The sequence below is a fragment of the Pipistrellus hanaki genome (assembly GCF_964339955.1).
Source record: "Pipistrellus hanaki genome assembly, chromosome: 6".
Taxonomy (NCBI): domain Eukaryota; kingdom Metazoa; phylum Chordata; class Mammalia; order Chiroptera; family Vespertilionidae; genus Pipistrellus; species Pipistrellus hanaki.
This window is the reverse complement of record NC_140508.1, coordinates 42,673,989-42,746,077: the sequence shown is the minus strand read 5'-3', so window position 1 is coordinate 42,746,077 and position 72,089 is coordinate 42,673,989. Positions and strand designations below refer to the sequence as shown.

General features: G+C 40.1%; 2 protein-coding genes across 3 annotated transcripts; both read left to right on the top strand.

The window, feature by feature from the left end:
* The first annotated feature begins 25,744 nt into the window (after positions 1-25,744).
* Positions 25,745-47,538, top strand: LMAN1 (lectin, mannose binding 1). Of its 2 annotated transcripts, none has more exons than XM_084888289.1 (13): positions 25,745-26,151; positions 29,491-29,645; positions 29,729-29,836; positions 31,243-31,304; positions 32,635-32,734; positions 34,004-34,127; positions 35,673-35,731; positions 36,148-36,280; positions 38,090-38,280; positions 38,419-38,489; positions 41,926-42,079; positions 43,865-43,986; positions 44,276-47,538. In XM_084888289.1, the coding sequence occupies exons 1-13, from the start codon at positions 25,914-25,916 to the stop codon at positions 44,310-44,312; spliced, it is 1,554 nt and encodes a 517-aa protein (XP_084744415.1). In that variant the 5' UTR covers positions 25,745-25,913; the 3' UTR covers positions 44,313-47,538. The 2 variants fall into 2 exon arrangements, with proteins under 2 accessions (XP_084744415.1, XP_084744414.1); XM_084888288.1 differs by having other exon boundaries at positions 38,087-38,280.
* Positions 47,539-51,017: 3,479 nt separating this feature from the next.
* Positions 51,018-68,199, top strand: CPLX4 (complexin 4). Its single transcript, XM_084887059.1, has 3 exons — positions 51,018-51,416; positions 56,783-56,870; positions 67,162-68,199. The coding sequence occupies exons 1-3, from the start codon at positions 51,250-51,252 to the stop codon at positions 67,387-67,389; spliced, it is 483 nt and encodes a 160-aa protein (XP_084743185.1). The 5' UTR covers positions 51,018-51,249; the 3' UTR covers positions 67,390-68,199.
* Positions 68,200-72,089: the final 3,890 nt, after the last annotated feature.

The following is a 72,089-nucleotide window of genomic DNA, read 5'->3' as shown; positions in this document are numbered from 1 at the left end:
AATTTCTCAATTAGCCAACCAACTACTCCTTACCATGGGAGGCTCTATATGTGTTAAACATAGTATAACTGCACTCATCACTATTTTTGTTTAATTTATGATATAGTAGCAAAAACAACAAGATGTTCCTCCAATGGATAGAGTACATGAAGGTCAACTTAAGGTCATGGCTAGATCCTTTCATTCCATAACATTTGTTAAGAATGGTTTTAGAACATCATCTTAATCACAGATGGCCTCCTTTGATTTCACATCTATAATTTGCAAAGATAGATGGATAGATATGCATAAATTTCAAGACCCCAACAGATAATGGTTTCTCTACTGTCCCATATATTCTCTACCCAAGACCTGCTGGGGAATATTCAACTATCACCTACATTACTCTCTGCTGAAGGAACTATTCTTTTTAAAATTTGATTTATCAAAGGTTCATCTCCAGCCCTAAGCTATTTCTTGTGATTCATTCATTCATGCAGAATCCCTGCAAGTCCTTAACTGTCCCCAACTCTCTATCCCAGGGTGGCATGGGGAAAGCACACATGGAGCCACACAAATCTAAGCTCCACAACCTGTCTCTGCCACCCAGGGATGGATGGTGTGATCTGGTCAGCCCTTTGTCTCCCTACTGCTCCAGGTTCTCAGCTCATTAAAGCTCCTGGGTTACACTAGACACCAGGAGTGGACACTCCCTCCTAGCAAGTAGCCTCCTCACAGCACTATATAAAGTTATGTTCTGGAAGAAGTTTCGTCTTTGTCCCCTTTGTAGATCTCTATTCCCAATATCCGTCATGCACATACTATATTTAATCAATTCTTCAATGAGATGCACATTGTTTCCCACTTAAACATCTACAAAATCATATGCATCTTACAAACCAAAGGCTTTTTTATAATCATTGTCAACCAGGTGACAGTCTTCATGTAATTGTATCACCTGGGTGTCTGCCAGCTTACCCATAGCTGGCCACATCATTATCACCACTTCCATTGAGTTATATGGATTATTGGTACTCCATGCCCTTTATGGTGGCTTCAAAAAAATTCCCTCTGATTCAACATTGAAACAAAAAATTATTGTGTTCACAAAAAGGCACAGAACTAGAACTGGGCAACTATTAGTAAAGCTAATATTCTTCCATGGCAGTATGATCATAATTCTATATATTTTTTTGCAAATAACTTTAAAAGATTTAAGAAATGTAGATATTCTCAAACAAGTAAAGCTTCATCACTTATTATCTACTGAGATACATGCTAAAAGGTTACTTACCAGGCTCCAAACAATGCAATACAGGCAGAAGAAAGGGTCAAATTCCTCAGGGTGAATGAAAGAAATGTCAAAGCAATCAGAAGCCAGTGACATCAATTCATGCATTGCAAAGGACTGTTTAAGATGGTATCAGTGTTCAATGGGCAGTGGTTTTTCCTCTTTAGTGAGACTTAAGTCTTATAACCTAAGGCATCTTAGAAAAGATAAGGCATGGTACTTGCCAATTCTTGTCAAGAATAAATGAAGTCAGCATGATGTGAATGTTCTGAAATCACACTGATATCCACAGATACCTTAGAGGCAGAAGGCATGGGGGTTGGACCAGGGCCCTCTACCTTCCTTCCTGATGGCCTTGTCTTTTATTATTTATCTTCCTTGCAAAGCCCAGCTGCTTCTTCTGTTCTGAGACTCTTGTTGTCCTTGCAAAAACTCACCCTACCTTTTTTTACTTTTTTCAATGGGGTTCTACCTCTGATAATTGTAACAGTCTTGCTAAGCCATGACTGCTGCATACATAGCCCCACCCATTACTCTACTTCTCCAGTTCAGGCGTTGCCTCTTTCTCAAGGTGTGATCAGGGTTTTATTGACTCACCCACACCCTCTTGTCCAGGCTTCTAATAGCCCAGGATACCCATGTGCTGGTTGGGAGAGAGCAAGAATCTTCTGAATGAGAGACCCATGTGTATGCTCTCTAGGATACACTCCATTGATTGGCCTGTGGTTTGGGGTAAGAGTCTTACATTTAACATTTAAATAATCATTTATTATAAGTCAAGGACAATAAGTTATCTGATTGAGTGGGAGGTGATCAAGATAAATATTCTGATTATTATATAAAGATCATATATGGCATAAACAAAAAAAGAAAAAATCAAAGAACTAGACAGAACACTTTATTTTGAGCACATTTTACTACAGAGCATGTTACAGCTCCTTTTTTAAAAATATATACTTTATTGATTTTTTTACAGAGAGGAATAGAGAGTTAGAAACATCAATCAGTTGCCTCCTGCACACCCCCTACTGGGGATATGCCCACAACCAAGGTACATGCCCTTGACTGGAATCGAACCTGGGACTCCTCAGTCCCCAGGCCAACACTCTATCCACTAAACCAAACCAGTCAGGGCATAGCTCCTTTTTCTTAATACCAATTGTCTTCATCCAATAAGGTTAAAACTCCAAGTTTAATAAAGAGGCAGATTAATAGAATGCCAAATAATCAACATTTTATACCTGGATTTGGGGAGAAATTTCTGAGAGCTTAAATGTGTATCCAGTGTGCTTTTATTAGTTTCAGGCTTTATACCTCCCCCCAAAAATAGCCTGAGGCCTGATGTCATTTCCCTTCACCTGTTCCCCATACAGCTGAACAAGCTTTGAACACCCCCTCTTCCCTGAAGTACATCACTGTGCTGGGGTGCAGGCTGGAGGCAGAACCTTCATTCCCAAGGAGTAAGCCCTGCCTGCCGAATGATTACCTCCAACCCCTCAAGTTCAGCAGAGCTCTGGGTGCTGCTGGCACAAGTTGCTGGCAAGGTGGCCACCACAATTCCAAGGGCAGGGAGCAAGCTGGGTAAGATTGGAACTGAGAACTCCTTCCAACCACTGCTCACTGGCAGGTTTCAAAGAGCTGGGGGGTGACTGGAGGGAGGGATCGAGCTAGACAGGTATAGTTGCTTGGTGCCTGGTAGAGTGGGGGATTGCTAAGACAGCCAAGTATTCTGGGGAAGTCGGAAATTGGGATTTCTGGCCCTTTCAGGAGGAAAAGGGTGTGGCTGAGAGCGGCACTGGGGCACATGAATGCCCACATGCAGAGTGAATGTTTGAGAATTAAATGAGCTGTGAGTGTGGTAAACATTGACTTTGGGCTGCAGAGGTCTGGATGTGCTAAGCAGTGTCACGGGTGAGTGGATGACGGGCGTTGGAGCACAGGAGGTTACCAAGACCTTCTCTGGGCCCAGCAGGGTTTTCCGGTCAGTAAAACTGAACCTGGTGTGATCTGGTGGCCAACTAGGACAATATAAAGAAGTCACAAAGAGGCTTCAGCCTAATGCTCTTTTTAAATAAAGCTGGGTGCCTGGGGCAGGGGAGTTCCTATTAGAAAGCTTCATGATGCATTTGTAGCATATTATGAATTCCACTTCGGAATCAAACAAAACAGTTTGAACATACCGTTTTCTGAAACTGGAATAAGATGGTCAGGGCTGGCTTTGCTCCCCTCCCAAGCTAAGGCAAAGAGACGAATCGCCCCTGTGGTCTTTGTGGCCACCCTTTGAAAACCTCCTTTTTTCTCTTTCCTTCTGTCCTGCCTTTATGTACATTTGGTTCCCACAGGCTTCCTTTATTAATATTTCAATTGCTTGAGGCTGACCTATACTTGAATCCAAATATTTGCCCTATTCAGTGTGAATTGTGCATTCAGCCAAATGCTTGATTATGTCTGTGCTCTTTTGAACAAACTGAATGGGCTACTTGACTAGGTAATGCCGATATAGCCTGGTCATTAGTAATGTTTGTTGGAATTGACCAGATGCAACAAGGAAGAGAGGAGAGAGAAAAAGGGGGCTTGTGTTCGGCTTCCCTTCCATGTAGCCGTGGTGAAGAGGATGAAATTGTGTACTTCCAAGGCATAATTATAGACTGTCTCCCTGTTCTTCCAAATGGACCCTGAGTTTGTATGAATCAAATGAGCCAGCAATCGACGGAGAAGACTGCCCCTAATGGCTCACAGTTTCATTTACTCATTAGAAAATTATGCCCTGTAAAGTGAAAACACTATTATTTTAGGGATGGCTAGCATTTTTATTTTCTTATTCATTAATTGTCCTCAGTTAACCTCACTCCCTACACTGCCATACAACCATGGCATTTTTTTTTTTTCCTGTATACGAACTGTTCTTTATGAACATCACATATCACAGGACTGGGCAATTTAGAACTATGATATGCCAAATCATAACTCATATGATTATGTATGGATGGACTATACAAGGTTCCCAGTCCTGAGTTATGTTGTGGAAACACTTCATGTGGAGTAAGTTCAAATTCTTGGCTCTGGCCCAAAAGAGGAAGCCAGTGCAGGTCCAGGAGGATTTTGCCAGAAAGAAGAGTGATTTTGAAATGGGCATGAAGTTGGCCAGGGCCCAGAGCAGGAAATAATAAGAACGTACCTGAGTGTTTGCACTTGCCTTTGAAGAGATCACAGCCTATTGGAGAAGGCAGATATGTAAACAAAGTATAGAGGGTTGGAGTGAGAACACTGGAGCAAGATACAAAGTGATTTGGTAATCATGGACCAAAACCAAAAAAAAGAGGAAAAGAACTCCTGCCTTTTAGGAGCTTACAATCTGTTAGTCAAGCTCATTAATGAACACAAATAGTAGCCACAGCAGGCTGTGCTTAAAGGAACAAGGTGGTATGGTGTTCTTGACCATAGAGAAACACCAGATGTCAAGATGCCCTTCAGAGCTGGAAAAGGTTATATCCAAGTGCACTGAGTATGCCTAACACACACTAAAGAGTTTACAAAATTCTTTAAGCATCTCCCACCTAGCTCTATAATTACAAGTGGATTTGCTGCCTGATTGTGTGAAAAAGGGGAGAGGAGGAGGGAGGTGGATATCTGTTAAGCACTTACTATGTACCAACCACTGAACTAGACACTTTCAACCTTGTTTCTCACTTGTTTAAGGAGAATTTCACGTACTCCTTGGTTCTTGGGTCTGTCGATGCTATAAATATATAATTTCTCCTATAATTTTTGAAATGTACATATTATCTTCATTTTAACAAAGACGGAAGTGGCTTCCTGTTAGTGAGAAGGTAGCCTGGACATCTGGTCTGTCCCTATGGTCAAGAACACCATAGAGAAAAAGCAGGACATGGAGGAGGCCTGTGCATATGGTATTTGATTTGGGGGGTGAGAAAGGGGAGTGTCAGAGGGTGCCTCAGGAATATATTTTCTAATAAATATCTTGCAATGATCAAAATGTTTTTGCTTAAAGGTCTTTGGGGAAAAAGATTATATTAACAAAAAGGTATTGCTCTAATAAGAGATATTAACATGATTTATATCATAAATCACTGTACTACTGATAATCATGATGACAGAAAGATAAGGTCCATTACTTATTACAAAGTGAAATAATCAACTCTAAAAGTATTTGTATTGTTGTATTGTAAATCATCGAATGAGACACAAGACCCTTAACGAGTCAATTAATTGAATCATTCATTGAGCTCGGCCCAAAGGGAGGTGTTTCTTCCAAATCTCTGAGCCGCCAACACAGGAAGATTTTTCCCGTATTTATACTTACTTTTTGAGCCTCTTTGTTTGCAGATATTACAAAGGGCTCTGTGTGAGTTATTGTTACAGACAGTTGTAGCCTTGAATACATGATGAGTTTGTACTTGGCATAATTATTATCAGTATTAGTCTATTTTATTCTATTACATTAGATAGCTAGCTTACAAGGTCAGACAGTTAAGTTTATCTTTTTCTATTATTTGAACTAAAAAACAAAGTCGTTTTACAGAATAACAGACTGTCTTAAAGTGACAGAGTGTATGACAGAGTTTACAGGACTAGGGACTATCTAACAATAGCAGAGTTTCAAACAGCAGGGTTTTTTTATACAAGATGGAGGTTACTATTCTTCAGTATCAAACCTGTGTTTGTTTCCTCCATCTGCCAAAACAAAGTACCACAAATTTGGTGGCTTAAAAAACAGTAACTTATCTCACAATTCTGGAGGCCAGAAGTCCAAAGTCAAGGTGTTGGCGGTGCCATGCTCCCTCTGAAGTCCTCTTTCCTAGGACCTGGCTCTCACCAACAATCTTTGGTGCTGGTCGATGCCTCACTCCAGTCTTCTCTGTTCTCATGGTGTTCTCCCTGTGTCTTCACATCATCTGTCCTCCCTGTGAGTCTGTCTCTGTGTCCAAATTTCACCTTTTTATAAGGATACCCGATCATATTAGGTCCACACCATTCCAGTATAATCTCATCTTAACTAATTGCATCTGCAAAGATTCTATTTCCAAATAAGGTCATATTCCCAGGTTCTGGGGGGGAACACAAGTCAACGCATAATAGCATAATCCCTCAGACTTTCTAAACCTCTGCTTTTTCATGGGTGCTTAATATCTAAGTCTTACTTCATAGGAATTTTCTAGCAAATGAGAAAATGTCGAGGAACGCATTTATTGAAGGTTAACTCCTCGCAGGTCTGAAACTTTAAAATCATTATGAAGTACATTATCAGAGCCCATGTACTTGGTGTGGCCCTGGCCTAGGTGTTAGGTCAACCACTGGCTTGCCCAGCCAGCACACTTAGGGGTTCTTTCCCCCCCCTAGAAAGGGGGGCCTGCATGACGCCCTTCAAAACGCATGTTCGAAAGCCCAGATCATAAATTATTAAGAGAACAAAGCTATTATTGCTCTGTGGGTAAATACAACCCCACTGTGTATTAAACAAAAATTAAACCCCATTTTCTTTTTTATAGTTAAGTTGCCATCAATTCAAATAGAACAAGGCAGTGGACACAGTTAATAGTCTGCGGGCCAGCCAGGCTGGGCTTTGAAAGCAGTTAAGCTTCCCTAAAGTGCTGCTTGTGCCCAATTATAACTCACTACTTACCATCTTCATAATTTAAATCTGTCCGCCCCTCAGGGGGGAAAATTTTTTGCTAATCAAAGCCATGAATGCACCTTTTTCCTTTTGACAGCATTAAATTAAAGCTAAATGGTTGGTTTTGAATGAGTTACTGTGAAGAATAAAGGCATTAATGAGGTAATTTCATTACAGAGACTCATCCAGGCCTATGTGAAAACGAGGGAAGTAAGTGGAGGGGAAAGCTGCGGGGGAAATTAGGGTTCCTTCCACCCTAATTAATGTTTGGGGGCATTTAGGACAGGCACCAAATTAACTGCTCCAAAGAACTCTCATTGAAAAAAAAAAAATACATTGTGGCTGCCCCGTGTAATTAGAAGACAGTACAAGAACACTCTGTGAGGAGAAAGCGGGCTCCAGCCCAGGCGGCTGGTCACAGAGAAGCAGCCATTAGGGAGGCGAGGTTTAAGGGAGCTCTGGGCAGACAATGTGGGATTGTTTAGGTCCTTGAGCTCCGGGAGCTGTAAACAGGTAGCCTCTGAATAAGGAATTATGAGATTCCTGGGAGGCCTGTCTTCCCAGCAAAACAGTCTTAAATGCATCCAAAGGGAAGAAAGAAAGGTGAATGGGCCCAGCGTGGTCAGCAGAGAGAATGCTCAATGCTTGTCTTAAGTGATTACATGAGGTTGTGCGGGCCTCTCTCATTGAGTTATCTTTACCCTGCTTTTGTCTCCCCTAATTGGAGCTGATGAGGTGCAAATTGGAGGCCCTTTTAAAAAGCCCACTACTTTAATCATTGGGAAATCTGGGGAGACTGAGGGAGTGGAGTTAATGAGACAAAAGAGACACAGAGAGAAAAAACTTACAAAGTGTAGCTGGACAAAAAAATAAAGCTGTCATTTGCCATGTCTAGGAGGGGTGACAGGGAGAGGCGTGATGGGAGACAGGGGCAGGCAGCAGAGATATTTTATTTAAAAATCTTTCCAAAGCATCTTCAGAGGTTAAGCTAGAAAGGGAATAATCTGGTTAGCCCAGCTGTGTTTTCCCTTCAATTCTCATATTTAGTTCTCACAATTCTCTGAATTCAGGCTAAAGTCTTTATGCTTCAACTCTCTGGCTCCTTTCCAAAACTGCAAGAAGAGAGTATATAGAAGCATGTGTCATGCTAAACTGTGGGTCTTCCCTTTCCCTCCCCTCCCCCCAGCTTCTTCCATTCCTGCCTTAGTATTCAAGGGCTTACGTTACGTTTTCCAAGTTGCCTAAATGTAAAATCCAGCCATGCTAGCAAGAGAACACTCAAAGAACACTCTGTGAGGAGAAAGCGGGCTCCAGCCCAGGCGGCTGGTCACAGAGAAGTGGCCATTAGGGAGGTGTGTGTGTGTGTTTCAGCAGACAGCAGAAACACACACACACACACACACACACACACACACACACACACTTACGTCATTTACCCAAGGCTCCAGGTGACACTGAGGCAAATGCTTTGAAAACCCTGAGCTACAAGTCAGCAGACAGCAGAAACACACACACACACACACACACACACACACACACAATTTCATATTTTTTCATAAAGAAATATGAAATTGATACGCTGCAGGTCGAGCACGTGATGTGTGCAAATCTTAGTGGGATCGAATTTTATCCTTAGTGAAATGAGTCGATACATGTCAAGTGCTTGGAATGGTGCCTGGCACACAGAGTTAGGAGTCAGTAACTTATAGTTGAGAGACACGTGGAAACTGAGAGTAAGAGAGAAGAGAGGTAACCGTGGGAAGCAAAATCCTAAAAGACAAAACTGACACGCAAGGGAAAAGATGCTGCATGTGGTTGGGAAACTGTAAATCTCAGGAAGAATTGGTTTGTGGGAAGATATTTATAACGAAAATCATTTATGTCATTTATAGACTGAGAAGGTAGCCCGCCAGTGTCCTGGCTCCAGGTTGGGGAGACAACACTCTCCTTGTGGAGAACCTTAAGGTGACAGTGGTGCAAAGATGCCTACAGGTGCCACTGCTGTGCAGAAGAAGAAGTGATGTGCTCACCATCGCCCAGGTTACGTCGAGTGGTGGAGTCCGCACCAGACTTTATATATATCTCCAGCCTGCCAGGCCAGTGCTCAGTAGCCCCATAGGACCAGGAATGAGCTAGCCTCCTCCGCTGAAGCTCCTGATAATGTGAGATTAAAACAGGAGCGCTCTGATGTCCTTGCATACATGTGCATGCATTTGCACACACATATTAGTCTCTAGACCTACACATTGGCCCCAATTTAGGGGGAATTTCTTCTTTAAACTCGCATGGACAATTTAAACATCAACAGGAAGGTCTCTGTATATCTGGGTGACTCTCCACCAAACTGATTTATTTGGTCACTCATGTACCCATACATTCAGCATCCAGCAAATACTCAGATGCCTGCAAATACCATACCCTAAGCTGAGTGCTGGGTATCTGAAGGTGAGCAAAACCAGAACATAGCCCCACACAGCCTGCCCTCATGGAGCTTCCTGTGCCATGCAGGAGGCAGGCCTGACAAAGACTTAAACAAGGAATGGGCTGATTCCTGACGCTGTGCTGAGTGCTATGGAGGAAAAGCAGGGTGTGATGCCAGAGCAGGTGAATGCTATACGTCATTTACCCAAGGCTCCAGGTGACACGGAGGCAAGTGCTTTGAAAACCCTGAGCTACAAGTCAGCAAACAGCAGAACACACACACACACACACACACACACACACACACACACACACACCACTTGCTACGAAAGCAGCTTCTAATGAGTGAATGAGCAGCCTGAAGAGGAGGTTGGGGAGGCTGGAGGAGGAGCACCCTCAACAACCTGAGAGCACCAGCAGATGCTGGGATGCTATTTGCAGTGGGCTGCAACTTCTAAAAGAGCAAGCTGAGGGTCTCTATTAGGGCAGCCACTACATTTTAAATAATTTTAAAAAGCAGAGCATATAATCTAACAAATTGTTTCATTTTACAAATTAATTTGACAAAATAACTTGCACTAGACAACAATTAAAATGAACTAGAGGCCTAGTGCACAAAAATTGTGCACAGGTAGGGTCCCTAGGCCTGGCTGGCTATCAGGGCCAATCTGGTTTCCCAGCTCCTCACCTCCTCCTTCCCTTGCTCCCTCAGGGCCCCACCACCACCACACTGGTCACTCACCTTGTTTGGTGCCATCCCCTGATGTTCAGCGCATGTCATAATGAGTGATCGAACTCCCAGTCTCCTGGTCAAACTCTCAAGGGGACAATTTGCATATTAGCCTTTTATTATGTAGGATTCAATTGGCTTTACTGAATAAACAAAACATAACAAAACAAAACAAAACAGCCAAAACCGGTTTGGCTCAGTGGTAGAGCATCGGTCTGCAGACTGAAAGGTCCCAGGTTCAATTCCGGTCAAGGGCATGTACCTGGGTTGCGGGCACATCCCCAGTAGGGGGTGTGCAAGAGGCAGCTGATCGATGTCTCTCTCATCGACGTTTCTAACTCTCTATATCTCTCCCTTCCTCTCTGTAAAAAATCAATAAAATATATTAAAACAAAACAAAACAAAAACCTTTGGGACACACGAGAGCCAAGAATTAAGTTTTCAGCATTTTAGCTAAAATGTGAAGATTGTAAAGACACCCCTCTCCCGCAGTGTGATAAGAAACAAAGTTCCAGGAAGATCTGTGACTTCCTTACAGGTCAAACCAATGGTAACATTAGACAGCAGGGCTCCTGGTCACCCTAACACCTGTCTGGCCCATGTATTGGTCAGCTGCAAAGTGAAAATCCATCCAATTAAATACATGAAATGCTCCTATTAATAAAAGAAATGCAAATTACTCCATGATGTAACACTTTTCACCTGTGAGATTGGAAAAGTTCAACAAATTGTACCAGAAAGCAAGAAAACTTATCAAAGTTTCCTGGGATTGTATCAACGAGACTGAGGGGGCAGCTTGAAGAGGGACCCACAGGAACGATGTGAGCATTAAAAAGGACAATAATTGAACTGGGTTAAAATGCATCGATATGTTTAAGGCAAAAAAAAAACCCAAAAAAAAAAAACCACATGAGTTCAAAATGACACCTCACAATAAACAGAAGAACAACACCCAACAACAAAAACATACAGGTCACTTTTGGAGGATGCCTGGGAACTAACTCTAGCTTTGAAACTGTGTGTGTGTGTGTGTGTGTGTGTGTGTGTGTGTGTGTGTGTTTTGTTTTGTTTTGTTTTTAAAGGAAAGAATCAAGCATTTTTCTTGCCATTAAATAAACTGTAGATCAAAGTAAATAGTTGATGAGAAGTCTCTTTTTATGGAAGCATCCAACTAAAAAATGAAGAAGAAATGATGGGATTAGAATATAAACATCTCATCAAACCTAATTAAATAATGGATCCAAGAAGTAATTCTCAGTGGCTGCTAGTGGAAGCACACATGGCCCACTGCCTAAGAATGATTCTTGCCAAAAATTCTGGCTGGGGTGGCCAGTGCTTCTGATGGCTCAGCATTTTCAGGCATGGCCTTTGTCAGGGCCTCAGCAGTTTTTACTGTTTTGAAATAAACTCCTAACTGATCCTCCAGTGTTATATAGTCCTTTAGTCTCCTCACCTCAAACCTCCAGACTCATCCTTGTAAAGTGTGTTATTGATGTGCATCTCTCCCTTGCTCTAACTGGCTAGTCTCTATTGGGGGTTGAATTGTATCCCTTCTCTCCTTCAACCCCCAAAGATTTGTTCTAGTCCAATCACCAGTATCTATGAATGTGGCCTCATTTGGAAACAGGGTTTTTGCTGATGTAATCAAGTTAGATTGAGATCATCCTGAATTAGGGAAGACCTTAACCAGTGACTGGAGTCCATAGAAGAAGAAAGAAATTCAGGCCCAGAAACACATAGGGAAGATGGCCATCTGAACATGGAGTTAGAAATTTGCCTGATGATGTATCCATAAGCTAAGAAATGCCAAGGATCACCACAACCTCCAGAAGCTAGCAGAGCTGGCTTCCCACCTCGTCTGCAGAGATCCCTCCCTCCCACCCTTCTGCTGTACAAAGCAGTCACAGCTCCTCCAGGGAGTCAGGTCTTACACACCTCTGACCTTTGCGTGTATTGTTCCCTTGGGCTACAATGAATGCCATCCATCTCCTGGTTTGCTCAGATGCCCTCTGGTCTTTGAACCTTCACATTTCCTCCTGAGCAGAATGAAAACCCTCTGGGACCCAAAAGCACTTTGTGCCCACCTATTCCTTTGTGTTTGCCAGGCAATATTGTGGTCTGTTTCCCAACAGAGGTGCGCTCTGCCATAGCAGGAAAAACACCTTATTCTCTCCATAATCCCAAATGCTCAGATGAGTAACAATAATAGCAGCTAATGGGGTAGAGTGATTCCTAGGTCCCAAGCATTGTTCCAAGCTTTTTCCATGTATTGACTCAGTTAATTCTCTGAACTCTGAATCATTATCCCCATTTTACAGATGAGAAAACAGAGGCACACAAGGTGAAGTGATTTGCACAGTATTACACATAATAAGTGGTGGTGGCATGCATGAATCAAGACCACTCCAGACACAGAGCTCTCATACTCTACTGTCTCTCAGGACATGGAGAGATTGGATGGAGGTGGGAAGTGGGTGACAAATGAATACATGAATATGCAAGACTTCTCATCGTATTGGTAAGGGTCATAATCTTAGTCCAACCAATTCATGGCTCTGGCGGGTTCCCCAACTTATCCCAGAGTTGGAAGCACAATTTGAAAATGCATCCAAAGGATATTGAATGGAATGACAAAGGAGCCTGGTGGTGTATCTGTGGTTCACCAGTACATGAATCCAGATACTGAAACCAATTTTTGTCCACAGAGTTCTCTCTAGCCATGCTTTCTGGCACCTCAATTCTTTTAAACTCTTGTACCTCTCTCACCTGCCCTCAACAACTGTTTAGTTTATCTGCTTAACCTTGTGGAACTGCATTCTACTTGATTCTAGCCTAATTTGGCCAATTTCATTTTAATGTTAGCATGCAACAAGGTACAACTAGATTATTAGCTTAACATTTTCTAAAAGCATGTGCATGCTAAAGTTTTAGTATCCTGTTCATGAATGGAATGTTATAATACAAAATTTAAACACAATTAGCAACTCCACCCACAAATGACCCCTGAGGAAATGCCATTTGGTGTGTTTTTCACTTTTTTTTTTTAAATAATACAATACACATAACATGAAACTTGCCGTTAGTGACAAGTACAACATTTACATTATCATACAACCATCACCGTTGTCTAGCTCCTAAACATTTTCATCTCCCCTAAAGGAAATCCTATAGCAATTAAGCAATCATCCCCCTGCATCCCTTCCCACTGCCTCTGGCAACCACCAACGTGCTTTCTGTCTTATAGATTTGCCCATTTTGAATATTTTATATAAATGAACCCATATGATATGTGGCTTCTCTTACTTAGCATAATGTTTTCAATGTTCATCCATGTTTAGCATGTATCAATACTACATTCCTTTCATGGCTGAATAATGTCACCGAATTTTGTTGACCCTTCATCAGTTAATGGGCACTGGCGTTGTTTCCACCTTTTGGCTTTTGTGAACGGTGCTGCGATGAACATTCATGTACAAGTTTTTGTTTGAACACTTGTTTTCAGTTCTTTTGTGTATATATCCAGGAGTGGAGTTGCTGAGTCATATGATAAGCTATCTTTAAGTTGTTGAGGAATAGTAAGACCGGTTTCCATAGTGACTGCACCATTTCACATTCCCACCTGCAATGTATAAGGGTCCCAATTTCTCCACATCCTTACCAACACTCACTTTCCTTTTTTTTTTTTTTTTTTTTTTTTATTGTAGCCATCTTAAGTAGGTGTTCCTTAAAGTCTTTTCAAAGTGTCAACATGATTATAGCGGTGCTTCGTAAGGTTTCATGCACCTGTGCAACACTCAGGGATCTTTTAAAATACAGATTTTTATTCATCCTGTCTGGGGTGGGATCAGAAATCCACACTTCTAACAAATTCCTAGATTACACTGGTGCTGCTGGCCCACGAGGTTCTTAAATTGGCAGAGATCACAGAGCAGGATTATAGTTGTCACTGGCTAGAAGCAATCCAGTAGCTGTCACCTATGATTAGAAAAAAATGCAAACACTTTATCATGGTCAGAAGGCCCCTGCCATCCTTCATGCCTCCTCTCCCATTATTCTCCAACTACTGACCACGCTCCAATCATTCTGGGCTTCTCTCCTGCTCTCTGAACAAGCCACAGCTTTCCAGGGACGTTCCACTCCTGTCCCCTCTGCCCCTCATCCTCACTTGGCTGCCTCTTCATCCCTCAGGCCTCAGGTCAACTGTCTCCCCCACAGAGAGGCCTCCCCAAGGCCCTCTCCTCAAAGTGAGTTTTCCCCTGCCCACTCTACCCACAGTCACTCTCAATCCCATTACTATGTTTGTTTTGGTGGTGGCGGTGGTGGTTGGTTGCTTATCAATATCAGAATTTGAAACTTTCTTTTAAGATATGTGATCACAGTTTTAGTCTCTATCTCCCTGCACTAGCATGTAAAATAGTATGAGACCAATACCTCCTCTGTATGACTCATTTTTCTACCCCTAATGTTTATAGCAGTGCTCAGCACATATAGGTGTGCAATAGAAGAATTGCTAAATGAATTGGTGACAGTTTTAGACCCTTCTTGCCCATCTCCATGGTTTTCATATGTGGCCTCACATATCTGAAATTTAACCCAGAAGAGGTTATAAATTATTACCATAATTATAGATATGAAGTACCATCCTGCATACTCCCAGGCCAGTTAAACAGTCATCAGAAAAATGGCTTCAGTTTATCTCAACCTCCCATAGGCTTCATCATTGTCTCTACTTCCAGATCTACTTCCTTTCCCACTCTAAATCTATTTTCCCTTTTCTATCTGCTTACAAATATTCAGAGACAGGATAGTAAGATATGCCTTCTATCTCTGCCTTTTGTGTAAATGCACACAGCTGTGTGAACAGCTTAGCCGAGGGTCATCTATTTCCAGTAGGGCTTTCCCCGGGGTCAGCTCATAAGGAGGCACGTTTTCCCCACTATACAAGGAAGTGTTCTCCACTTCCCTTGGTGAAGCTGGCCTCTTTGGACCTGAAGGCTCCAAATTTATTTGGATCTTGTTTGGGGCCCTGCTTCTCACTCAGTGATCTTAATTTTGGGGCTTTATTCTACCAGGTTTCCTTTTGTCTTTCATATATATATAATATGCAAATAAATGGAACGGCGGAACAACCAACCAACCAGTTACTATGCATGTGATGACCACCAGGGGGCACCTAGGGAACATGGCGGGCATGGGCCATGGAGGGATGGTAGAGTAGGTGGCGGGGGGCGCGCCAGACCAAGGTGGGGTGCCAGTTGCTATCATCAGGGCATGAGGGCGAGCCTCTGGCAGTTACTGAAAATTCTTTGCTCCCATGTGCCACGGTCCTGCCTGGCACTTGCACCTGCTGCTGGTGCCAGAGCTGCTGCTTGCACCTGGTGCCAGTACCCGGTGCCGGCCCTGATCACTCAAATGGAAACATCACACTTGTCTTATTTTCCTGGTAAGGAAATCATAGTAAATCTCCATCAATATATCTTCCTTGCTCCTTATCTTTTTCTGCCTTAACCCAGAAGTTCAATACCCTCTGCTGCTCATCTATTTCTAGATTTAGTGATTATGAGCTAAAATATTTCACTGCCAATATTTCCTAAAAATGTCTTAATCAACCATGCCATTGGCCTTGGCGTTGGTGATAAATGCCTTTCATGTTACTAGCTCTCTTTCTTGCTACCCACTATCCAAGAATGACATACAGTGCCAGATGTATGTCCAACTGTGTCTACATCTCTCTCAGAGCTTATAGCACGTTTCTGCCTACTTACCTGCCTGCCTCTTCTCTAGTCTGTGAGCACCTGCTGTCAGAACCATATTTTATTCATCTTTGTCTCTCCAGCACCTAGCACAGTGCCTACCTCACAATTGACTCTTACCTTATGTTTATAGAATATGAATACATATATCATGACTTATAAGCCAAGAGACATAAACTAGGTGAGACTTAATGAACCCTGAAAAAGAAACCATGGAGTGTGATATGGGTTTCAGTAAGTGTTCAAAGAAGGGCATTGAATAAGGGCTCACGGAGTTGCAGAAAGCTTCATGGAGAATGTAAGACCCAAACTTGGCCATTAGGAGAAAATTGAGAGAAGCAATGAGGAATCTTGGTGGATGCTTGAGTTTTCCACTCAGTCCCTCCCAGAAGATGCTTTTGTTTCCTTCTCATTTGTCACAGCACTCTCATTAGGTCGCCTGCACTTTTCTCTTCCACCTTTACCAACCTGGTCTAAAATCCTCTTATGGTGCTTATCTGTGCAACCTTAACTTATTTTTCAGCCCCGCGTGAGAAATCAAAGACTCTGCTGGACAATGCCACTTTTGTCTCCTCTTCCAAAGGTCCCTTGGGCTGATCTCCTAGCCTGATGTGGATGCTGAGGCTGTGTCCCTCTGGAGAAAGAAGGCTCTGGAATAATTAGGTCATAGGAAGCACTGAAACCAGAGGGTTCAGCTGGAGACCAGGTTAAAATTCATAAATGAAATAGGCATAGCTTGAGTTCAAGATAAGCTAATTTTAGATCCATAGGCTTGGTCTGGCAGAACAGTGACAATTATATCCTTCTCTAAATGTTTTGCCTCCCCTGACTTTTGAAGCACTTATTTTCTATTGCTGAATCCTTCAATGGCCATATAATTGTTATTTCCATTTCTCTGGCTCAAAAGAGTCTGGGAGGCAGTACCCATTCCCAGTTCATTAACCAACTGGCCTTCGCATTAACAGCCCCTCCATCGGGGGTTGCCTTGGAGACAAAGCTTCCTGTGGGTAATCCAAGATTATCTAGCTCTTTATCCTCCATGTGACCCTTAATTACTTGCTAAATTAGAATGGTTTTCTGAAAATCATAAGCGGAGGTTAATATGTTCTTCCAGAGCTGGTCAAGCTAAGATGACACTGAATTCGCAGGGAATTCAAGTTCCATGATCCCTGAAGGCGTCTCTTTGAGAAAGAAGATGAACTCTCCCCCTGGGAGGCACGTCCCCCCACCTTCCCACAAAGCCCCTGTCACTCACTGTCCCTCCGCCTGCTTCTCTAGTTGGGGTTTAATCTTCTCAGGACAATTCTCTATGTCAATATTGTGCAGATTCATTCTGGTTAGGATCCTGCCTCCATTTATCTTTGATAACTCACTACTTTAAATTGAAGGGCATATTTTTAAATCATGATTGCAGGGGTTTGCTCTTTGCATTTACACAATTACAAGGCTTCGGGTACCAATGTTGGACAAGTGAGGGAACTGAAGAAAAAAAACCCAAAAAACCATTTTTAAAAACCAGAAAGTAAACACTTTGTGGTGGAAAGTTTGAGCACCAGAGTGTCCTGTCTAGCATTTTATGGCCTCAGAAGGAGATGAGTGGAAAGGAGGGATTCTTAGAATGTACCTAATGAGATGCCTCTTTCAATGGTCTTTGCAAATAAGTAAAAGATGAGTAAATGCAGGTATCAATTGAGAATTACCATAAGAGCTTACATTCAGCATTATCAGCTTTTAATCTATCTACTATCAATATAATGAAATTATTGAATGTAGTTAAGGAGGGGAAATGTCTTAAAATTTTAAATGTCATTCACAACATGAAAGTATCAAACTAGAAATAGTACAGAGCCTGGAATCTCATAGGCATCTACCCAAAAAGTGTTTAGGAAACTGAACTGAATTGAATGTATTAGAAATAAACTTCACTGGTGAAGCAACACTCCAATTACTTATGGTACTCAGATTTCTGAAGGAGTCATTGGCAAATTGCTAAAATCTTTTTCAATCAGAATGCTTGACTGGTTATACAGAAAAAACTTTGTGTATTCATGATTATATTCCTTGGCTGCGTGCAACCTTTAAAACTGTTTAAGCATCTATTGTGTATAAGGCATTGTGCAGCCCTCATTTTGTTCAACTGTAGTAGTCAGAGTAAGAATTAGCAGAAAAGTCATAGGAAAATCCTTTTATTACATTGGCTCACAGCTTAATCTTAGTATGTGTGAGACATCAGGAAATTGACTTTGACTATGGAACGCTTAGATTAGCTGTCAGAATGAACTTAAAGAGAAGTTTGGTAAACTTTGGAGTGGTTGCCAATAGAAACAGATCTTTGACAGCGTTTTAAAAGTACCTTTGTTCAGCTTTTCCTAAAATGTGTTCCACAAACAGAACTCCTGCAATATATTAATATGTTATGTAAAAGGGATTCTGTGATCAAATAACCTTCCACACTAGAGAACTTCCATCATCTTTTAACACTTGAAAGGGTGCAAGTGAAAAGTCAAGTCTCAAACTTACTTGCTCATAGAATTCTTCTAGTAGTACCTCATAGCAGCTCTTGGGGCCTATGAGTTTTAAGGAGCACAGTTTGAGAAACACCTTTGGATTTTTCTTACCCTGCTTTGGCTAATAGGTGCAAATACAACTAATGAAAAAATTTGACGAATCAAGCATTCCATTATCACATCTTCACCTTCAAAAAGGTACTCTAATTAAAAACCATCCTCAGATGAATTTAAGCAAATAGCTTTGTAGCCCTGCCCTAGCAGTTACACACTAGCCTTGCAAAGACAATAATGACTCCATGAACCCAGAATAGAGATGATCTGGAGAGACAAGTGGCAGTTCTCCATAGAGACCTGATTCAACTCCATGTTCATCCTCCTTAGAAACCTTACCTCTTGTTTTCCTGTTGATTAAAAAAAAAAAAAATTATTTTAACTGGGGTGTAATCTTGAATTGAAAACTCATGTTATCATGTCCTCCTAACCTAGATAGATCACTCTTGCATTTTTGCATCCTTAATAACCGGAATCAAACCCGGAACCCTTTAGTCGGCAGGCCGACGCTCTGTCCACTGAGCCAAACCGGTTTCTGCTGCAGGTGATTTTTTTATCACGTCACTTTGAGAACCTCTGTTCTTAAACAAACCTGGTAATCCTATGCTCCTTGCCAATAATTGATTCAGTGCCTGGCCTTTCCCAGGCTGCCTTAGTGTTCCAAAGATGGACATGTAACCTAAGTTGACCTAATCAGAATGAAGGGCAGAAATTGTATTCCAAGGTTGAAAGAGAGATTCTCTCTCTCTCTCTCTCTCTCTCTCTCTCTCTCTCTCTCTCTCTCAACATGAGGAAGAAACTGTAATTTTAAAACCCTGATAATAGCCTGAAGACCAAGTCAATGCAATGTGGAGCCAGGAACATTTTAAAGATGCAGAGCAGAGCCTGTTTGTGTCCTCATGTACCCAGTCCTACCTCTAACTTACAGTCTTGTGAGATAACAGGTTTCCTTACTGTTTCAGCCACTTTGCATTAAGTTTGTTGTTGTTTTTTTTACCTTGCAGCCTAAAATATCCCACTTATTAAAATATGTATAATAGTTTTCTAAATTTTAAGATTAAATCTGAACTCCCCAAGGAGGTGGTATCCCTCCTGCCTTGCCTCTAGTATTCAATTATGTTTGATGAGTGAATGCGAATGGACACATGCATGAATGAAAAAAATGATCATACACTGAAGGAGCAAGCAGCTATCATGTTCATTACTCTTAACAAATACGACAGGTTCAACGTCATTATGAGGTTCCAATAATAATTAATCCATGAATACAAACAATGAATTGTTGTGCAACTTTAGTTTTAACACTATTTTTGTTTAAACTAAGTGAAATCCTTTCCCACTAGCTTATGAAAAAAAGTCAGGTCAATTACAAGGTTACTGAAGTGTCTCACAGACCATAGATTTTACCTCTGATTTGTGTGCCAGTCCAGGCTGGTGTGGCTCATTGGTTGAGCCATCGTCCCATGCACCAAAGGTTCACAGGTTCAATTCTGGTCAGGGCACATACCTAGGTTTTGGGTTCAATTTCTGGTTGAAGTGTATACAGGAAACAAACATATTTTCAGGTGAGGATTTTTTTTTAAATGAATGTGGCCATTGGTGAGGGAAGTTTTTGAGAGTACCCATCCTCTCTATATTAGCCAATATTTCACATTAAAATAATTTTAAATTTTTATTAGTCTAATGACTAAGAAATGGTATGTCATTGTTTTCATTCAAATTTCTGATTTAATTTACTTTACTTGAAATAAATATCTAACATTTATTTCTTGGCAATTCAGATTTCCTTTTGGAGAAATGGTCTGTTCTAACCTTTGTTTTGTTTTGATAATTATGTTGTATATTTTTTTCCTCTTGATTTCCAGTTCTTTTTTTTTTTTTTTTTTTTTGTTGTTGTATTCTAGATTCTAATCCCTTGCCAGATTTATGTACTGAAGTTATACTCTTCCTATCTGTAATATTGTTTCCATTTTGTTTAGTGTGTCTTTTGTTGAATAAATTTATCAATTTTTCCTCTTTATGAGTTGAGCTTTTTGTATATATTTGAAAGAAATATTTCCCTACACATGAATATATTCACTTAAATTTTCTTCTCAAAGATTTCTAATTTTGCTTTTTAAGATATTGATCTTCAATTCACCTGAAATTTCATTTTATGTAAGTGGAAGATAAGAATTCATTTTGTTTTTTTATTTCAAATGAATTACTAATTTTCCCAGCATCATTTATTGAATAATCCAGTATATATTTAAGACCTTGTAATAAAAACTTCAATGTTTCTATACATGTGTGTGTTTATGGGCTTTATTCTGATCCATTGGCTCTATAGCCTGTGCCATTATAAAAATGATCATAATTAGATAGAGTTAAAAGAACAGTCTGTCTAACAGAAAAAAATCCTGCCCCCTCAGTCTTGTTTTTCAAAATAGTCTTGGCTGGTTTTGGCCTGTGGCTCTTCCACATGAATTGCTAGATCAGCTAGTCAAATTTCATTTTCTTCACTTATTAGAATTGCTTTTAATTATAAACGAATAGTCCTGGCCAGTTTTTCTCAGTGGTTAGAGCATCAGCCCATGAACTGAAGAGTCATGGGTTTGATTCCTGGTCATGGGCATGCATTGTATTCCAGTTGTGGGCTCAATCCCTAGTTAAGCACATGCAAAAGGCAACCAATCTCTCTCTCTCTCTCTCTCTCTCTCTCTCTCTCTCTCTCTCTTTCTCTTCCCTCTCCTCCACTCTCTCTAAAAAAAAAAAATCAATATATATCCTCAGGTGGGGATAAAAATACAATAAATTAATAGAGAGAGAATTAAGATTTTTATCATTTGTCTTCTCAAACATGAGCATAGTATATATTTTTGTTTATTTAGGTCTTCCATTCTCTCTAAATAATGTTTTTCTTAAAGGTTTTGCACTTTTTGTTGTTGTTGTTGTTAATCCTCACCTGAGGATTTTTTTTATTGATTGGGCTATAGCATTAGTTAAGACCATCAATACAATAATAGATCATCTATAAGTTATCTTATAAAAGAGAAACATCCAAATTGACTGTACCGCCACTAAGCTCACCAGCCAATCAGCAGTGAGTATGCAAATTAACCCAGCAAAGGTGGCAGGTTAATTTGCATGCACAGGGGCCAGGCGGAAAGCAGAGCAGGAGAGCCAGGGGCAAGAGAAGCGGCTTGGGGAACTTGGCTCCCCAAGCTGCCAGATGGAGAGCAGAGAAGGAGAGATAGAGGTTTGGAGGACTTGGCAGAGAGGGAGGCCTTGGGACAGAGAGCAGGAAGGGAAAACCCAGAGTGCAGGGAGCACCAGGAATTCTGGTAGTAGTAGTTCTGGTGGCAGCCTCAGGACTGGAAGTAGAAGCCCAGAGTGCAGGCAGCACTAGGAATGCTGGGAATCATAGTTCTGGTGGCAGACAGATCTCCTAGACACTAGAGCAAAGTGAGCCTGGAACAAATTACTGTAGTGGTGGGGGATGGAGGGAAAACAAAGGTGAGAGACATAGTAAGTAAAATCAGAATGTCTAGAAAAAATTAAAGGGAAGATATAAAACTTCCAGGAAATCTCCACCAATGAAGCAAGGAAGAAAGAAAAAAAAAAAAAAAAGCCTCTATTATTCTGTGAGCAACAAACCAAACTGGGTTGGGGTTTCAGACAATTCACTCATATAATTGTAAAGACAGACAGAAACTCCCGAATTGGAGAGGGCTCCCTGAGGGGTCCCAGATTGGAGAGGGTACAGGTCAGGGTGAGGAACCCACCCCCAGCACATGAATCTTTGTGCACTGGGCCCCTAGTGTGTGTGTGTGTGTGTGTGTGTGTGTGGCTAATATGCCAAATGTCCCCTCAGGTGTCTGACTGTGAGATCAGGAGTTCAATCGCACACTATGATGTACGCTGACGAACAGGGGCTGATGTGGAACATGGCAGGTGAACAGCAGCAGTGGCAGAGTGCTGAAGAAGCAAGGGAAGGAGGAGGTGAGGAGGCAGGGAACCTAATAGGCCCTGATCGCCAGCCAGGCCTAGGGACCCTACCTGTGCATGAATTTCATGCACTGGGCCTCTAGTATTAAAAAATAAAGGTAATAATAAAAATCATTATTTGTAACTGTCATGAAAATAGTTTTTAAAAGCTTACCATTAAGATTGGTACTTATAATTTAAAAAAAAAGAATAGTATTTGCTGTAGGTTTTTGAAAAAACAGTTTTATCAGGTTAAGGAATTATCTTTTTTCCTAAGTTACTAAAACTTTTTGTCATTAATGAGAATTATTTGATGGAATTCTTTTCTGCATCTATTGAGATATTATCATCATTTTATGTAGTATATTACATTAGTAAATTTCTTAATATTGAAGCTTCCTTGAATTCTGGGGTGATATAGATGATTTAATAAATGATTTATTTTCATGCTTTAAAACATATAGCAAAACTTCACTCAGTCCGAAACCGGTTTGGCTCAGTGGATAGAGCTTTCCTGCAGACTGAAAGGTCCCATGTTTGATTCTGGTCAAGGGCATGTACCTTGGTTGCAGGCACATACCCAGTAGGGGGTGTTCAAGAGGCAGCTGGTCGATGTTTCTAACTCTCTATCCCTCTCTCTTCCTCTCTGTAAAAAATCAATAAAATATATTAAAAAAAAAAAAAAAAAAAAAAAAACTTCACTCAGCATAATAGGATGAAAAACACTTTGATTTAGTGGAGAGGTTAAAGCAGGATTGATTTTCATGAAATATTAATTTATACATTGTCAGAAATTTTAATGGAGTTTTATTTATTTCAGTTATATATTGTAACAATGATAACAAGTGGAATTACAATGTTTTTTTTAATGACCAAGCTAACTAATCTGTAATTATCAGCATGTATTATTTCTCCTGCATAATTAATAAGCTAAAATTGTTTGCTTTTTGAATTAGATTTAATGTGCTGCTATGAATTTGCTTAGCAACCTCAAATTATGGCAAATTTCAGCCAACTCTGATTTGAGTGAAATATCCCATGTTTCAAGTTACTGAGTTTGAAATGATGCTCAGCTTTACCATGTGCTTGCTGCTTTGTGGGGGGAGAGGAAGAAACCCCTAATTCTGACCTAAATTGTTTGAAGCATTCGTTTGGTGGGAGATTTGCATTGCTGGAGGTTCACAATTGACAATGCTCTTTCCAATGTCATCTTGCCATGCGTGTCACAATTTGTAACACTGTGGAACAAATAGATATAAAAATCCTTTACTTTTGGAGCTAGTCAGTAACTGACAAAAAGTTTTTATTATTACCTCACATGTCATTGAAATTTCTTTGAACTTCGTGAATATGCTCTAACATCCCGAATGTATGCAAAAGACTTTGTCTCTAGAGAATGGATTTTGAAAAGCCCTTTGAAATATCTGTTTCAATTTTTCATTAATGTAGTGGAGGTGTGCGACTGTTCCATTTCTGTACATGCCCTCTTTTTTTTAGATCCAGCTTTGAGTCCTGGTTTAAATGTTTTGCTTAGCTTCCTTCTCATGGACCCATTGTCAATCTACATTGGGAAATCAATATCTACAAATATTTATTCTGAGGTCAAAATGGTGCAGATACCATAGTTCAAATAAGAACATTTTTCTTCCCCCTCCAAACATTGTTTTCTCTCCTCTTTTGCTTTCTATTCTCCTGCCTACTTTTACTGAGCTCTCCTTTTCCACTTAACTGTGCCTTAAATTTGTCAAATGAATGAAAGACAATGTTTTATACCAATGTAAAGGGACATATTATTCCTGACCTTTTCAGATACAAAGAAAAGTTAAACTGCTTTTATTTATAATAAGCAACATATCCTCTTTCAAGTGTGAGCCCTAATTTTACATTTACTAAATTATATATATATATATATATATATATATATATATATATATATATATATATATATTTACTATTATTAAAGGTTAAAATTGGGTCAATTAGGCTATGTAAACTTAGCAGGACCAAGAAGAGTATCTTCACATACACTGACTGTATGACAAATGCTATCAAATAGAATCAGTCTTGTCTTTGCAATCAGTGGAAGAATGAATAAATGTCACTAGAATAGCTCCAGTTTATTGGGAGCGTATTGGGTACCCGGCACTGAATTCCTTCTAAAATGGAATGGCATGGTTACTGTTATTAATTTCCCTTGTCTAGATGTGAAAATCAAGTGTTAGAGAGGTTAAACACCTCATGCAAGATCACACACTGGGAAAACCAGGATTCAGCCAGTTGAATCCAAAGCCTTTGTGCTTCACCACTGACTTGCAATTGCTGAAAACTTGAAGAAGAGCTTTTAAGATGTTCAACATGTTCTTTTAGGGAAGATAGACAGGTTTGAGGGGAAAGGACTGTTTCTAATAAGTGAAACAGCTACAGTAATGCCTGATATTAAATGAAAACCTTAGATTAACTTCCTTTTAAATGATTGAATGCATATTTGTCACCCAGAACAGTGCCTGATATGTAGTAGCACTCAATACATATAAATTCTGGTATCAGGAGTGAAGGTAACAAATTCTGGCTTAAATGAACCAGGGTCTTATCTTAGAAAATAAAAGTCTAGAGATAGGTAGACCTGGTCTGCCAGAGGGACTCAACAAAACCCTTAAAATAGGAGCTCCTCTGGCTTCCTGGGCCATCATGCTTGGCTCTTGGAATTAAATTTTGAGAGAGGTAAAGACTGAGTGACATATCCAGAGGAACCCCGATTCAACATCAACAAAAAGGTCCTAGGGCTCCACAGCCCTGCGGATCACTGGTTCCCAGTTTGAAATGCCCTAACACTGGTTGGTGGAGTTCAATGGGCTGGGATTATCCCTCCTGAAAAGACCTGTTTCTGCAAAGAACACCTAATAAAAACCAGAGCAGAAACCAGTTTTGTTCAGTGGTTAGAGCGTCAGCCTACGGACTGAAAGGTCCCAGGTTCGATTCAGGTCAAGGGCATGTACCTTGGTTGCGGGCGTTCCCCAGAAGAGGGTGTGCAAGAGGCAGCTGATCAATGATTCTCTCTCATCAATGTTTCTAACTCTCTATCCCTCTCTCTTCCTCTCTGTAAAAAATCAATAAAATATATTTTAAAAAAGAAAGAAAACCAGATACTGAACAAATGGTATTATATCCAAATGAATGCCTTTCTTCTAACACTGACACTGTAAAGGTTTACTATAGCCTTGGAAGACTGTCCCCAGGTGTTAGGGCTCCCAAACTCCACCTCTAACCTGTTAACAGTTGGCTCCTGCAACAGTGGGCTCCCTGTGTCACGTGGGTAGAGTGCAGACACTCTTTCCGGACCCAGGATTGGAGGAGGAGCGTGCGCACCGACCCGCCTCCAGGCCCCGCCCCCTTTGGTGTGGCCCCGCCCACAGATGCTCCGGGGCCAGCGGCCGCCCGGACAGCGGAGGCCGGGGGGCGGAGCTCACCCTTGCCCTCAGGGTACCTCGGGCTCGGCCAATCAGCAAGCGCCCTGTTGGCCGACCGTGGCTCCTGCGCCCCGCCCCCTGCCGCGAGCCTCTGCTTTCCAGAATCCAAGATGGCGGGATCCAGGCAGAGGGGTCTTCGGGCCAGAGTCCGGCCACTTTACTGCGCCCTGCTGCTGTCGTTCTGCCACTTCGTCCGGGGTGACGGCGTGGGAAGCCACCCCGGGTCCGCCGGTGCCGCGGGCACCCCGGCCCCGCCGCCACACCGCCGTTTCGAGTACAAATACAGCTTCAAGGGGCCGCACCTGGTGCAGAGCGACGGGACCGTGCCTTTCTGGGCCCACGCGGGGAGTAAGCCGGGGCCGAGGGCGGGGGGCCGGGGCCCATCCTCGCCTGGCGCCTCCTTCGCTTCGCCTCCTTTCAGCTGCTCCCCTCGTGCGCGGCGGGAAGGACCCTCTGGGCAGCCCCTCCTGCAGGTCGGCTCTGGGCCCCTAGGAGGTCCCTCCACCTGCCCCCCAGCTTCCCTCCAGTCTGGCCTCCCTCCCCCCACTCCTCTTTCCGCCGGTCTTCTCCTTGATCTCGCCGGTTCTTTCCGTTTGTTCTGAGAGTCTTTTGTTACTTGCACTCCTAAGCAGTCACTTAAACTCGCTTCTGGGCATCACGTTTCACCCCGACGCCACGTCGTCCCCCGGGGAAACGTCTGGCATCCCACCCCTGGCGATGCCACCCTGAGATCTGACCACCTGCCCCTCTACCTCCCTTCCCCTTCTTCTCGGCCCTCCCCTGCTTTTTTTTTTAAACCTGATGTTAGCAAAGGTTAATGCTCCAGATTGTACCCCATGCCTCCTGAACAAGTGGTATTACATCCAATACCAGTTCCAGAGATGGTACATTTTGGGTTTTATGGTCATTTTTTACGTTTTTATGTGAGGATATTCTGGCAACCCTGTTGGAACGATACTTTAAAGTTGCCACTCTCAGTGACTTGGTGTGGTCTTTGATCTTTCCTTGAATGCTCTGTATTAAACCATTATGTAACTGAATAGTCACACATGTCCCTTTATTTAGTAGACCAAGGGACAGTATCTTTTTTATATTGTTTCAGAACTTGATTCTATTATTATTATATTTACAGCTTTAAAAAAAAGGGGGGGGGGTTTGAAAAATTAAAGTAATCTGCGCTCCGTGTTGTTTTAGTCACTCTCTGTTTGGCACTGTTAGTAGATAAGAGCTTGCCTGCTAGACATTTACATACGTGCAAGAAACGAATCTGTACGTGAGTGCTGATGTGTCATTGCTGACTAAGGAATCAGTCACAGCTCTTGACATGCTGCCTCTGACCGTTTGACTTCTGTCCTTATCTGTAGTTAAGTCATTTATATAAGGTTTATATACATCATTTTAGCCTGTCCAATATTTGGAACGAAATGCTCCATTTCTAGAAAGTGATTATTGACTAGGAAGCACACTACTCGGAAGGCCCGTTTCACTGAAATTAATGTATAATTAAAAGGTATAGATTTCAATTTAACATAATGACCAAGTTATTAAGTATTTGAAGTAGAGAGCAATTATTTTGTTACCCAGAAGACAATAATTATGTGCCCATTCATCCAGGGTACGTTCCTGGGCATTTGTTATCAAAGTAGCGTTCTTAATTACACAAAGATGATGCTGATATACCAGACACAAGCTTTGGAGTTTTTTGTTTTTCTTTATGGAATGATGATGAATTTGTAAATAGTGGTGATGAATTTGTTTACCCTTTTCACTTCTGCATCCTTCCATTGCCTGCTTGCTCTTCCCTCATGCTTAGGCCACATAACCAGCTAATTAGCAGTGTTAATTAACTACCCACATTAGTTGTCTTGGCTTTCTCTACAGAGCCTATAACCAACTAAGTTTACTGCAGAAATGTCAGATAATGTATGTGGGTGAATTAAAGTTGTTTGACTAGACTGAATTTGAAATAAAGGGATTAGTGTATTAGCCACGACACCTCTATTTATTGATGCTGGGAATCACTGCCATAGGTATCCTTTGCTTTTATTGTCACTGTGATTTAAAACAATTTTGGGGGGAAAAGAAACATTTTAAATTTAGTTTAAACATGGCCCTTTACTCATCCCCAAATTAGGACAAATTTTTGGTGTTTCCTCGCCTTAACTCTACTGACCTTTTGTACTGTCAGTACACATCTGTGGTTCCATAAGGGCAAAAAAATGATAACAATTTATAACCCCTTATAAAAAGCTCTCAGAGCTCTTTCACCTTCATTCTGATTTAATCCTGAGTAGGTATGGCGGGTGTTCTCTCTTTTATAGATGCAAAAACTGATGTTCAGAAAGGTTAAGTGTCTTGAAAAAGGTTGCATAGCTAGTTGTCAGACTAGAACTCTTTCTGGATTGCCTGCCCCCATCCCTTAAATGTTTGAAAGTGATGGTGACAAGCAGTGGCTGGTGTTACTAAACTATCTCAACTTGTCAGTGTTTTCTACAGTTATTTTCCAGCATAGATGTCAGAACTGGTTAATATTTTAGAGTGTGTGCTAGAATTGTTCAAATGTAGGCCTGATCGTTGCTTTAATAATTATTTAGTCCAGTAATAGGAAGAGCTACATTTATTGAGATATACCTCTGAGGTTGTTAGCAAAACTTGCCTATTGATAAACAGCTAGTAAGTGGTGGAGCTAGGACTTGAAACTAGCTTAGAAATGGGAACCACCATTTTGGGGACCTCCTCCCTCTGAGAATTGCTGATGCTGAAGCACTATTTACTGACTTGAAATTCAGTTGACCCTCACCCTAGGACTGTGGTCGGCAAACTGCGGCTCGAGAGCCACATACGGCTCTTTGGCCCCTTGAGTGTGGCTCTTCCACAGAACACCACAGCCTTGGCGAGTCTATTTTGAAGAAGTGGCATTAGAAGAAGTTTAAATTTTAAAAAATTGGCTCTCAAAAGAAATTTCAATCATTGTACTCTTGATATTTGGCTCTGCTGACTAATGAGTTTGCCGTCCACTGCCCTAGGAGAATATATATATATATGTGTGTGTGTGTGTGTGTGTGTGTGTGTGTGTATATATATATATATATATATATATATATATATATATACACACACATACATAAACACAAAATTTTGCAAATAGCGTTTGGGGGTTTTGTGGAAGTGGTTGAGCCCAACCCCTTCAATTTACAGGTGAACATACGGTGAGCCCAAGAGGGTAAGAAAATTATTTGCTCAAAGTCATTCAGCTGAAATGAGACTAGAAATAAGTCTCTTGATTCCTAGTGATAAATTCTTTTCACACTGTTTAAGCTTTCTAACATTTGTAAACTGATAAAACACATCACAGTTTTTAAAAATATTTGAAAATAAGAATCAAATATTTGGTTTGACTTTAGCCAAAATTTTCTCCCTCCTGCCCTTGCATTTTTAGTATATGGATACAGCTTCAATTGTTTTTTTCCAGAGATAGTTCATTACTCAAAAGATAAGAGGAGCTGTGTTAGAAAGCCCTAAAATTTTAAAGTTGAAACTGTCAACGTGAATTTTTTTCCTAACAAAATTATTATACAGCTTACTAAGTTAAAATTAGATCTTTATAAGTATATGTAACAGTTTGGTGATGACTCATTGAGTTTTATCTAATTATAACTTAAAGTTTTCCCCTGATTTTTGTTCTAGATGCTATTCCAAGTTCAGATCAAATTCGAATAGCACCGTCCTTAAAAAGCCAAAGAGGATCAGTGTGGACAAAGACAAAAGCAGCCTTTGAGAACTGGGAAATTGAGGTGACATTTCGAGTGACTGGAAGAGGTCGAATTGGAGCTGATGGCCTGGTATGATAATTTCTTTAACTTAGAAAATGTATATAAATGCATATACCACCAGCCTCTAAATGTTCCCTGTTGCACATTTACAGGCAATTTGGTATACAGAAAATCAAGGCTTGGAGGGTCCTGTATTTGGATCAGCTGATATGTGGAATGGTGTTGGAATATTCTTCGATTCTTTTGACAATGATGGAAAGGTATATTTGTTGTCAGGACTGTTATCTACTTTAATATATCTGCTAATAGTTAAGCTGTGAGAAATATAATTTACTTAATACTTTAGTAGTTTAATAGTAGAGAACTCCCCAAAGTATGATAATTAGTCTTTATGTAACTGGGAATTTATACATTTAAAGCTATGCATTCCTGATTTGTCTTGCTTCAACTTGAGATCATAGCGGAGCCCTAACTGATAATTTTGCGATGTCCCCTCCCTAGCACCCTGTATGTCACAGTGATTTTGATAGATAAGCATGAGTTATTTAGATGTAAGCAATGAAACCATTAGTGTTTAGAGTCAACTAAACATTGTTGAAAATGCTTTTCATTGATTTCAGAGAGAGAAAAGGAGAGGAGACAGAGATAGAAATATCAATGACTAGAGAGAATCATCAATTGGCTGCCTCCTTCACATCCCAGTGGAAATCAAACCCAAAACCCAGGCATGTGCCCTGACCGGGAATTCAATCGTGACCTCCTGGTTCATGGGTCAGTGCTCAACCACTGAGCCACACTATCTGTGCTATTACTTGTTTTTATGAAAATACCCATGTTCATTACTACTACTAGCTCACAAGTTTATATCTATTCCTGTATTTTTTTTTCTCTTTCTGTATTAATCATTCTTTTTGATCAACCAATTTCTCTCATCTCTCCTAAAACAGTTAAGAACAAAATATACTTACAAATTGGGAACATTAACTTGTGTTTGAGCAGCCTTAAAATTGATCATCTCCATTTCAGCTGGTTGTTTCTCTACTGGAGTCATTATTAACAATTTAAAAGAGAACTTTATTAAATCCTTGAATGCTGAAGCCATGTTCATCCTCATGTTTTAGCTTCCACAAGTCCCACACTTGTCCCATACCCACGGTGTGTCCTCAAATACATGTTGAGTTGATTATTCAAAGAGAAAACATGTCATCAGTCTTTATTGGGGTGTTAAGTGACACTTTTTGAATGATTGTAAAAGTTTACTAAATTTTTTCTACATTACGTAGAAATCTCTTCTATTATTTAAAAATTTCAGTTCTAGCCGAAACCGGTTTGGCTCAGTGGATAGAGCGTTGGCCTGCGGACTGAAAGGTCCCAGGTTCGATTCTGGTCAAGGGCATGTACATTGGTTGCGGGCATATCCCCAGTAGGGGGTGTGCAAGAGGCAGCTGATCAATGACTCTCTCATCGATGTTTCTAACTCTCTATCCCTCTCTCTTTCTCTCTGTAAAAAATCAATAAAATATATTTATATATATATATATATTTCTTTAAAAAATTTTTTCAGTTCTAGCATGTTAGAGATATAAGAAGCGTTATAGTACATCCAAAATTATCTGAAATTCTTTGGCTAAGGGCTTTAAAACAAACATATTCTCTTTATTTTTAGAAAAATAATCCCGCTATAGTAATTGTAGGCAACAATGGACAAATCCATTATGACCATCAAAAGTAAGTATGTGTTTTTTACATTATTCCTGATTTCAGCTTCTTTTTGGAAACCTTATAAAATATATTATTTCAAAAATGAACATTTTCCAGATGAAATAAGATTGTTCTTGAGATTTATTATATAACTTGTTGGAAAGGTCTTATTTTAATTTGGTTCTTCATTGTTGTTATTAATCCTCACTCTAGGATATTTTTTCCATTTTTAGAGAGAGTAGAGGAGGGAGGGAGGGAGGGAGAGAGAGAGAGAGAGAGAGAAGCAGACATCAATTTGTTCCACTTATTCATGCATTCATTGGTTGATTCCTGTCAGGGGTCCTCAAACTTTTTAAAGTGGGGGCCAGATCACGGTTCCTCAGAGAGCTGGAGGGCCGGACTATATGAACTACTAATTCCTACTGTAACACCTCGGCTGCGCTCACTGCCCAAAAAACCTGGCGGGCCGGATCAGACTCCTCTGTGGGCCGCATGTGGCCCGCGGGCCGTAGTTTGAAGACCCCTGCGTATGTGTTCTAACCGGGGTCAAACCCCCAACCTTAATGTAGTAGCAGGATGATCAAATGAACAGTAGGCTAGTGGTAGGAAATCTTTTTGCTGGCAAGGGCCTTTTGGATATTTGTAACATCATTCGAGGGCCATACAAAATTATCAACTTAAAAATTAGCCTGCTATATTTGGTCAAACAATTAATTCACCCCTAATATCTTGGCAGGGCCAGACCAAATGATTTTGTGGGCTGGATGTCTCCCCACCTTGCTACTTGGCCAGGGCTATATAATACTTTTAAAAAGTTAATGAAATGTTCTTAGCTCTCAGTGGTGCCATTTATCATGTTTGTTTGTTTTTATTAAAAGGGATCTTTGATCTTTCAAAAATAAGGTTTGGAACCTTGACTAAACTAACAACTAAGAAATTTATGCCACCTTCTTCCACCTTAGAATTTCTATATTTTAAGATTCTTGGGGGAGTGGGGGAGAGCACAAAGCTTCTAAGTACTTAGTGTATTTGTAATGTATTTAATTCTACATGTTTGTTGTGGGAGGAATTACCTTCTAGCCAGTCAATGAAATTGTAAAAAGAATTCTTTGTCCACATTCCAGTTTACTGTTACCTGCCTTAGTGATTTTTTTACTCTGGTTAGATACCTGTGGAGCTATTTATAATTTTTTCCTCGCTGTCAGCACATGCTAACAGTGGCTCCTCATGTTATCCAGAGACTTTGTCTTAACTTAATATTATTTTAATCTTTCTAGACATGAATTATTTTAAATATGAGTTTTTAAATATTGAAAAGCTTACGTTTCTTTTTGTTTTCCTTTTCTTTATACTTTAGTGATGGTGCTGATCAAGCTTTAGCAAGTTGCCAGAGGGATTTTCGTAATAAACCTTATCCTGTCCGGGCAAAGATTATATATTACCAGCAAACATTGACAGTAAGTACCATGTGTTGAGTGATAATCAAATGAACAGTATTCTTATATAACTTTTAATTTTGAATCTTTGATATAAATTAAATGCATTTAAATTTGGGTATTGTTCATGTACTCATTAATGTTAATATGAGAAAACAGAAGTGGTTTCAAAGCTTGATGAAAGTGGTCATGTGTTGTAAAACCCGGCCTCTAGGTTTGCATTTAGTAAGTAAATTTTTAAGCATCCTGTTATGTGCCACACGTTATATGCATATCCAAGCCTTCGGGATACAAATATAAGAAAGGCAAAGATCATTTTCTCCAAAGAGCTTGTAATCTAATGCAGGAGGTACTTGTGTGCATTACTATGCTGTGTGGTGATTGCTACAACACAGATACCCCTTAAAGCAGCGGTCGCCAACAGGTGGTCCGTGGATCACTGTTGGTCCGTGAGGTCCGAAAGGTTGGTGACTGCTGCCTTAATGGATCAAGAGTGCAGCTTAAACAAGTTCTTCAGGTCTCGTGTTGTTTATATCATAAGAAACAGTTTAAAGCAAGCATGCCTCATTGACATGCTTTAAGTTTTAAGAAAGAAAATGAAATGATCAGATTTGGGTCATGAGAAGAGTACTTATGTGTCAGGTTGATTCCTGTGCTTAGAATCCCAGGAATCCTTTAAGACATCTCATTCATTTCTTCAAAAATAGTGTCTTTTTAGTGTTTTCATTTCTCATTGTTTCTGTCAATATGACTTCTGTCACTTCTGTTTTTCTGCTAACCAAATGACAGTCCAATTTCCTTCCTAATTTAATGAGGAGCTCACTATTTGCTAATAAGGTAATCTATTTAATTTTCAATTAGTTATGGTAAAAGTTGTAAATGCAACCTATTCTTTTGAGCTCTGTCACGGAGGGTTTCAGAACAAATCTGATCCCTCTTTTGTGTGAACCATTCAAAGAAATCATGGTTCCCTTCTAATTCTTGAAAAAAAGGTGAACCATATTCTATTTTAGAAAGATTTTCATGGGAAATTATCACATTTTTCTCTGTTAGCCTTTGGCACATAGTAAGGCAAAAGCCATTTTCTTAAGTGAAATAATTACCAAAAATAAGTGAGGTTTTTTTAATAGACAACTACCCTTTATAATAGTGAGAGGAAGCTGATAGCTTTTTGACAATTGGTTATTAGACCAAATATAAAGATCAATTAATATTAGACATAAATTGACTATTTGAAATCCATTTTATGATGTCTGTTGTAAAAGCTGTAGCTACTGTACATCTCTCTAGGTAATGATCAATAATGGCTTCACACCAGATAAAAATGATTATGAATTTTGTGCCAAAGTGGAAAATATGTTTATCCCTTCACAAGGACATTTTGGAATATCTGCTGCAACTGGAGGTCTTGCAGGTAAATCTTGCCATCTTTAACATTAAAAACTTGTGAATTGAGTTTTGTTGGTAATAGTATATTTTGGAGATGTGTAGACTTGTTTACTTTTAACCTTTAAGACTAGTAAGCTTCCCATAGCCAACAGGGCCAGTCTTTTGGTTTCTTGGGACTGCTTATTCTCTACTTAGAATCTGCAGGAATACAGTTGGCTGGGGCTACATACACGGATGTAAGTTAGAGTATCGGTGCGGCTGCCATTTCATAGTGAAGGAGACATTTAAAGTTGAATCTATAAAGGTTAGTTGCCAAATGTTTTAGGATCCTGAGAGGTGTCACTACACATGTACATGAATTTGGTGTCCTGAGGAAATGTTATTGAGGACTAAATATATTTACCTTTTTTTTTCCATGTTTGATCATAAACAGACATTAATACCATCTGGTTTATATGGTACGTTATACAATATTTTATTATTTTCAAATATATGAATTGTTGCTTACACAAGGAGGGAGAGAAACACGATAGATTTTTACTTGACTTTAGGTGAGTTTGCCAAATCTTGAATTAAAGGACTTTATAAAGATCACATGGCCAGTAACGGTCAGATCTAGGCAGGACTTGGTTTGTATTTCTGACTCCTCTGAGTCCAGGGCTTTATTTCATTGCATGACTGCGCCTAAGCCTTACCTACACTGTACTACTACCATTTTCTCTTTAATCTAGCTGCATATCTAGATCTCCATCATAGTGGCAGAAAGCTTCAAGATTGCTGCACAGTTGGAATTAATTGCTCTTGCTTTGTTGATGTGACAAGCCAGGATTGGCATTTCAGTTCAATCTTAGGAGGTTTGATCTGTTAGGTCCCTGTTTGCAGCTTAAACAGCTTGAAATTAATTTTATTTTTTATATAAAATTGTTAATATAGGCTGTGTGCAGGAAACAATTATGCATACTGTATAGAGGAATCATATTATCTAAATTGGAATGCTTTGAGGGTAAAAGGAGATGCTCTTAGTAATGCCAGGACAATGTGGATAAATCAGGATACTCTCTGTAAACCAGGACACCAGTGTCAGGGTTATAAATAGAAAGTAAAGCACGAAGTGGTAAGTGCTAGGTAGGTAGAGACAGACAGGTGCAGGAAATATGTGTAGGACAGGATTTTGTCTTACTTGAGTGGAACATATAGTCCATGAAGGTTTATGGGAAAAGATGGAAGGGATGTTGGTGCCAGGGTTAGGAGTTTGGGCTTGATTTGACCCTTCATTTGTTTATTCATTCCTTTATTAGACATCTATTAAACATCTGTTTTATTTTAAACACTGCTAAAAGTTCTGATTTAGGATTTAAAAGAGTGAATTTTGCTTATTTCTAATGTAAATGTTTCTGATGAATTTTTTTCTAAGCTCACAGAACACCATTGCATTTAGCAAATTAGAGCTAATTTTTATTTCCCTTACTGATTATTATTTTTTAAAGCAATAACTATCTACAGATTTACAACCATAAAATAACCTGTTATGGAACTTTTCCCAATTTTTTTTTTTTTTTTAAATTTATAGATGACCATGATGTCCTTTCTTTTCTGACTTTCCAATTGACTGAGCCTGGGAAAGAGCCAGTAAGTATAAACGGGTTTTCAAAGATTTATTTTCAGGTTAGATCTAGATAGGCAGTCAGATTAAGAGAAATTGTAACTTGAAAACTTGGGGAGACTGACTTAGGTTTGGCTCTTGTTTCTGCCAATTACTGCCATTTGACCTTCTGCGAGTTACTTCGCATTTCTTCACTGGTAAACAGGTGTTTGTATTGGCTATCTTTGGACCTCTGTAAGCACTAAATAAAGCAGTGTACTTCTAGCAAGCTCTCGATGAATGGGACTGGCTGTTGTTATTTTTTGTTGGAATTATTAGTAACAACAATATATTAACATTTTCAACTAGTGCTGGAGTAGTTAAAATGAGAAAAGGACATATATTGAGGTTTATTGTTTTCTTAAATTTTTTTTAATGATTTGTCCTTCAATTCCAAAAAAAGCCTACACCAGATAAAGAAATTTCAGAAAAAGAAAAAGAAAAATATCAGGAGGAATTTGAGCACTTTCAACAAGAACTGGATAAAAAAAAAGAGGAATTTCAGAAGGGCCATCCTGACCTTCAAGGGCAACCTGGTGAGTTGTAGCGAAGCTGTCCTCAGGACTGCAGCATTGGTGGTGGCCTGTGTGTGCCCTAACACTTTCATTCATCTCATCCTCTCTTATCTGGCACCTGCCAAGTCATTTCTGGAAATAATCTCTAAGCAAATCTTCAGTCATTAAAGGTCTTGGAGATTGATGTTTTCAGCAGTCACAGTGAAGTAGGCAATAAGGACTCCAGCGGTGCCATAGATAAGCAATGCTCAGTGCAGTGTAAGCCTCATGAGGGCAGGGACGTTGTTGTTTTTACTGCTGTGTCCCCTAAACCTAAAAAGCAACATGCTGACCTAGTAGTTGAAAAACTCAATAAATTTTGTTGAAGGAAATTGGCTAAAGTTGATTTCTTGTCTCTTAGTGGCACACAATTGCCTTATTTATACAGAGATAATACTTGAAAACTAAACTATTGGGAGAGTAGTATGAAATGATTGCTTAACTCTCTTCCCCTTACTATGCAACCGAATTCTGGACTTTAAAGGTCGAAAATTTTAAAATACTTGTCTAAGCCACTGTAATTAAGAACCTAAGTACGCTACATATCAAAAATAAAACATGTCAAGGCCAAATAGAATGACTCTATTTTACGTACTAACTTTTGCTGTCTGAATTGTTCTTCATCAGCACAATTGAACTGTTTGTAGTGTGTGATTCCTAAGTGACCAACAGTATGATTCACACTTAAGTTAAAAATAAGTTATAAATTTTACTCTTTTCTTGAGTTTGTTTTAAGTATCATGTGTTTAGTGAGCATATCTTGAAGCTTATTGTAACATGTGGATGAAACTACCCTGTATCCCCGAAAATAAGACAGTGTCTTATGTTAATTTTTGCTCCCAAAGATGCGCTAGGTCTTATTTTCAGGGGATGTCTTATTTTTCCATGAAGAAGAATACGGTACACATTTATTGTTAAATGAAAATAAAGGAAATTTATTACCTGTATATGGTATAGCAGTACGATAGTTGTCAACACAAACCAGACAAACTGTGAATCAATCCTACAGTATCAAGAATTTACTGATTTATTCAATGACAATCATGTCATCATCTTCTGGAACATCACCATAACAATCCAATTCCTGAATTTCCTGGTGAATTTCTTGTGACTCCTGTTCTTTCAGAATCAGTGGACCAAATCATGTTTAGCCTAGGGGGGCCTTATTTTCGGGGAGATGCCTTATATTTCACTCAGAAGGAAACCTGTAAGTAGGTCTTATTTTCGGAGGATGTCTTATTTTCAGGGAAACATGGTATAATTGAAATGTGGATGAAAGTATAAAAGGAAAATCAGGTCTTCTTCCCTCCACTTTTTAATTGTTTATGCACAAATTTTAAGAGTATAGTTTGATGAATTTTGACAAGATGTGAATACCCATTTTACCATCACCAGATCAGTACACAGAAAATTCTCTTGTATCTCTTTCAAATCAAACCCCCTCCATAGAAGCAACCACTATTCTGATTTTATTAACATAAATTAGTTCTGCCCATTATAAATAGAATCTCACAGTACATTTGAAAGAGAAAATTATTTTTAGGTAAAAAAAAGTCAGACTGAATTTACAATAAATGTTCAACCTCCAGACATGACAAAAACAAATAATAATTTAATCATGATTTAAATTATCTGCATATTCACTATTGGGGAGATTATACCATTATACCACTATGTTGGTGATGTTCTAATTTTAATATATATTGATACCTTGGTCACTTACCGCATTTTGAAAACTACATGTGCATAACTGATTCTAATAATTTTAATTTGTAATTTCCATTTCAGCAGATGAAATATTTGAGAGTGTAGGAGATCGTGAGCTGAGACAAATCTTTGAAGGACAGAATCGTATTCATCTTGAAATCAAGCAGCTGAACCGACAGTTAGATATGATTCTTGATGAACAGAGAAAATATGTCTCTTCCTTGACAGAAGAGATCTCTAAAAGAGGAGCAGGAATCCCAGGGCATCATGGACAGGTGAGCTTTGAAATATGCAGATATGCCCTAGTTAGTTGGCCTGATGGGAGAAGAGGTAGAAAAGAAAGGCTACTGTGCTGTATGTTCCTATAGAATGTGGATCATTGAGCTGGCTGCTCATTTTTGTTTTTCCTCCAGATCTCTCAGCAAGAACTCGATACCATTGTGAACACTCAGCATGAGGTTCTGAGAAACGTAAATGAAATGAAGTAAGTATACAATAGTAATGTCTTAGTGTTAGGTGCTATTTTTATCCTAAATTTGTGACTTCTCTAAATATTATTAAGGTTCCTGCATGAGGGTAAGAATCACATTCAAGATTCATTTTATCAATACTAAAGTTAATGTAAAATACAGGAACTTTTGACATTTAGAAACTACAAACATCTAAATTTTTTAATTGTTCTAAGCTAGATAAGAAAAAAATGCTGTAGAATCTTTAAAAAAATAAATTTGTCCTAAGTACTTGATACAAGGCAGACCTAGTCATACATAAAAAGAATATGGGTAGTATATAACAACCCTTTGAAAACTACTAGCAAGTAAGCATGCTTACCATTGTAGGACTAAAGTACAAGCATACCTGATGCAAGAACTTACACTGGAATGAAAGCATTTTGAAGGAAATATGCTAAATTTATGACTATCTCTCTTTCATTCCATCTTGTATTGTAAGATGCTGGACAAAGAGTTGGAGCAGAGAAGAGATACTGTGTCCTTATTACAATGAATGATAAGTTTCTACAGAGGATCCACTTATACAAATAATTAACAGCTTTCAATACCAGGAGCAAAGAAGCAGCCAAAATGTCATGTTTCATAAGCTAATACTTTAGAGCACTACCCCAATCAGTACAACCCTTGACAAACAGGAATGTCAAGATGAGTTCTCTAGGATTAGAAAATTAAACAGGATTAGGTTGAATAGAAGGTGAAACTCAAATACCTAGACATTAAAGGTAACCTAACTTTAACAGCAAATTTGTATTTCTTTCAATTGTACTGTCTAGCATTTAAAAAAATCTTCAAGTTGTTAATTCATGATTAAAATATATATGATGCTAAATGAATAGTTAAATACTTTTAGAAATAGCCTGGATCATGTAAAAATTGTTTAAATATTTTTAGCTAATTTTAGACTTCAGAAGTTTCAAAAATAGTACAGTTTCCATATATCCCCTACCCATCTTCCCCTAATGTTAACATCTTACATAAATACAGTGTAATTATCAGAACCAAGAAACTAACATTGGTACAGTACTATTAACTAATGAGCTTAATCAGATTTTACCAGTTTTCCACTAATGCCTTTTTTCTGTTCTAGGTTCTCACAATGCATTAAGTTATTTCTATTTAGACTTCTGCAGTCTGGAATAATTCATTTTTGTCTTTCATGACCATACAAATTCCAAGAGCATTGATCAGTTATTTAGTTTATTGTTCCTCAATTTGGGTTTATCGGTATTTGCTCATGATTGGGTGGAGGTTCTGCTATTTTTTTACAAGAATACAACAGTGTATCATGTTCATGATATCCGAATGTGTGATCACTTGCCAACAAGTGATGGTTTCTTCACAGTTTCACTTCATTAAAGTTACTGTCTTTCCCTTGGTGGTTAATAAATATTGTAGGAAAGATACTTTGAGACTATAAATATCCTGTTTCACTTTAAACTTTTGCTCATTGATTTTAGCATTATTGATGTCTTGCCTGAAACAAGAATGTGGTATTTACCAAATGCAGATTTTTCTATTTCCATTATTTCTTCTACATTTATTTATTGGAATTCTGTATGGATTAGCTGTTCCTCCTCCCCTATTTATTTATTTAATCAATTATTTATATCAGTATGGACTCGTGAATATTTGTTCTAAGGGTTGTAATCCAATACTATCATTATTTATTTTGTTATTCAAATTGTCCCAGCTCTGGTCATTAGAATTCTCTCCATGTTGGCTTTTGTGTTCTTTCAACAAGCCCCTATCATTTCTTATGCATCTCTTTACTTTCTGGTACCACACTGTTTCAGGCAAATCTTGTATTTTCTGTGCTCCAGCTCTAGAATCAACCAGTTTTCCATTGAGACCTGGTTCCTTTTATTGGAGAAAGGTATTTTTAGGAACCAAGATCTGGCACTAGGTGTGCTCATTACTACTGGGATACCATTGATTATAGACCCTCTCAGGGAATAGATGAACATATACTAATCCACACATGTACACATTTCTCTATTTTTGTATCCATCAATCCACACTAAAAAGAGAAACATGCAAATTGACCGTCCCTCTGCTATGCCCACCAGCCAATCAGCGAGTATGCAAATCAACCCAACAAATATGGCGGCGGCCAGGGAGCTCGAACAAGCAGGAGGCTTGGGTTGCCCCCAGCGATGGAGGAAGCCAAGCTTCCTGCCCACCCTGGCTGGCCCTGGCCTCCACTCAAGGCCACAAAGTTTCAATTATAGAAGATAAATAAATCCCAAATACCTGCTTCCAGCAAGGGAAAAGACAGAATTACATCTGGTTCTAGGTTCCTAGGGGTTCCTAGGTTCTATGATTTACTAAAAGTGCGCAGAACTTGGAAAAGCTGCTACTCACAGTTCTGCTTTATGACAACAAAAGGATAGAATAAAATCAAAGGAAAAAGGTAAGTAGGGTAGAGTTGGAGAAACCAGGTATAAACTTTCAGTTGTTCTTGCCTCCAGTGGAGTCCCATGCACAGTGCTTGTTCCTCTCAGGAATGTCCTGTGACATGTTCAGTGAGGAAACTCGCCCTAGCCTTGGGGTCCGGAATTTGTATTAGATGCCAGTCACCTAGTCATGAAGCACCCATGTGACTTACCTTAACTACACAGTCTGCAGTCCCCCAGAGGTTAAACACATATAACACCTAAGGCTCCAGGCAAATCATATCCTTAGCATAAACTATGTGGTGTGGTCCAAGGCCCCAGGTAGACAAAAACACTCTTACCATGCAGAATATTTCAGGGGCTTAGAGGTTACCTCTCAGGGACTGGTCAAGGGCCAGTTCTGAAAACCTTTGGAATATGTAGGGTTAATTCTTTACTGCCCAGCATTAAACATCTAGAAAGATCTGAATTCATTACGTTATATAATATCCATTTATAATACTGGTTTTAATACAATTTGTTTAGTGTTATTCTCTATGTGATTTGATAACCTTTTGTAAAAGATAAAGGCATAATGTTAAGTTACAGTTTTATAAATTATTTTCCAATGTTGGAGATAATACTGTTTTCTAAAATATTTATATTCTCGCCGAGACCGGTTTGGCTCAATGGATAGAGCGTCGGCTTGGGGACTGAAGGACCCGGGTTCGATTCCGGTCAAGGGCATGTACCTTGGTTGCGGGCATATCCCCAGTAGGGGGTGTGCAAGAGGCAGCTGATCGATGACTCTCTCTCATCGATGTTTCTAGCTTTCTATCTCTCTCCCTTCCTCTCTGTACAAAATCAATAAAATATATTTTAAAAAAAATAAAATAAAATATTTATATTCTCTATCTGTGTTTTTATTATCTGAAATAATTGAGCGTGGAAGTGATTCTAATCATTTGAAAATCTGTAATGGAAAAAAAGTCATCTTTCCAGTGATTCCATTGCCTAAAGGGATTTTCTATTCCAGGAATTCCATGAGTGACACCGTCAGGCTAGTCAGCAGCATCCAGCATCCTGGGTCCGCAGGAGGCGTGTATGAGGCCACCCAGCACTTCAATGACATCAAAGAGCACCTTCACGTAGTGAAGCGGGACATAGAGTCCCTAGTGCTACGGAACGCGGTGAGCTCTCTTCTTTCTAATTTCCTAATGACCAGCCTTCCTTAGGAAAGGAAGGACATACATTCTATTCTATTCTTTTTAGTTAATATTCTTTTATAATACAGGTGGGCAAAAGTAGGTTTACCATTGTGAGTACTCGAAATAGTTTATTCTTGTATTACCATTTTTTTGTATTATTATTGTTATTAACCTACTCCCCCCATATTAGATAGAATTGTTCCATATGTGTGCAACTTTTATATCATGCTTCCATAGTGTATTGAATAGAATTTTTAAAAATTGATTGCTATTCCAATTAGTGAACTATCTTAATCTCAGACTTTTTAGAGATTATTTTCCGTAAGTTTTATTTTAATAATAGTTCTTGTTTTCAGTAATGATATCTCTCAACAACAACTTTGAAATCTTAGTCTGTCTAGACTGTGCCAGGTAACCCGGATTTCTCTTTCGGATGTTTAGGAAGTACAGATCTATAACTGATAGCTTTCTCTAAGCAAGATTCTTTTTTTTCAGCTACTTTTCCTGTCTTGTTTCATTTTTAAAAACTTTTTTGTGTTTATTAGGTATTTTTTATAGTGTAAGCCCCCTACATTTTTGGAGATTGTCAATAAATATTAAAAATAACTAACATTTTTTTAAAATGTGAGATGCATAAGAGACAATATTAGAAGACAGATCTCTAGTACTTTTTTTTCTTAATTATTGGCTCTAAAAGCCCTTATAAAATTCACAAATGCTGGTAGCATTTGCCTCTTCTCCTTCTGTTTTCCAAATATGGCTCAGTAGTTTCTTATTGATGATCGCTATCTCTCATCCTAATCATTATTATCTACTTCCTTAATTTTGTTGGAGATTATTTTCCCCCCACTTGAGCCTTTGTTGGAAGGACCATGTTGACGTTGTGGGTATTATATATACGTACTGAAGAACTTTGTCCCATACATGTAAACATATTGAAAACAAATAATCTTAAAAGCCATTCTGTCTACATACCTTGAGGGAATCTTTGTCTCTGATATTTAATTATCTCCTTATAATTGAAGGAATACTCATGGAAATAAGAAAAGAAACATTCTTCCTTTTTTATCGTATAGATTTTACAGGCGTGAGGAGGGGAGAGAAACATGGATCTATCGTTCCACTGACTTATGCACTCATCGGTTGCTTTTTGTATATGCCTCTGACTGGGGATCAACCCTGCAACCTTGGCACATTGGGTCAATGCTCTAAACATCTGACCTACCTGGCCAGGGTGGGAAAAAACATTTTTTAGAATACTAACTAGTAATGTCAAATGCTTGAGAACTACAATAAAGCCATTAGATTTGTCAGCAATTCATTGGGAGTGTAGCCATGTGCTGGTCTGAACCAGAGCACTTTTGAGAGTGGTGCTGAATGCTCTCAAGTGTTCTAGTTCAGACAGTTACATGGTTTACCCTGCTGAAGGTGCTGCTATTAAGAATTCCTCCATTACAGCAAGCGTCAGCTGGGAGTGCCTGCTCTCTGACCTTCAGGGACACTAAAATTACTGTCAAATGATGAAGCTGGGAGCCAGGTGGCAGTGAGTTAGTGACTGGACCGTGAAAGGTGGAGGCCATTCAGTGCCAACTACTCTATCAGAAAGTTCGTGGTGGTGAAAGTTAAGGGGATAGAACATATTTATAGGATGAATAATTGAAGATACTCAAGTTTACACAATAGACCATGAGTTTTATAAAGATTTCATATTTCTTTTTCTAAAATACTAATTTGACTAATTATAATAGAGAGTTCTTTGCCTTCTAGCCATCAAATGAAAGACCAAAATGCCCAGAACTACCACCATTTCCATCATGTTTATCTACGGTTCACTTCGTTATATTCGTAGTGATACAAACGGTGCTATTCATTGGTTATATCATGTATAGGTAAGTCTCTAAAACTTGACCCAACATTTTTGTGTTTAATTTGAAATACTAAATGAAGCTTTCCATGTTCATAATAGAACTTTCTTTCAGTACCTATAAATTAGGTTTATACAAAGCAAATATTTCTAGTCTATTTCAGTTCATATGGGAATGCATGTGCAGAATGTATACTTAATGTGTTTTATACTTCAAAAGATACTATATATTTTTATTTTAAGCAGTCCTATTTCTTTCCAAAGTAAAGTGTATATAAATTCTTTGTGTGTTTTTTTTTTTCCTCTTTCCTTAGGACTCAGCAAGAAGCAGCTGCCAAAAAATTCTTTTGACCACCATTTTCATATGTGTACATCATGTATGTATGTACAAAATGTTGTCTTTTTGAGGGACTGTATTTAAATTGCTTCATAGGCTAAATTATTAAATTTTGTATAAAATAACTTTGAACACTGATTTGCAGTAAGAATGGACCACAAAGACAACAACATGTAAATTTGTGCATAGTACATAAAATCTATTTAAATTTCTCTGAATTTCTGGCCAGTAGAATATAACCACTGAACAGAATATTGATAAATAGGAAAAATAACAGAAAATGGGACAACCCTCAGATATGAAAGATAGCCCCAAGTCTCGGATGTTGGAGGTTTCTTTATTTAATATAAACACTTCTCTCCTGCCCCTCTCCCCCATATGAGGTCTAAGAGATCCTCATCATGATTATTTTCTAACAGTCTTTTTTAAAGGTCAGAATTTCCTACTCTAAGACCCAGTCCTGCAATCCTGTATCTAATACTACTCCCTCTGAAATCAAAGAATATGTTGTCTGAGAGAATTAAGATCTAGATAATATTTTCCATGATGTTTATTGAAGTATTTTTCCCTCTGATTATCAATTATATATTTCATCTTTAAAGGAAATTTTGGGGGAAATTAAGAGCTGCTCTTTGCCTAAAAAAAATAAAAAAAAATAAATTAGGTGAATGCCTTCCTCTGATAATAGTTTTTATGGGTATTTTGCCTGATAATGTGTTCATTTCATGATCACTCATATGCTTGAATGTCTTTATTCTAACAGTGTCAGTTCAGTATCATGAAAATGTTTGCATTTGTATTTGTGATTTGAGGAACTTCTCCCCATATATGCAGCTTGTGAATTCAGCTCAGGTTGCACATTCAGAGGATATTTTAGTTCACAAAACCCACGTGACATCCTAGTTTACATTAGTCCATACAGCCTGGTGTTACCGACTCTGCATGCTTGTGTAAATCCAAGGAAGCAGTGTTAAGATTTTTGAAGACAAAATTTGAGAAAGAGCTAATATTTCTGATTCCCTTCGTTTAATGCCAGAACTGAGGATGTTGTGAAGCACTTGTTGGTAAGCTTGACCTTGAAATGTCAGAATGGAAGGTATTGGTGTAGACTTTGTACAGAATCCTGGGTATTATTGAAACAGTCTGTCAATGACGTTTTAAAATGCACTTTAAAAGAAAAAGACTAAAACAAAATAAAGTGCACTTCATTTTGTTTTCACAGCTGATGTAGACTTATTTTTGCTGGCTTCAAAATACTTTTATCTCTTTTAGCTAAAGTTGTTATCTTTCATTTGTCCAAAATAACATTGTTTTGTAAAGTAGTGCTATTTAATTCTTCCAAGCCATCATAAGTTTATTCTGAAATGTCATTAACAGATTGGACTGCTTAAAATCTATACAAAGACTCTGAAGAATTCTACATGCTATTAATACCTAACTTGAGCTACATATCCCAACAGTCCTAACATTGCTTTTTATATTAGCATTTCTCCTAGAACACTGAACGAGAATATTCTAATAATTACTGACACTTCAGTCACTTCAACGTAGAAAATGCTTCCCTATTGCTTTTCCTGGTAGTGTTAACATTTTGAATTCATGTTTGAAAGACATCATCATCATCACAGAATTTACTCTTATTTCATTAAAAAAATTAATACCTTCAGAAAAGTGTTTAAGTTTGAAGACTGACGAGGTACTGGGAAATCCTCTTGAGATAAAAGGCTTCCAAAATATTCAGTATTACAAATCCATGGTCACACGTGCCTGGACTTAGTGAGGAATACCAGTCTATGCAGTGTATATTGTCAGCCTGAAATTCCAGAGGAGTCATTCTGACCATCCTAATAGGAACAAAGACAGCTATTACGAAAGATCTACTTAATAATTTAATTTGCTAAAAATTACTTGGCAAAGCAGTTTGCACAGGTGTTGATCATATTAATTGAAATTTGTTTTATTTTCCTCAAAACAATTGACTTGAGCTAATTTCTGAAGAAAAATGTATTTGCTCTATGGGAAAATCGGTCACTGCCAGGATTCTTTCTTTTTTGTACTATTTTTGTATAATTGAATTTGTTAACTTGTCTCACACCAGCAAGTATTTTATAGGTGCCTTGGATTAAAACAAAATTGATTTTTAAATTTTACTGTAAGTCATGCTTATGATGCCACTTTAAAAAGAAAAAAATGCAATTACACAATGGTTGACACCCTTACTTAATGTGCCTATTTGTGTTCTAATTGTTTAGATGTTTTATGCATCTGGAAACTTTCCTATGAAACCACAAACAATAAACCGTTTTTTTTTTTTGTTACATATTAAAGGGATATCAGTGTTTCTCAGTGTGGTCCATGGACCTTTGGGTCCTGGAGTGCTTGTTAAGTATGCAGATCCCAGGGCTTCATCCCAAACCCAAACTCAGGGGTTGGCTTCAGAATCTGTTTTCAACGGGCACCTCAGGTAATTCTGAGCACACTAATGTTTGAGAACCACTAAGAAGGGGAGTGGAGGAAAATGAGCATTGTTTTGTTGGCTTAAAGTTAAGCTAAGCACATAATATAACTTCTGTTGTCAATTATATTAGCATTGTGCACTGAGTCTTTTATACTCGCAATTTGCTTAACGTTCTTTTTACTGAAACTCTTGGTTTAGTATCAGCTACAAACATTGCTGCCTATAGCTCTTTTTACTTTAGTTGATGGCTTTTAAACTTACAAAATCATTTTCAGATCATGGTCAAGCCATGAAAACTCCCATCTTCATGTCTGCCTGCTAAAGCTTTTTGCGTTCCTGCTTGCGATTTTTGTGACATTTTATCTCAGACAATTGTACTTTTTGATAACTTGGGGAAAACAGAAACTACTTGAATAAGGGATTGCCAGGTCCACTGCATCGCAGAGACACGGTGTCTGTAAAGAACGTGACAGTTGTGAATATTCAGATGTGATATCTTTTCCTGCCGAGTGCTTTTCACAGGGAGATCATGAACAAGTGATTATATTAGGGATTATTTTATTTATATGATCTAATGTGAAATCACCACTTGCAACTTTTTAGATCTGTATGTTGCCTGTTTAATATATTTTAAAGTTTAAAAGAATTTTCTACCCACTGTTAATTTTAGTTGGATAACATTTTGTCAAGTGTTTTGTTTTGTTTTTCTGATTGTTATTGATGCTAGCTGGAATTCAAGAAATGACATTGACCTTATTCAAATAAAGAAATATTTTAGTAAACTTACTTTTTCCTTCATTGTTCTCCAGTAATCGGTAGCTATTTATTTTCCAGATAGGCCCTGATTTGTGATAGTATTTCATTTATGATGCACTGTGTGCTCAGCCCTGGGTGGCATACCACATGGGAGCATAAGAAGAGAGGTAGAAATGGTAATGGATAAATGTTAACCTGCTGGTAATGAAAAATATAAATTAATTAAAACAATGTATTTGATGTTTTCACTTTTAATAATCAAATACTGGTAAAAGTATAATTAATCTGGGACTCCTAGTCATTCATTACTAATGGCAGTAAAAAAAGTCTTTTAATCTTTTTAGCAAGCACCATTTAACTAAGTAATTCCAATTCTGAGTCTTGCAGTATAAGAAGGAAAGAATAGAGCTTTAGGTCAGACAAATCTGGGCTACCTTTATAAGTGGTTTCAGAAAATGGTAGACTAAGAAAATGGACCCCTCTTATGAGAATACTGGATAAAATAAAATATTTAAATAAATTAGATGGGTTTAAAAGAAATCAAAGGAAACTTGAGCCTGATTAGTGAACTTGCAGGGGGCTGTATGGTGGAAACTAGATGCTCTGAAGACCTTAGCTAGACACTTTTTGGGGTATTGGGGCATGGCCTTGCAGGCCATAGTGAACATGTGGGGGTTATTCAAGAAGCCGTTAGATGGGTAACACCTAGTGGTCCCATTTATTTTCCCTTTCTGGAGGGATGAATGATTCTACACACAGCAGCAAATACAGTTACTGAATGTCCCAAGTAGAAAGGCCATTGTAATAAAATAAGGATTAAAAAGTTTTCAAAGATCCCATTTTCAATAGAATTATATTTTGGGGAGACAATGAGAGACTTGACTTAATGAAACAAAGCAATACCCAAGAGTATAGCTACCACCTAAGGATCTCTAATGCTAGGCCTGCCCCACCATACACACACACACAGAAAAGGATATAATGAAGCAAATTTTTATTGTTTTGTTTTTTTGGTTTTTTGTTTTGTCAGAATCACCAAATTTATGTTGGCTTTGGGGAATGTCACTTTCTGACCAAAACTATTATAATAGGACAAAACTTCAGCAAATAGTCATTGTTTTGGGAAATAAAAATTTTATTTAAATAGGTTAGCAAAAGGGAAAGCAGATCTTGAAGTATATAAAACAAGCATTTTAGGCAAAAATGCAGATGACATAGTTCTGAAGGATGGTCATCTATTTCCTGGAAAGGCTCATGTCTACAGTTAAAATAGGTATAGGTTGCAACTAGCCCACATCACTTGAAACTGGAATTCCCATTTGACCAATGATCCCACTTCTAGGAATATATCCTAAGAAACTCAATACACTCATCAGAAAGAATATATATACCCCTATGTTTATAGCAGCGCAATTTACAATAACATTTGGAAACAGCCTAAGTGCCCATCAGCAGACAAGTAGATGAAAAAGTTATGGTAAATCTACACAGAATACTATGTTGCAATAAAAAAGAAAACCCCATTTGCAACAGCATGGATGGATGTGGATATGATTATGCTGAGTGAAATAAACCAGTCAGAGAAAGATTAGTACCACATGATCTCACTCATACATGGAATCTAATGAACTAAATAAAGTTGATGATCAAAATTAGACCCAGTGCCGAAACCAGTTTGACTCATTGGATAGAGCGTTGGCCTGCGGACTGAAAGGTCCCAGGTTCGATTCCGGTTAAGGGCATGTACCTTGGTTGCGGGCGTATCCCCAGTAGCAGGTGTGCAAGAGGCAGCTGATCGATGATTCTCTGTCATTGATGTTTCTAACTCTCTGTAAAAAAAATCAATAAAATTTATTTTTTTTAAAATAGACCCAGTGACAAAAATCATGAATAGACTGTTGAACCTCAGAGGGAAGGCAGATGAGGGTGGGTGGGTGGGAAGAGATCAACCAATGAGCTTGTATGCATAACCCATGGATACAGACAAGGCTGGGGTATAAGGTTGGGAGGAACGGGAGCAGGTTGGAAGAGGTTAATAGGAGGGGCGGGGGGCTATGTGATACTTTCAGTAATAAAGATTTTAAAAAATAGCCTACATCTCCTCACCCCTGCTTTGGAATGATTTAATTAGAAAGATACTAATGTAGATTAAAGTCTTAGCCGTACTCAATTCCTCCCTTGACTGAGGAAAACCAGGACCATTGAGAATCTGCTGCATGACTAGACATTTTCAAAGGTTTTCTCCAAGTACTGTACACCACTGAACTTAAAGAGAGCACCCAGGAAGTGGACTGAATGTAAGAAAAGGCGACCTATCACACAGTGATGGCGTGACCTATAAGTCCCTACCCTCTGGATGGGAGCATCACTTCCATGCAAGAGTGCACCATTTCAGTGCAGAAGGCTGAGAGAACCTTCCAGATGTAAAATAAGGACCCACTGGCTGTCCCTTTAGACTTGCCACAGTTAAGTATTTATGTACTAGAGGTGCACGAATCCATGCACGGGTGGGGTCTGGTTGGCCGGCACCAATTGTGGATCAGGGCTGGGCCTGTTGGGAAGAGGAGATGGAGAGAGGTTGGCTGGCTGGGGGGAGAGGCTAGGGACGATTGGTGGGTGGGCCCCACCTCCAGTTGGGGTTGGGGGGCTGATTGGCTGCGGGGCCTGCAGTAGGGAGGGGCTCTGCGTGGTGAGCTGGCCAGCCCCACCCCCAAATGGGGTGTGGGGTACTGATCAGGGAGGGGTTCAGCGGCCTGGGGGAGGGGCCATGGGTAGTTGGCTGGCCAGCCCTGCCCCTGATCAGGGTAGGGGGTAGATCTGGGGTGGGGATGGACAGAGGTAAGGACTTCAGGAGGTTGGCCAGCCAGCCCAGCCCTCATTGGGGTGAGAGTGGGTGATCAGGGATGGGGCTGGGGGAATGGAGGGCATTTGGCCAGCTGGCCCTGCCCTTGATTGGGATGGGAGAGTCTGATTAGGGACGTGCCTGCTGGGGGGGAGGGGCCGAGGGAGATTGGCTGGCCGGCCCCACCCCCTGATGTGGGCTGGTTCACTAGCTACAGTGAGTGTCATAGCAACCGGTTGTTAGAGTTGTTATGGCATTACGGTCGCTGGCTTTTTATATATAGATAGATAGATGGGACACAGTAACCACTGAAGCAGGACAGAATCCAAGCAAACCAAAGGCAAATCCTTGCATAGCACAAAGTCCAATAATATAAAATGATGGATCAAAGGATTATTTTTGCTTAATGAGCATTTGGGGTTTTGAGTCTCACTGGACTCACTTTTCAATAGGACATATGCTCTGGGCTAGAATTTGGAAATTATACTACAGCCATATAATGTCAGACTGATTTAATTGAAGAACTCTGGATGTAAGCCCTGCTGTGCTTATAATATAAAATTTAGAAATGGGTGAGGAGGGCGGGTCGAAAATGGGAAGGATTTTTCCGTCTGAAATTAGCTTAGTGTATTAATTCAGAAAGTAGTCGGTTCCATCTGATTGTAGGCCTCCATAATCTGAACCATCTGCCTCTGCATCCAAGGTAGCTCGCCTCTAATCCAGCTTACAGCCGCAAACCTCTCTTCTCCATCAGGATGCCCTTGAGGAGATGAGGCCCTGCAAAGCCCTTTGCTCTTAAAGGCGTGGCTGTCATTGAAGATATTTGGAGAGTTTGTCTTTTTTTCTCTTCAGATTTAGTCTGAGTTTTAGGTTTTCTCTTTCTGGAGCAGAAACAATGGCTTTCTTTATGAAAACTATGATAAGTAACCAGGTAAAGAATTTAGGATTTGGTGGCAGGTCTGAAGAAAATAAAGAAGAAGGAGGGCCCTCGGATGCTGCCGCAGCTCAAGGGATGACCAGAGAGGAATATGAGGAATATCAGAAGCAAATGATCGAGGATAAGTGAGTACCTGCAACTTCATTTCCCTTTAAAAACCAACCGGAGTTCCTGCCGGCCCTACCTTCACCAGCTCCCCAGTATTTCTCTTTGCCCTGTGGATGCCTTTCCTTGTGCTGTCTGCCTCCAACCTTGTGAAAAGTGTTCTGCTAAAGTGACAGTTTTGTAGCATCCTACCTGTATGAATAGAAAGGAAGAAGAAAAAGTGAATCTATATGACGTTTTTAAGCAGCTTAACACTTTCTGATCCAGGCACGTTTTAATCAACCTCAATTTAAATATTCTCATTTAAAAAAATGTGAGTCTATCTTTATCAGTTTTCTGAACTTCATTCTCCTAGCACATAAAAAGCTTTCAAATGTTAAGACTTCAGACTTGGCACCTGGAAGAGGGCCTTAAAGAACATCGAGTACAGCCATCTTGATCTCACATGTGCAAATAAAAGCTTAGAAAGCACAATGTGACTTGCTTCTCAGACTATGAATAAATTTGTGGGCTGTATATTATGGAAATTTTAAAGACACAGGAAAAAGAACAGTATAATGAATACCCATATATGCCTATTATATATAGTTTTTAAATCCTCACCCAAGGATAATTTCATTGATATTTTTAGAGAGGGATAAGGAGAGAGAATGGACAACATTGATGTGAGAGAGAAGCATCAATCTGTTGTCTCCTGCAGGCAAACCGATTGGCACATGCCCTGACAAGATTCGAACCTATGACCTTTCAGTGTATGGGACGATGCTCCTACCAACTGAGTCCCACTGGCCAGAGTATATGATATTGTGACATGTTTGCTTATAGATATATTAGTTAGATGGATAGATAAATAGAACAACTTTTAAAGAAAACTACAGGAATCATCATACTACACCCCTATTTCAGCCATATACCTCTAAAAATTACTGACATTCTGATGGCTATATAAAATGTAATAAAAAATAAAAATATTCATTATATTTTAGTTGGGTATTATGGAATGTGAATATCAACAACAATTTTTCACTACTAAAGACTGATCTTTAAATCAATGCAATTTATATGTAATTTTTTTTAAGTTCAAGGTTGAATCAATTTAAGAGTGTTTTAGTAATCAAGTAAGAATTGAAACATTGATCTTGAGGTTAAATGTTCAGTATATGTAACAAAAGAAAAATATTTTTGCCACTATGGCTATTTTGATAACGATCAGTTACATAAGAGTTGCCTAAGTCCTATTGCTAAGATGATTATAAATGAAAAGGTTAATGACCTGGAGGAAACTAAGTTCAAAGGCCTACAATGAAAGGAAACCTTGTCTATTGTATTATTCTGAAAGAAATCATGGCTTAGACTGGTATTATGCTTAGCTCTGCAGTAAGTGAAAGTCAGCTTTAAAAAGTAAATACAACTACAAAGTGATGTTGATGCTAAGATAATACTTAGGGGGAAATAATAAAGCAGCATTCCTTGAATATTGTCTAGTTTTGCCTATGGCATGTAAAAAAACAAACAAGTATAATAAAGAAATAGAAATAGAGTAATAGCACCAAATTCTCAGCTCAAGTGGGCTTATAAAAGGAAAATTGTCAGGTACTTATTGATTGATTGATTTCAGAGAGGAAGGGAGAGGGAGAGAGAGATAGAAAAATCAATGATGAGAAAGAATCACTCATCAGCTGCCTCTTTCACATCCCCCACTGGGAATGAGCCCATAACCTGGGCATGTGCCCTGACCGAGAATTGATCCGTGTGAACTCCTGGTTCATAGGTCAATCAATGCTCAACCACCACACCACACTGGTTGGGCAAAATGGTCACGTATTTAGACTATACACCTGACCTTGTAAAATATTTAATATGTCCCAGTAATAAATCTGCTCACAGATATGGCATCTGTTTGATTAACTAATGTCCTGGTTTTCCTTAATTTTATTTCTAGACAGATCAAAGACCAAAACACTCAAATGGTATTTTTATTTATTGAATTGGGTTATTTGCCAACTACTTGCGTGTGTGTGTGTGTGTGTGAATATTATAAATTTATGTAGTCATCTAAAGAAAGAAAAATTAATGAGACAATGGGACCAGCCTGCTTATCCATGGCAAGAGGCATGACTTCTAGTCCATTGCTTGAGTTTTCAAGAGCTTCATTGCCAAAAATACAACATAAAAAAGTGAGCATCAAAATGGTTCATCACAAGTTTCATGTAGAGAGAGCTATAGACATCATAGTACATGCAATCATTAATATGAATACTAGTAAATAGAAACCTTCTAAACCTGTCCTCATCATTTTAGAAAAGTTGTGGGGTTGACTTCACTAATTGTAAACTGAAACCTACTTAACAATGCACTCTACTGCACATTCGTTTTTATTTTACTTCTATCTTCAGATTTCCCCCCCACTACTGATAAGATTAATACTGAAAGAGGTTTATACCTAAACAGAAAACAATTGGAAAAGTCTAAATAAAACAGCAATCTGCTTATCCCTCCATGTCTCTACATTAAAATGTCCCTTTATTTTAGCTATGGTATAATAATTACTATAGTAATGCTTATAACTTGAACTTTGGTATGCAACACAGACCAAAATATAAAAGCTAAAATTATAAAGCACTTAGAAAAAAGCATAGAATATCTAGTAGGCAAAGATTTTTTAAACAATACTCTGAAAGCAATTACCATACAAATTTTAAGTAATAAATTAGATGTCAAAATTAAAAACTTCTGTGCATCAAAAGACACCATTAAGAAAATAAAGAGGCAAGCCGCGAATATAGAAAATATTTGCAAAACAGCCGAAACCGGTTTGGCTCAATGGATAGAGCGTCGGCTTGAAGACTGAAAGGTCCCGGGTTCAATTCCGGTCAAGGGCATGTACCTTGGTTGCGGACATATCCCCAGTAGGGGATGTGCAAGAGGCAGATGATCGATGACTCTCTCTCATCGATGTTTCTAACTCTCTATCTCTCTCCCTTCCTCTCTGTACAAAATCAATAAAATATACTTTAAAAAAAAAAAAAAGAAAAAAGAAAATATTTGCAAAACATGTCTATGAAGTACTGGGATCTAGAATATAAAAATAATTTCTAGCCTGGCCAGCATGGCTCTGTGGTTGAGCATCAACCTATGAACGAGGAGGTCACAGTTCGAGTTCTGGTCAGGGCACATGCCTGGGTTGTGGGCTCAGTCCCCAATGTGGGGCATGTTTTCTTATCACTGGTATTTCTATCTCTCCCTCTCCCTTCCTCTATGAAATCAATAAAAATATACTTTTTTAATGTACTTTTTAAAAAGAGAAAGAATACTTCACAAAGATATATTAATGGCCAATGAGTACATTAAAAAAAAAAAAAAAAAAGCCCAATATCATTAGTTGTCATGGAAATGAAAATTAAAATCACAGTAAGGTACCATTACACACATACCAAAATTGCTAAAATTAAAATAACACAGTACCAAAAGTTGGCCTAAATGTGATAGAATTCTTCTGCTTGATGACTGTATGAGAATATAACCACTGGGGTAAAGGTCTGACAGTTTCTAATAAAACTATACTTAGATAACCAAATTACCCTATCACTTAGTAACTCCATGCCTAGATATTACCTAGGTGAAATGAATATACTTACTTACAAAAAGATTTGTACAAAAATGTTCACAGCAGCTTCATTCTCAGTAGCTCCAAATCGGAAATAGCCCAGGTGTCCATCAGCAGCAGGGTGAATAAGCAAAGGTGATATATCCATATGGTAGAATACACCTGGTAATAAAAAGGAACAAACTGATAAATGAAAAACTTGGGTAAATCTCTAAAGTTTTCTATGTTGAATGAAAGAAGCCTTACACAAAAGAATGCATAGGTGAGGTTCTAGAGCAGGCAAAACCAATCTATGATGACAAGGACACAGTAGATGTTGCCTGGGAAAGGTGATGAGGGAATGTGCTCAGGTGACAGTGTTTTTTATATCTTTAAATGAGTTTGTGTTATACACAGAAACAGAATCAATAGAACAAGGATAGGTAGATAGATACATGGTAAATAGATAATAAAACTATAAACAAAGACATAACTATAATTAATGGCCATGCATGTTGCAGTGGGGAAGAGAGTACTGATTTCTACAATCTTGAAATGCATCAAAAAATAAGATGGGTAAATGAATGGTTAGAGGGGGATAGATATATGATAAAACATGTCTTAGTGATGCTTATTGTGGAATCTGGATGGTGAGTCTGTTTTCTGTATGTTTGAAATTTTTTATGATAACATATTGGAACAAGAAAACCTGCTTCTGCCCATGCCACAGGATAAGTTACTTAGATAAGTTGCTTATTCTGTTTCCCACTCCAAAACGAGAAGATTGAACCCAGCATGCCCTCCTGCCTATGCCAGGCCAGACATTTTGTGGCGGGCAGTCGGTTCAGGGGTTGCCCACTGAGCAGTTTACTAGTAATCTGAGTGCTTCAGACCCAGCCCTTTCAGCAGTCAGCCTTCCACATCATGCTTAAGATGATTTCAAAAGTTGCGGTTGAGAATAGAAATTAGTTTAGCCACCTGAAAATGAAACACTTTATTTTAATGCAAATAGTGCTTCATGCAAAGATGCTTCCCCAAACCCAAGAACAGAAAACCCATCAGGCCCCACCTGGACCTAACTGGAGATGCAGAGAGCAGTTGGGAAGCCACTAGCACTCTTTTCCATCCCTTGCTGTTGCTTCTAACTCACAAGGCAGCTTTGCTCTTCCTTCTCAACAGGGAGTTCTCTCCTCGATCTGTTACCCAGACCAGGTGACCCGTGTCCACCTGTCACAGCTCCAGCCCCCAGCTCCAGCCACTTCCTCAGTCCCACCCAAATTCCCAGAGAAGAAGTTTCATTTACCCAGTTTAGTCCAATCCAATCCAGCTAGAGGGGTATGTAAATTTAGCCCCAGTAATACACTTCTGTGGAGGGGAGGCGGTATTGTGAACTTTGCAGATATTCCCAAAGGTGTCTGCCTCTGTCGGGATCATAAGCAAGGGAATTTATTTCAAACCAGCACAGTCACAAGTCCAGTTAGGTGGTCTCCAGAGCAGTGTACAATCAGTCTCACTTTGAAGGGCTGCCTCCTTTCAAATGGAAGGGAACACCCCTGGGAGATGGGGGTGGGAGTGACAAGGAAGGGAAATGGCTTTATATTACATTCCCAATACCATGTGCCTCCAAAGCAGCCCCAGGTCTGGATGTTTGAGCTGGCTGGAAAGTCACTCAGGAGCTTGTTAGAAATGTCTGAGGGCAATGGGACTGGAAGGTGTAGCCCGAGTCTGGCTCCTCTGAGCTGGGCTCTGAATTCCTTAGCTCTACACCCTCTGATCCTTTCTTCTATTCTTTCCCTTTAGGATGGAAAGAGATGCTTCATTTACACAAAAAAAGGCAGAGAGGGCGTGCCTCAGAGTTCATCTCAGAGAAAAATACAGACTTCCAAAGGTGAGGCATTCTTAACACAATAAACATCCAGCTATTTCTTGCTTCACGAATTTGCCTATGGTGTAGAAAATAGTTAATAATACAATTGCTGCTTTTGAGGGGTGGGGAAGTTATAATCCATCATGTTCCACTTTGTCCAGTTATCCCCAGATGTGGCGAATGCCCCAACCTCAACGCAGTACTTTGCATTTGCCTCCAGCCCCCACTTGGGCACTTCCTCTGCCTCGTGGCTGACACAGGTTGCAGTTCCCCTCCCATCCGCTCCATTGAGGCTCTGGGTGCAGCAGGACCTTCTATAGCCTCTCGGCTAGAAAGGGGCGCTGGGGGAGAGCCACATTCTCCAGTCTCCACTCCCTCACACCCAACCCCCTCGGGCTGCGGCTTCCTGTCTGTACAGCTGCGCCGGATGGGAATCCGGGCCCCTGGCGCCCCCTGGTGTCCCTAGTCGCAGCGGGCACGGGCAGCCCCAGGGAAACGCACCCTCGCTGGGACTGTTTTCATTCTTCTGCAGGAACTGTGGGCTGTAGCAGGGACAGTGGTGCTGCTGGGGAACAGAAATACATGTCTGAGGGTCATTTTTTAAAGTCCATTCTTTTATTCTGAAACGACTGTGCTAGCAAGCCTGGAAGAGCCTGGCGGGCCCTCTTAGGAGCAGCTGTCACAAAGCAAGAGGTGGCAGCACGCATCAGGGACCTGGGTGGGGCAGGTGGGAGGGGGAATTTGAGCAGCGGGCTCCCATGCACGGCATGCCAGGATGGAGATTTAGCTTTCTCCAACGGCAACCAGGGTAGTCAGGGGTCTTGAAAGACTGGCAGTACTTGTGAAATTGGCATATGCAGCCTTGAGAGGAGATGACTAGGGGAAAGATGAGTGCAATAGCCACTTCCGAGGGCCTGAATGCCATGCTTTGATCTCAGGCTGGGTCAAGTCCCTGCATGTGGAGGGGCTCATGCTGCCACTACTATGGAACTGGATGTAATGTTAAGTCCACCTTTGATTCTGCAGAAGAACTCTGGAGTGCCATCTGAAAACCATGGGGACTTAGAGGTTTTCATTTCCTAGATGCACCCTGAGGGCCAGGGAGACCCTGGAAGGCTAGGCAGTGCCCAGGGGCATCATGGTGATTAGGAAAGCTCCATACCATGGCAACGTGTCCAGTGAATTGGAGGGAAAGGTGTGAGGGACTGACTGGCCAAGGTAACCCTCCTAACGCAGCAGGAGGTGGACAGAGGCCTGGGCCGGTGAGGAACTGGTAGGGTGGAGATGGGACAACAGATGCCTAAGTCACCACATACATCTCCTTCATGGGGGCACCTTGATTCCTGTACGTACGTAATTGATTACTTATCTCCTTGCTGCAGTTAAAAATAATCATCATGGTGTATATACAATGGAATATTATTTGGCCATAAAAAAGAAGGAAATCCTGCTATTTGTGACGACGTGGATGGGCCTTGAGGGCATTAGGCTAAATGAAGTAAGTCAGAGAAAGACAATTACTGTATGATCTTACTCATATGTGCAGTCTTAAAAAAAAACAAAACTGATAGAGGGAGAGAACAGGTTGCCAGAAGCAAGGGTTGGGGTGGGCAAAATGGGTGAAGGGGGTCAGGAGGACAAACTTTCATTTAGAAGGGAAATAGGCCCTGGGGCTGTAATGTACAGTATGATGACTTTTTTTTAAATGGTGATCAAAAGTCATCCGTAAGGCAAATGGTATTGCTATTAACAGTCAGCAGTAACTTTTGGGGTAGGCAGGGACATCTGGGGAACTTCCTCTTCCTCTGTCTCTTCCTAGAGGGGCTGTGGGTTCCTGAGCTGCCATGGCACTTTGGCTCATTCATACCAGTGCTGGGTGTCATTTCTCTTTTTATTGAACTTATTTTTTATCTACAGAAAAGCACATGATGTAGGTGTACGCTCATAATCATAAAACTCGTGTAAATTGAGTTTCATTTGATCTTCCCCAAGTCCACAAATTTTACTATGACCAACTGAGCCTTGAGTCTCCTTATGCTCCTGGTATTTTCCATGCCCTTTCTCTCTACAACCTCTCTAACCTGTGTTTCTGCACCCAGGATGATAGAGTTGAGAACTGAACACAACTGTCTAACAACAAGAAAAAGGGTGTGGGGCAGAAGGATGAGGTCACCCAGGCCTTAATGGGCTCCTAATGACAACCTTCCCCTCCCTCGAGGTTTGCAGAATTCTTAGCTCTGGACCATCTTATAAAGTCCATGGTGGGCAAGCCCCCACACTAATAATATCAACAGTCCTCCAGGAGCTGGACACACTCAACATGTTCCCCTGCTAACAAGGGACAACTGAGTGCCTCATTCACAATTCCTCGGGGTCACGTCTGTTCGTGGTCATGTAGCCAGCAGGAGGCGGTTCTGGGCCACTTTATGCAGGCCCAGTAGAGAGCAGACCTAAGGAATTTGTCTTCCCAGGAGCTTTCGGGGATAACAATGTCACATTGAGGAATTAACACTATATTTTCTAAGTTGTTTGGCAGGTGTTTTCTGTGGAAAATAATGTTGTCTCCAGGTTGCTGAGTAGGGAAAGGGAACTTAGGCTGCAAGAAAGAGACAAACTATACAAGGCCTCCTCTCTGAGGTTATTGCTTACTGTCCAGTGACAGTCCCATGTGTCACACCCATCTTCTGAGGACCACATTTTATTGTACAATAGTAATGACACAAGGAGTCATTACTTACTAGATGAGCATCTGCAGCACATCTAAGAAAATGCTTCGGCCATGATAGTGCTCATGTCCACGTCCGCTCTGCTGATTTCCTCTGGTGTCCCAATCACTAGTAATTAGAGGGCCTCAGATGCTATGGCAAGCTGTGATGCTCACGTTGGACTTGGATCTCAGTCCATTAATTCTGTATGCTCAGGTTTTCCTCTCTATTGGCTTCTCCTTTATAAAGGAGTTGGATCTCTCCCAATGAAAACACACAGAATAAACGTGCTTTCTAGGTGTCCTCCCTAACGGTCTGGTGGCCATCATTCTGCTGAAACTCCTTCTTCAGACACTCAGTCAAATGGTTCCCTTATCTTTTTGTTTCTCGTTGCTTTGTTGGGCACTGGTTACTTCTTCCTCCCTGAAGCCCTCTCTCAGCTTCTGGACACCACCCTCTGGTTCTCATTCTCCTCAAACCATTTCTCCTCCATCTTCTTCATGGCTAACCTGCCCCAAATTTGGAGGGTGCTCCTTCTATCTGCTCTTTTTCCTCTCCAGTCAAACATTTTTCCCAGATGGCTACATTTTGCTGTTGCTTCCAGCAACCATCTATGAGTGTGTTGCTGTGCAGACTTCCAGCCCACACCATCTCCCTAATTGTCACCTCTCTTTGGGGCTCCTCAAACCTCATCTCCAGAACAGAGTCTTTCATTATCCCTTAAACAGGGCTTCCTGGTGGCTTCACCCTGGCCAGCTCCTCATCCCCTGCACTTTTCTACCGCACCCCCCCCCCCAAAAAAAAAACCAAAAAAACAAAACTGGAAGTTTTAACCCTTCTCCAGCAAATAACCATGTCACACTATTTCATCTCCTAAACAATTCTCAACTCCATCCCAAGTTTAGGCCTCATCATTCCTCACCTCTTATTTTAATAGCTCTTTAATAGCTTTTTAACTTGGAGTCTTGTTCCTCTTAAAACGTCAGAGGGAGGTTTCCAAAAGGCAAATCTGATCCTGGAGAGAGAGAGAGAGAGAGAGAGAGAGAGAGAGAGAGAGAGAGAGAGAGAGAGAGAGAGAGAGAGAGTCTAATCACGACTTTTTAGAATAAAGTCACAACCCTTGGCCCCATTATGTGGCTCCTGACTTTCCAGCCTTGTGCCACTCCCTGCCTGGACTGTACTTTTCTCCCACTTTGTTCTCTATATCCTATTCCTTGTGGTCCCCTTCCCTCCTGTAAGACTTTGGTCTAGTGCCATTTCTTCCAGAACCTTCCAAGACCTCTCTCTACCACTCTCCTCCTTGCTCCTGTAATACTTAAGTTCATGTCTCTTATGCCTTTTCCACCCTCAATATTCTCACTAACTACACTGTGCTGCTTAAAGAAAAGGGGCTCAGTTTTTCATCATTATCTCAATGCCTTATATGGATCCTGGCATGTGAAAGTTACATGCAAAAGGTTTACTATGATTGTTGTTATTGGTAAAAAGAGGTTGTGGCTGGAGGGGGTTAGGGGGAAGGAGAGGAGGTAGCGGGGAGAAACCATACCCAAAGAACAAAGTATCAGAAACAGCAGAAAGAATCTATCTGCCATGAGAGTTATATTAAAATAAATTTTCATGTAAAGAACAAATCTGAATTTGTGATCCATAATATTATAATACAAAATTATAATTCTGTATAAAATGCAAAGGCTCTTTGACATTATAATTAAGATGCCATATTTCTTCAACTAGAGGAAGTGGTACATTTTAAATAAAGCCACAAGATTATGTCTAAAAACAAAGTTGCCCCCCTCTTCCTAGCCAATTCAAGATATATATGTAAGTCAAGCCAAATTAATAAGAGAAAACAGTTCCACAATGAACCCTAATCCTATTAACGGAATTGTCAATCTAGTTAGTCACTGAAAAATAATGTCATGCCCCCTGCTGAGCTCCATGATTTAGTTACACCTGGTGTTTGTCTGCTGTATTAAGGGCACCGTTCAGTTTGAATAAAGATGAAGGTAGAAGGTATCAATAGAATTGTCTTTCAAAGTACTGTATCACACTGAAAGCTCCATTAGAATTGAATTTAAAATTTGCCTCTTAAAGAAAAATATGGTTCTGTGAACCTTTCTTTGCCCTCCTCCTTTGAATTGGGGGCTGCTCAGCAGGACTCTGGAACCTCCTGCTTCTGAGCAGTTGTTTGGGGGGCTGAGGGGGGGGAGGGGGGACGGGCTGATGAAGAGGCCATCAGAGGTGCAGCCAAGGCCCTCTGTTCCTTCTCCTTCCATCCTACCCCAGTTCAGTTTGCTCCTTCTACTCACCCCCATGAAAGAGCTGTGGACTGAACATCCTAAGGGGACATGAGGAAGGGAAGAAAGAATCATGGGACCCTGGTGCTGCACAGTGGGAATGTAATACATGTTTCTTAGCCATACCAGCTTTCCCAGCTTACCCTCCCACCCACCCTTATAGATAAGAACACCAGCTGAGAGAGGGAAAGAGACTTCCCACGGTTACACAGTCTGTAAATGTCAGGGCAATATGAGATCCCCTGGTCAGAACAAGGATGAATGTTTCAGGAGTCTGGTCCCCAAAATCCTCATGCCTACTCCTCTCTGGCCTGTCCCAGATCCCTCTTACTTTGCTCGCTTTTCCTTTCTAAGGAGGTGTTTGTTGACTGGCTGTATTCTTTTCTCTATATTCCCACTCACCTAAGCTCTGGCAGAACAGGAACCAGGGGTTGCCGTCACCAGGACTAGAGGCGGTGAGGGGTGGTTGATGAAGACAAGTGACTGTTGAAGTCCATGATCCTCACAAATATGTAAACATCAAATGTTAGATCACCAAAATGAAAGAATGAAAGAAAGCCATTAACCTAGCTGCCTGGTATCAGGTAGACCAAAATAGATAAGCCCAAAACAAATTAAAGCTACCTAGCATCCAACACACTGGTGGTTGCTTACACACCACACTGGTTGACTAGACTCTAACAATGCTTCTAATGAATGCTTAGCATTTTGATATATATAACCATTTTGACTATATAACCATCTATGACAATTTGTCATTATATATCAAGTCTGCTACAAGATGAAGGGCAGTTGATCAAAAGCCAAGGCATAGGAAGTCTGGATCCAGGTTCGTGCTTATCCTTCAATGAGAAGTCATCAATCAATCATATAGAAGAACAAAGGCAGGATATGGGGCTATTTTAATGGGGCATTCAGTACTTGGTGATTAAGATTATAAATCTAGTTAAAAACCAAGAGATTAAAATTCAGTCAACATAAAAAGAATGAGCTCTTAACTGCATTAAACAATATCCCAAATTGATAAGATTTCTAGAAATGAGAAGACCGCTGAAACAGAACCTCTAAGAATACAGTGTAGCTTATCAATCCCCTAATTGTATGCTAGTTCACTTCATGCACTCATTCCTTCCTTTATTTATTCATTCGTGCATGCATGCCTAGGTTCTCAGCACCAAGCCTCCCCTCCCTGGAGCTGATTCCTATTGGCTATAATTGCACTTATATTTGTGGGATGCAATGAGGCATTACTGCCTTTCCTATATGTGAGAGCAGTGTCAAAATATCCAACCTGAGATCTGTCAGTGGGCAGCAGAAAGTCTGGACAAGACATTCATTGTTTGTATTGCAGACACGGTCCCATTGGCAGGCAGTTCATTAGACAGAAGTCAAGGCTGCCCAGGGCCCTCTGTAAAAACCCCACTTATACTCCTTAATTGCCTGCTCTGTCCCAGATCCTTCTCTTAAGGGCCTATACCCCTATACTGTTTCACTTGTCCATGCCTTCTTTACCCCAGGCACCCTTTTAGCAGAGACCTTGATACCAAGTTGCCCTTCTTCCTCTAAAACATTAGTAACCACAGACACTGTTTGTCCCAGTCTTAGACATTTACAAATCTGTTTCACAACATGTCTCATTCAATCTGCTCAATAATCCTCTGAGGGGGCCCTCACTAGAAATGTTTGTTGACTTGCCCAAAGTCATGCAGTAGGCAAATGACAGAACTGGGGCACAAACCAAGTCTCCTGACTCCAAACCCCATGATCTCTCCACGGTCCTAGGCCATCTCTGCAGGAAAGCAGTGTGCATCTGCTTCAGCTTTTTATAAATGGGACTCTGGCCCTTGGCCTGTTAGGTCTTAGCTGGCTCATGTGCTGAGGATCCAGGGCTAATGAGGCCAGGAGTCCAGTCTTGGCTCCAGAACATGTCATTTTGTCCTCTAACCACTCACTGGCCCTGTCCTACCCTTAGGCATAAGGTGTCCACAACCCAGGAAACTGATTCCAATACTAGAAATATCACCAGAAGCAACTGTGCTGCTGATAGATGGTCAGCAGCATTGTCCTTCTAGAAGGATGGTGATTGTAGAACTCTGACCACAGTCACTGACCACACCCAACACTGCCTTTATTTACTTATTTTATTTGGAGTAAGAGAAGGAGAGAGAGAGAGAGAGAGAGAGAGAGAGAGAGAGAGAGAGAGAGATCAGTTGACCCCAGCATTACTGATTGAGGATTGAGCCTACAACCTAGGTATGTGCCCTGACTGGTGTCAAACCACCACCTTTTTAAAAAATATATATTTTATTGGTTTTTTACAGAGAGGAAGAGAGAGGGATAGAGAGTTAGAAACATCAACGAGAGAGAAACATCAATCAGCTGCCTCCTGCACACCCTCCATTGGAGATGTGCACGTAACCAAGGTACATGCCCTTAACCAGAATCGAACCCGGGACCCTTCAGTCCGCAGGCTGATGCTTTATCCACTGAGCCAAACCAGTTTCAGCGAACCACCACCTTTTGATGCCCAGGATGATGCTCCAACCAACTGAGCCACACCAACCATGGCACCCAATATTGCCTTTAGACTGGACAACTTGGGCCAACTGCCTTGGATCCATGCTGTAGGATTCCCCGCTGTCTTTTCTCGGGCCACACCCCTTCACATGGGGTGAGAATTCTGCAAGGCCAAAGGGATGGGCCTATTCAGAGCTCAAACCCCTCTTTTAGACCATACTCTATCTGCCCAGGACCAAATTCCCTGCCTAAATGCATTCTGGGGCCTCGGCACCTGTTCTGTTATCCTGAGAGTACTCTGAGCTACTGGCCTGAGTATTGCTAGGGCTGAAGAGTAGGGCAGGTGTCTGGGAAGCATACGCACAGGGAGAGATGGAGCCACAGCCTGGACAAAAGAAGGCCAGATTATGAGCTGGGACCTTCATCAGTGCTCATCCTCTGTGTTCGATAAACATGAGGTTGGGTCTGACAGTCTATGTGGCTTTCTCCCAGAATTAAGGGCCTAGTAACAAATGGAAAATGAATAGGCCCAGGTTTCTAGGAAAGCTGAGCCTATTGAGCAAAAATAGGCTATTCCTAGGCCAGAGGTAAGGTGCCAAGAGAGCAAGGCCTTCTCATGGGGCTGACCATGAGTGCAGGAGTCACAATGACTCAGTGCAAACCCCTAACCCCTCTGAGGGCCTGGTGACATCCGCAGAGATCTTATTACCAACTAGAAGGATGGGGTGTCCGAATTCCCAAGAATGCCTTTTCAAATCATTACATGTTATTTTGGGGTGCATAAGAGATGTCCCTCATTGACATGTCCCTCATAGACTCTACAGGCTGCAATCCCATGTCTCCTCTCCTCCCAGCAGAACTGCCCAGAGGGTGATCAGCAGGAAGGCAACCGCTAGGGTCGGTAAATAAATAAATAAAAAATTGACAGAGAGGATTGGCTGAGAACCCCTGGGGATTAACTAACTAATTAATCCCCACAACAGTTTGACTAGGAACTAATTAATCCATTAAGCACTTTGAGGGGCCGAGGCTTGGCTACGTGCAGGAGAGGCTTCTCTGACCTCAGGAGGCAATGCTGGGAATGGACCTTCTCAATGGCCTTCAGGAGGACCCAGGAAGACCTGTGTGAGGACCATGCCTCTGGGGCACTGTCATCAGGAGGCTTCCTGTCCAGCTGTTTAAGAGTCAGGCTCACTGTTAGTCTGCCCAGAGAAACAAATACAGAGAGCAGCTCTGTGGAAAGGCTGCGGCCTCCAGCTTCTCAAAGGGTCTGCTGAAGAAATATGGAGCCTTGGTCAGTTAGAATGGGAAGATGCTCAGAGACCCACTTTGGAGATGGAGACTCAAGTTTACACATGATCCTGCCTCACCATTTGGACCTGGAGACAACCAGTATTTGTTTATGGTTATCACTACTAAATACCAGGCAAGTCGGATGGGATGCTCTCTGTAGATGCCGATTGAACTCCACCTTGGACTCAGCAGGTGTCAAAATCTTTCTAAAATCAAACCTAGTATGTGGTCTGATTAAGACTAAGATGATCATTTTATATTTATATGATTTGTCATGTGCTTTGGTGACAAACTCAAGACTGGTCACAACATATCGAGGTGGGCCCTCAATTCTACCTAGATATTTCCTATCATTTGCTTTTCTGACCACCTCTTAAATCGTCTCTGCCCCTGAGGCCCAGTTTGGCACCTGTTACAACCTGATCTCAGATAATTATCTCATTGCAGCCATCTGGGGATGTCAACCCAGAGAAACTTTTTCTCTAGATTCTTCTTTCTCATTACAAAACAAAGATACCAGGTGGCCTGCTCTTAGAAATCTGGGACAGCCATGCTTAGAACCACAAGATGAAGTTGTAAGGCAAACTGTGACTAGTCAGGAATGCTGAGTAGGAGCCAGACGTGCTTCCAGGTGCCAAGAATGGAAGGCTGAAGTTGACAAGATTCTGCACCCAGGAGGGGCCCCCATCTAGTAGAAGGGACGGAAGGGGTAATAGTTAAGTAGAAGTTTCCAGTCAAGAGTGATGACTAAAATGGGGGAGCACTGTCAGGCCACTTCACACCCAAACCCCACCCTCCAGAATCATAACAGCCAGGGCCACTGAGTCACAGCCTGAGGCTGCTAGTAGCCCTTGATGGTGCCTGATTCTCAAGCTTTGCATCATCAGCACAACAGAGAGGACTTCTTAAAACATAGATTGCTGCCCTAACCGGTTTGGCTCAATGGATAGAGGGTCGGCCTGTGGACTGAAGGGTCCCTGGTTTGATTACGGTCAAGGGCATGTACCTTGGTTGCGGGCACATCCCCAGTAGGGAGTGTGCATGAGGCAGTTTCTCTCTCATCCATGTTTCTAACTCTCTATCCCTCTCCCTTTCTCTCTGTAAAAAATCAATAAAATATACTTTAAAAAAAAACAAAAAAACAAAAAACAAAAAAACAGAGATGCTGGGCCCCACTGGGAGTATCTGATTCACTAGTCTGGGGTGGAGCCCGAAAATTTGTCTTTCTAACATGTTCTTATATGATGGTGAGGCTGCTGGGTCCAGGGAACCACTGTGCTAGAGGTTCTGATCCACCCAAGTGCACTGAAAGGGGGGTGTCTCAACCAGAACCCCCAGCCTCCATGACAACCAGATTCAGGCTCTGCTGAGAGACAGCCAGGCATGCCATTCCCTTCATTCCTCAACAGACCTTTGTTTTCCTGCTCCTTTTAATGTTTATTCATTTGTTTGCTTGTTTTAGAGTGGTCTCTCTGTCTCTGCATTTGTTTTTCCACATAGAGTGAAATGGATGAGAACCAAATCCAGATGGCTGGAGATGATGTGGATTTGCCTGAAGATCTCCGGAAAATGGTAGATGAAGATCACGAGGAGGAAGAAGATAAGGATTCTATTCTGGGGCAGTTACAGAATCTTCAGAATATGGACTTGGACACCATAAAAGAAAAAGCCCAGGCCACGATCACAGAAATCAAGCAGACGGCAGAGCAGAAGTGTTCTATGATGTGAAGGGTGGGCGGGGCTGGAGGAGGGGACCCGGTCAAGGCTAGGTGACCCCTCTCCTATGGAAGTCTTGAGCAGCACATATTCAATGCAGTGAGCAGGGATAGAAAACCCATGATGGCAAAACTCTCTACAGACAACAACTTAATGTTCTAATTGTTCCTGATAGAATATTTAGTTAGCACCTGGCAGCAGAAAATGATACTTTCCTTTTAGCTATAAATGTGGCTAACATGGAATTTCAGCTGGGAATGACACAGAACACATATCTGCTTAAAAATCTTCAGGACAGCCAGAAAGAAATAAAAGCAAATTGAATTTTCTCTTTGATTTCCTTCTTCAAAGTCTCAATTAGTCCAATCATTAGCATGACTCCAGAGCCCTTCAGAGAAAGATGTGGAAGGTCAGGGTGCCACCAGGAGCCCAGGCTGCAAACACCAACAGAGAAAGACCACACCACCCCCGCTCCCAGGCTCCTTGACATTGTTATGTTTTTTATCAAGTGTGGCACTTGGACAGTTGGAAGCCAAGGGGCAGTAGTGGGGATGTGATAAAAGATGAGGTATGAAGGCAGAGAACAGACTTCATCAGCCCTTAGGCTTGTAGAGCATCCTAGGAACCTCATGAGTGGATCATACAATATTCATCCTTCCTGACTGGCTTATTTCACTTAGCACAATGTCCTCAGTGTTCATATCTTTTGTAGCATGTATCGTAAGTTCTTTTCTTTTTAAGGCTGAATAACATTTCATTGGATATACTAGTATATGCCACATTTGGTTTATCCATTCATCCCATCCAAGGACACTTGGGTTGCTTTAACCTTTTGATGATTGTGAATAAAAGTACTATGAACATGAGCAAACAAATATCTATTCTAGTCCCTGCTTTCAATTTTTTTAGTGAAATTTTGTGAAATGCTGAATCATCCTTAGGTTTTTGTCTACATTAGAAATAGCAGCTTGGATACAAATAATATTAAATGTAAAACTGTAATTGAAAAATAGAAAAATTTAAATAAAAATAAAATTAGAAATATTCAAACTTCTGAAGTAACACCAAGTCAAAAGATATCACAATGGTAATTCGAAAATGTTCTTACCTCAATAGTGAGGGGAATACCGGGAGCTTCTCTGAGTTGTTGGCAGAGTTTTATTTATTCACTTGTGGGGCCTAGTACAAAATGAAAAGGTCATGGCTGTCTCTGCAGTCAGTGTAACCTCCTTTCAAAGGGATGCTGAATTGGAGCCAGATGTGCTTCCAGATGCCAAGGAAAAGGTTGTTGAAGAAAAATTATGAATTTTAATATTTACAGTATAGCATTAAACTAAGGACAGGATCCTTCTAAAGGTGTTGCAACACCCATAAAGCTGACCTTGCCTCTCAATTCACTTTGCAATAACTCACTGAGGTGTAATTTATGTTTTAATCACTTTTCTCTATGTGTGCTATCCTTCACAATAAATAAATAAATAAATAAATTATATATATATATATATATATATATATATATATATATAGTCCTCACCTGAGGATATATTTTTATTGATTTTAGAGAAAAAGGGAGAGAAAGAAACATCAATGTGAGAGAGAAACATGGATCGGTTGCCTTCTGTACAAACCCCAACGAGGGATCAAACTTGCAACCTGGGTATGTGCTCTAATCAGGAATCAAACCTGAGACCCTTCTGTGCATGGGATGACACTCCAACCAATTGATTCATACTAGATATTATATATATATATATATATATATATATATATATATATATATATATATATTATATAGTTTTGGGTTTTTTTTAAGAATGAGCAATTTGGAGAACAACAAAAATTATGCTTGGAGTTGCTGCTAAGGTTCCAGTGCAGATGCAAGAAAAAAGGGTCCTTGCACTTTCTGTCTGTCCAATTGTGTCAGACAAGATTGAATGGGGGAAATACAGTAGGGAAAATTATGCTTGGAGAATGTTATAAAATTAGGTATTGTACAAATTAAATTCACATTCAGAAATCTTATAATATGTTTGCCAAAAAAAAAAAAGTTTACTATGGAAAAAGTCCAAACCTTACCAAAACTAGAAATATAAGTACAACAAATCCACATGTACCCAAGTTTTGCTTCTTTGCTCTAAAGTGCTGCTATCCTTGGGACACTATACTATGTTGTTATAACTTCATCTGTAAACTGACAGCATCATTCTTCGATGATGTCTAATTCCTGGAGCTGTAGAATGATAGCATAAATGTACCAAGTGGTGCTTACTCATTCTCATGTCATTTCAGAAAACCTTTAAACATTTCCAAGTTGTGTTTCTTTAAAGCTCTTCCTTTAACTTAGGATGCTAACCCCGCAGTGAGTGTGGTAAGCTCCTGACATTTGAATGAAGACCCTTCATGGGAGCATCCTGAGAGCCTTATTGAAAGCATCTGAAGGGTAAATGGGGCTAATTAGTTGGGTCAGGTCATATAAGATCAGCATTTTGGGGGATTTAGGGGTCAAAGGGAAAGTACATTAAAAATTGACAAACAAATGTCTATCAAACTGCTGTCAGCTGTGAAAGGAAACTAAAGCTATTGGCCTGCAGTAGAATTACAGGAGCCACTTTGGGAGGAGAACAGCATTCCCTACAATGCTGCTTCCCGTTCAGAGGAGAGGCGGGGGCTGAGTGTGCTGGCCTCCTCATCCCAGGAAAACGCACATCAAAGGAGGTGGAGGAGACCCAGGCCGGCGCTGAAGCTAACAAGATCGGAACAGACACAACTGGCTTTTGAAAACGATCAAATGATTTCTGTGGACTATTTGGGAAGGAAAGCAAAAACAGTTTGACATTTTCCCAACACCTGAGAAAGAATTAATCTTGATGACTGACTATAGGAATGTAAAAAAAAAAAAAAAAAAAAAAAATGTATCCTCGTGTTAATTAACAGCAATGTGAAATTATAATAGACAAGTTACTTAACCTGCCTCCTCATCTGTAAAATAGAGGTTCTTGCAGTTAATCATTCAATCAACCACCACTCTGCACAACATATATTCTGGATGCCAATAGAAAAGTTCTATCCTCATGCAGCTTAAATTCTAGTGAAGGTAGATGGGTAACAAACAAGTAAATCAATAATAACAAATTAGTTGTGGAGAAGGGAAGGTGCTATGAGAAAAAATTACAAAGAAAGATCATGTATATATTTGGGGTCAGGCATTTCAGGGAGTGCGAACAGTCTGAGAAAAGGTCGGGAGGCCAGGAGGGGCCTGGAGGGTTTCAAAAAGAGAAAAAAAGCCCAGGTGGCAGTAGCTCCAGAGCAAGTTGGGGCAGATAGGAGAGTGGCCGGAAGTGCTCGATGAGGCTATTTGAGAAATAGGGAAGGGGGAAGTGTTCTAGAGAAGTGCACGGATTTGGATCTTATGCTAAGTGTAAAAAATAGTAAGCCTGTGAAGGGTTTTATGCAGGGAGTGGCATGATCTGATTTATATTTTTGCAAGATTATCTGGCTGCTGAGTGGAGTGGAGGGTAGGGAGCTAAGAGTAGCAGAAAGGAGACCAGTTAGAAGGCTAATTCAGTAATCCGTCCAAGCAACATAGGACGATGGCCTGCAATGTGGCGGAGGTGCAGAGGAGTATCCGGATATGAGAAATATTCCAGAAATAGAGCCAAAGAGGTATATTGAATTTGAGTGGTATGGGAAATAAAGCATTGTAATAATGACTAACATAAGGTGCTATGAAAATAGGAGAATGGGCTCCCTAATTTCTTGTTTTCAAAAAAAAAAAAAAATAGGAGAGAAGAATCCTGAAGATGGCCAAACTCTCGGTGGGGGTGGGGTGATGGCTGCTACAAAGTGGGCATCCCTGGATTTGTCCTCTTGCACTCTTAAGAGGATTGACTGGCTCTGAGACCATCATCCCCTCAAGATAAACGTCTCTTGTGCTTCCCCTACACACTCTGAATTCAATTAGTTTAATTAGAAAACAAGTAAAGAGGAATTATCATAATATAGCTTTGTTCCTAGCAATTAAAAAAAAAAAAAAAAGAAAAAAAAGCCCATTTCTTTGGCGGGACCCCAAGTTTCCCTCTTTTCTTTACATAGTCTGAGATCACAATGTAAATATTCCTGGGGAGGGGGGCAAAAAGATAGAAGACATCTCTTATCTAATAGATCCTATGTTAGTTTTCATAATAATACTTTCCGATTATTTTCATCCTTTAAATATTTAAAGCCCATTAATTGGGGAATGAGGGAAAATGCCCTGATTATAGTGTTTGCCAATTTGTAGTGTTTGCCAATATCTGTGGTGGAATCTTCCCATTGTGGGAGATTTCAAGCTACTTACATGACATCACTGAACCCAGAGCTGGGAACAGGTGGCAACCATAGACTCTCATGGCCAGTGGCTGGGAACATCAGCTGTTTGCCAAAACGCCATACAAATCTATTGCCAAGGGATTCTTTTTCTTACATAAAGTCTGCTTGGATTGGCAACTGCTGCAAAAGCAAGCTCAGGACTGTGGTAATCAGGGAGGTAAATGATTGAGAGTCATGTAAAGAGCAACTTCATTGTGTCTGTATAACAAACATATCCCTGCCAAAACCGGTTTGGTTCAGTGGATAGAGCGTCAGCCTGCAGACTGAAGGGTCCGGGGTTCGATTCCAGTCAAGGGCATGTACATTGGTTGCAGGCACATCCCCGATAGGGGACGAGTAGGAGG

Bases quoted from the DNA above. Each gene is read 5' to 3' on its own strand.
- LMAN1 (XM_084888288.1), top strand. From the start codon at position 25,914: ATGGCGGGATCCAGGCAGAGGGGTCTTCGGGCCAGAGTCCGGCCACTT. The intron at 35,732-36,147 runs GTAAGTATAAAC...TTCCAAAAAAAG, and splicing joins CTGAGCCTGGGAAAGAGCCA to CCTACACCAGATAAAGAAAT. The intron at 43,987-44,275 runs GTAAGTCTCTAA...CTCTTTCCTTAG, and splicing joins ATTGGTTATATCATGTATAG to GACTCAGCAAGAAGCAGCTG.
- CPLX4 (XM_084887059.1), top strand. From the start codon at position 51,250: ATGGCTTTCTTTATGAAAACTATGATAAGTAACCAGGTAAAGAATTTA. The intron at 51,417-56,782 runs GTGAGTACCTGC...CTTTCCCTTTAG, and splicing joins AAGCAAATGATCGAGGATAA to GATGGAAAGAGATGCTTCAT. The intron at 56,871-67,161 runs GTGAGGCATTCT...TTTTCCACATAG, and splicing joins AAAAATACAGACTTCCAAAG to AGTGAAATGGATGAGAACCA.